Source organism: Rhineura floridana, chromosome 1 (genome assembly GCF_030035675.1).
Source record: "Rhineura floridana isolate rRhiFlo1 chromosome 1, rRhiFlo1.hap2, whole genome shotgun sequence".
Taxonomy (NCBI): domain Eukaryota; kingdom Metazoa; phylum Chordata; class Lepidosauria; order Squamata; family Rhineuridae; genus Rhineura; species Rhineura floridana.
Window position 1 is genome coordinate 68,001,667 of NC_084480.1, and position 72,089 is coordinate 68,073,755.

The window sequence follows — 72,089 nt, forward strand, 5'->3', positions numbered from 1 at the left end:
GACCTTTAAGTAAGTGATTTTAATAAGTCTACTCTGAATATGTTTAAAACCCAATGATGGCATGTCCACTGTTGTTACTCCTTTTCCCCTGCAGGAAATACAGAAAATGTGAATGATATACCCACATCTTTAAAGACTCATTGTGGTGGTATGGCATCAGTGTACCTGTAGGATTCTTGTCTCAAATTGTGGGCCTCTCTTAAAGGGTAACAGAAATTTCCAATATACCAACAGCACCTTCAGTTACAAATGTGTCTTTATGTAATTTAATTACTATTTGCAATTATTTTATATTTAAGCTTTCTTTATTTGCAAAGTTGAAGGTCACAGCATTTCTAAAACAGCATTTGTAAAAAATAAATAAATATTGAGTACTGGATCCAGTTCTGGACATCACACTTTAAGAAGGATGCAGACAACAGGTTTAGAGGAGGGCAACAAGGATGATCAGGGGATTGTAAACAAAGCCCTATGAGGAGAGGCTGAAAGAACTGAGCATGTTTAGCCTAGAGAAGAGAAGACAGGGGGGAGATACGATAGCACTCTTCAAATACTTGAGAGGTTGTCACACAGGGCCAGGATCTCTTCTTGATTGTCCCAAAGTGCAGGACACAGAATAACGGGCTCAAGCTGCAGGAAGCCAGATTTCGACTGAACATCAGAAAAAACTTCCTAACTGGTATATAATACCAGTTATATATGGTAGAGTGGTACAACAATGGAACCAATTCCCTTGGGATGTGGTGGGCTCTCCAAAAAGTAGCTGGACAGCTACCTCTAAGGTATGCTTTAAGCTGGATTCCTGCATTGAGCAGAGGGTTAGACTCAATGGCCTTATAGGCCCTTCCAAGTCTAATATTTTATTATTATGATTCTATATTAATATCAACATTTTTTTCAAGGGAAAAATGGATTGGTAAAAGCAGAAGCTAGCAGACAAAGAACTGGAATTGGTACCAGACTGTTAGGTCAATAGAATGCTTTCGTACCTGCCAAAGGATCCCATCCCTACTATAAGCACATCCATTGCTGATGATCCTGTGTTGAGTTGAGTTGGGAAAATACCGAGCATTTTCACTCAAATGTCTGTTTCACTACAAACAACATGGGTAACAATAACACAGTTATCAGTTTTGGACTGATAAAAAGGCAGTTCACAAGGCAGCTTCCATGCTGTATGTTTTCAACCCCTTTTTTTACAAATAGAAGACACTTTCAAAAGCTATTTGGAGTAGAAAGCTAAAATCACAAGGCAACATAAGATAAGCTGTTCTGATTGGGCCACCATTAAGGATGCTGGCAGGCTGGTTCAAATGGCTTGTAGAGCTTGATATGGCCCATGGGCTACTGGCTCCATGCTCTTGACTTAAAATATCTCTTAAGCATATAGTTTTGTTTCAAAGTCAGACTGATTTCATTGAGATCACTGAATAAACACCAAAGGATGAAGCTGAAAGGCATATCCCATCAATTTTATGTTAAGGCACATTCCATCAATTTTCTAAGGATCTCACCAAGAGGTCTTACATGAATTTTTAGGACAGACGAAGCAGCTGAATAGATAGATTATGCCATAAACAATGTTTGTTCCAGCATATCTCTTCCTAAACTACCATTGTGGAGTTAATTTTATCCATTGCTTGTCTATAACCAAAAACTGTCAACGTTTCTGTGTGCCCATTGTAAAACTCCATGTAAGTGATCCTATTAAAGCAGTGTTCCTCTTTATATATTTGGGAGTGAGTGCCAATCCTTATGTAGCTCAAATGGCACTACCCACCCATAAGTGGGAACCCCAACATTTGTCAAACCAAAAATTCCCTTGGGAAAAAACTCTAAGTGGGCAACACCCTACAAAACAGCTAATGGGGATTGAGCATTCTCAGGGAGTGTTGGAGGAATAGAAAACTGGGGGAGGAAAATGGAATGGAGTATCTTAGAAGAGGGCATGATTGTTTGGAACCCTGAACATTTTTTTATAAACAATGCACTCAATGCTGCAGGATAAAACTTTTGGTTAACTGGAACATTTTCATTGTCCCTAGCCTTTTGGGTGAGAGAGCCTCCACTGAGATCTCAATAGTCAGCTTTATTAGCAAGATCCCTTTCCACTATGCCATTAAACATTTACAGTGTGTTAGAGGAGAGGAGAAACAATGTTTATACATTCTATTTCCTTTTGGTTTTATCTACTGGACACAAACACAAGAAGGACACGGTTATGCTAAATCTTTTCATAATGAGTCAAGTGCAGGTCATCAAAGAGGTGCTGAAGCTGTTCTTGAAAGGGAAATCAGAAGGTAACGAAAGCACATTTTTACTATTAGATTTCTCCCACTGGAGAGCCATATTCATTTTTACTTCTTTCCCATTAAATGGTATGTGTGTGTGTGTGAGAGAGAGAGAGTTCCCAATCTAATAACAAGTGACTCAGAAATGTCATATAAAGCAGACTTCAGCAAGTGTCATATCACAAGATTCTAAACAGCTCCTAATCTTGTGTGGTTGCACTCTTAATATATGCACCTATCCCATTTCCTTCCTTGCTTACACACAGAAGACTGTTAGGCCAGACAGCATTTTTTGAGTCCTTAGGAATATGGTAGTTGTTACCTCTTTCCAGCCTCCTATCCAATTGGTAAATGAAAACCAATTTGGAATAGGGTAGAAATGGAAATGGACTGCCTTCAAGTCGATCCCGACTTATGGCTACCCTATGAATAGGGTTTTCATTGTAAGTGGTATTCAGAGGGGGTTTACCATTGCCTCCCTCTGAGGCTAGGCCTCCCCAGCTGGCTAGGGCCTGCTCAGCTTCCCACAGCTGCACAAGCTAGCCCCTTCCTTCTCCGCAACTGCCAGCTGGGGGGCAACTGGGCTCCTTGGGACTATGCAGCTTGCCCACGGCTGCACAGGTGGCAGGACACGTAACTCGTGAGCTACTCCCTGTGGGGGTGAGCTTTAGCTGGCCGTTTACACCCAGGAGACACGAGCGGGGATCTGAACTCATAGACTCTGGACTTCCAGCCAGGCTGTCCCTCCCACTGTGCTATACCAGCTGTTAGGGTAGAAACAGGCAGAAGAAAAACAAAAAAGAATCCTAGCAATAAGTCTTAGGAGGCACTGTGCTTGAATACAGGAAAGTGCAGAGTTCTGGAATTCTTTTGCAATGGAAATTATTTTGTTGTAGATCATGCTGCCTTCTTTACAGCTGTCTGGTAGCCATCTGTTTCAGAACAACCGAAGGCATAGGAAATAAATAGTTATTATATGGGTTTAGCTGTAACTGCTTTTTCAGTTGTACTAGGTTACAAATTCTACCAGCACTGAGTTAGTGGTCCATATTTCTCATTTTTTTTTCCACCTCTAAGATGGAAGTCCACTGAAGTTCAATTTTTCCCCCTTGCCATTTCAAACAGTATCATTTCATGCATTATGCATACAGTAAAATCAGGAGCTAACAATGGACAAGGAACAACCAGTATTGAATTGTTTTCAGTGCTATTGATGTATTGAAGAATTTGCAGTGACATAGCAACAGCATTCTGTAGCATGTATGTTAATGTAAAGTGTTTTTCTGGATAAGCCTTGCTTAGAATGGCTATGGGTTTTTCTTTCAGGGAGGCTGTGTACTTCAGAGACAGAGTGCATACTTTATATGTATGCAGTTCTATGTTTTAATCACTGTATTATCCAGTCAAAGGATCCAAGATAACAGGAAAAGAAGGACATCTGCCTAAAACTCAGAGAGCTACTGCCAGCTATTACAATAATGGTTAGATCAGCCTTCTCCAATCTGGTGTCCTCTAGGCTGGAGCTGGTACAAGTTGTAGTCCAAAACCGTTGGCCAGCACCAGGTTGGTGAAGGCTGCAATTGTATAGGTTGGGGAGCTATGATTAATTGTTATCTGTCAATAGCCTTTTTTGTTTTTAAAATGAATATTTTGTATTGCAGAAGTGAGAAATGACAATAGTCCATGTTTGTTTCTATCAATTAAAATTATGCAACAAGCTTTTCCTGCTTTGTAAACTGCATTTTTCAGATAACTTCAATGGAGAGTTCTGTGGTTGTGTTACCCTTCTGATTAGGGACAGATCTTCTGCACAAGGGCACACTGTTTGCTGCTTTTTAGACAAAGTTTCTATGGGCCAGTGTATGGAGCCAACATACCCCCCCTCCAACTTTATCCATAGTTATACAATTGCACTAGAGCAGTTGCTGATCCACTCAACTCAACTTCCTTATTTGTTGGCTCAGCAAGTCTAAATAAAATGATGTAAATATGTTGCTTCTAAGATGGCAACCAGCACATTAATGGGTTGTATTATCTAGACTCCAGAGCTTTGTTCCAACAACTTGAACAATTACAATTTGCTATTGGAACACAAGCTGCGACAGGCTCTAGCAGTGCGCATAATTAGTTATATATCAATGTAATGTATGCACACACCATAATAATAATATACTTTCTTCATAGATTGCAATATAATATCACAGTGGAAAACTAGAGTATTAAACTGCCCCTTAGTTTTCCTACCCAGTTGAGATTTTTCTATATATGCAAGAGAACAGGGCAGAATATAAATAGGTGTATTTGTATGCAACTCTTAGAAAATAAATTGTACAAATATGCAAAATCCTTGTGCCGAAGTCAGAACTCTTCGTTGTTCTTTTTGTTTTTTTACTTATACTTTCTTAAAGTTTTTTTTTGCTAACATTTTAATTTTACCTTGGTTTGTGGAAGAATTTTTTTTGGGAAAAGTATTCCAAACAGACAGTTGCATCTTGTTCTGTTTCCTGCTGAAGACAATTCTAACCTCCCTATTTACTTGAGTAAGGGAAGGAAACATATGTTGCTTGGTATTAACTCACGCTGTCACTTTTGCTGCCTTGAATGTCACAGACTGAAGGAATAATTAATTTGTGTGGAAGGGGCTGGTCAAAAAGACAGTTGTTTTATGTATATAGGCTTTATGCATAATGATAGTGGTAAGAAGTTGGACTGTACCTGCTCTCCCTATTGCTGCATCCAACCTCCACAGGTTCAAGCTTTTATTTGCAAAGGAGCCTGTGCATGCATGACCCAAAGTGCATAAGCTCTGAATATGTAATCCAGAAATGGCGCATATAGAACATGCAGCGTCGAAACATGTGAGGTAAGTATATGGGTATGCTCCTATACCAGAGATAGCTAAACTTTTTTGGCCCAGAGACCACATTTATTTAGCTATTATTTTATTGATTTATTAAATTTATATCCCACCCTTCCTCCCAGAACCATATTGAGGGTTGGCTAACTTCTGAGGATGCATGCAAGTAGTGGGCATAGCCAAAATGGGTGTGGCCAAAGTGCCCAATGCACACTCATTCAGAGAGAGAGAGAGAGAGAGAGAGAGACCCCCACACACTCATTCACACAGCTCACTGTTCTTATTCCAATCAGCAGAGGAACAGGGGGATATTTCCTTCCCATCACCATGCTGGGCAGGGAGGAAAAATCTCTGATTACTCTGATGAGGTAGAAAAACAGAATGTCTCTAGGCAGCAGGAAGAGTGGTTTTCCTCCCCATGTGTTGTTCACCACCAACGGAAGGTGATGGCCACAGCAAGGTGGAGATCAATAGGATCAGGATTCTGGAACAGATGGGAAGGCAAAACAAGGCAATGCCAGAACTTTGGATAAGGACCAAGGTGTTGATTCTGGACTGCTCCACAGTTAATGGTCCTGCAGCTGAGGCAGTAAAAACAAGGGGAGTTCACTAACCACAACATTCAGTTTGGACCCTGATTTAGTACTTTGGAAAACATCCTGCATCCTGAAGTGCATCAAAATGTGCCTAATTTGGCTTGGAGTTTAACTGCCTCTACTTATTTTCCCCGTCATTCACTACTGGGGAATTTTAAAAAATGGCTATAACTTATTTTGCCTTTTGGCACAAGTGGATGAAATTTGCAGGAATAATTGTCCCTTGAGAGTGAATAAACCCTGCCAAATGGGTCGAGGGGACTTTGTTCTTGACACCTTTAAATGTTTTTTTTTTCTGAAAAGGGAAACATAAAACTTTTTCCTAGGGAGGGGAATTGGATGAAATTTGTAGGCAGGCACCCCTTAGGACATGAATTCAGAAGGATAGTTTCAGTGGCTTTCCTGCAAGGGCAGCTATTACAGTTTTAGTGTGGGCAAAAATGTATTACTTAATCTCCCCTAGTGCTTTGTGGGTAATTGGTCTGTAAACTGCAGACATGAGAGAGTTGTCTCTGGGTAAGAAACCTGCCAAATTGCAGACAAATAGGTTAAGGCACTCTTCATGCTAGACATTTTTAAAGTTGATGTTGGGAGTGGGAAGAACTAAAATGGATTTTCTTTCCAGGTAAAATAACTAAACAGAGGGCTATGTGTTCAACATCTGACCTTTTGGGCCAACAGATGATTATGCTGAGCCTCATTTGGTGTATAAGATCTTTCTCCACGCTGAAGCTAACAGTTATCATCTCTGTTGCTTGAAACATGTCCTTCTCCAGAACTGAATGACTCTGTGGGAATCATTGTTCCTGCCTCCTTTAAATTAATATTACCATTAAGGTTTTATTATATATCATATCTATTAAATATTATCTTTCAAGCAGTATTATTGTTATTATCATTATGAGATTTACAATGCAGTCCTAAAATTAAAATGCAGTGGTTATGCAGAATTAAATTACACTGAACTCAGTGAAGGATATTCCCTAATAAGTGTGCTTAGAATTGCAACCTCCATTTTGTACTATTTGGAAGTTAAGCTATTTGAAATTACTTTGCTCTCTGTTTGATATTATTGCTATGCTGAGCTCTCACTTAAAGAGTGTGCTAATTTTGGTGTGAAATCCATTTGTCAACACCAGGAACAAGGTTTCACCAAGTCCTGATCCTGTAAGTGGCTTTGTAAAAAATGTAGTCAGGTAGTGTAACAGGCACAAATTGAAGCACTCAGCACATGTTGATTGTGGGAATTATATGCCTTCAATGAGCACACATATGTGTGTTCTATACTCATATATTTCTGGTTCTTTGTTTCAGTAACTGTTGAAAAAAATCTACCTATATACTGCATAACAATTTCATGATAAAATTATGCTACATATTTATTTATTATTTGATTTATATTCCGCCCTTCCTCCCAGCAAGAGCCCAGGGCGGCAAACAAAAACACTAAAAACACTTTAAAACATCATAAAAACAGACATTAAAATATATTAGAACAAAACAACTTTAAAAACTTTTTTAAAAGCTTTGAAGATATATATTTTTTAAAATAAAGGTTAAAACATTGTTTTTTTTAAAAAAAGGTTTATATATATATGCTATCTTCTCGGATACATAGTAAATTTCAGAGTCACTTGTGATACACTTGTGTTTATATCAGTGACATACCATGGAACTATGTTGACTAACATTTATGTATTCCATGGATTGCAACTTTTTCTCCACATTTTTAAAATTATATTGCTAGACTTCTCTTCCTCATGATGTAGCACAGGGTGGTGTACACCATAATCAAGTACACACAACCAAATCCAGACTATAATATAACAATATATCTACCCACCCACCCAGTAAACCATTTTCCATAGTACATCATACAAACCTATTAACTGCTGGACATCAAATCATCTTAATCTCTCAAAAGTTAGAGTGAACAAATGTGTTTTCTATTTATGACAACATTTTGACAATGAGACAACCAAGGGTAGCTCCACAATATTGTCCCTGCATTTCTAGCAGGACATATTTGCCCCACCCCTCTCTTCCTGAAAACGGACTTGGCAGGCTGTGTCCCAAAGTGAGAGGGTCAAGGGGAGGGCCACGTGCTGATCTGACTGGCCAATCAAAAGGCTTTAGGGGCCTGCCTTATAAGCCTGCTCCTCCTCCTAGCTCTTCCTTGCATTTTAGTCTCACCCTCCCTCCTTGCCTATAGGCAGTCTGGGTTCTGCTAGTTGCATGTTGAAGGTGCTTTTTCTTTTTGGAGGAATTCCTTGATTTGCCTTAAGGTGCTCCTGTTTTCTCCTACATCACACTGCTGGGATGAATTAGATTGGCTTTTGAGAGCGGTGCAGTTTGGTTGCTGTTTGGGGCTTAGTAGTCAGAGCAGGTGAGGAAATTGGAGACAAAAATAGTAGGTATTAGGGAGAATATCCGCTAAATCAGACTTAGTACCTGATTCTGACTGAATTTATTTATTACCTTTATACCCCACCTTTCTTTTTTCATGAAACCCAAGGTGGTTTTGTATATGGTTCCTAAGCAGTCTCCCATCCAGGCACTGACCAGACCTGACCAGGGAGCTGGCCTTATGTGCCTTCAGACCATAGCCTGGGACTTACTCATAGATAAATCTGTGAATGTGCAGACCTAAATATATTGAATATTTATATATGAAAATATTTTGAGGAGGGGGCTTCAACAAAAACAAGCTCCTTAAAAGAGTATGAACTGAAATTATTCTTCCAACATGGTACACCTGATTCTTTCTTGAGAACATTATGCATTTTAATTCACAGAACTACACTCAAAATATAAATGTGGGGAAAATATTTATCACTTGGGCTTTCCAGCCTGCTGCTCCCACTGTAACATAGTTTGTCCCCTGGAAAGCCTTTCCTGGTATTTGGGAAACAGGAAAGCTCTGGGCTGTGGTTCTTATGGCTTTTCAGTGGAAATGTTTGTAGCTCAGTATCAAAAAGTGATCATCAGAATCTCTTTTTATGATCTACTTTCATAATGTTTAGAGCTTGGAAAAGTTACTTTTTTGAACTACAACTCCCATCAGCTCAATCCAGTGCCCATGCTGGCTGGGGCTGATGGGAGTTGGAGTTTAAAAAAGTAACTTTTCCAAGCTCTGGCAGCTTTTGGATAGCATTTTAAATGCAGGGTGGGCAGAAAGTAGATCGAAATGTATTGATGTATCTCAGGATAACTCACAGATCAGTGAGGATTTCAGACTCCTGTTTCACAATGAAAACAAGAAAATGACCACCCCACCATTATACTGCTGAAAAGAAGAAGGGGGTAATCAGGAGTGGATTTTTGTGTGGAAATACTGAGCTCAGTTCAGTCTGGAACTCAGAACAAATCTCTGGGCTAAGAATTATTTAACTCTAAGGGTATATATTTTGTGGCTTGCTCTGGTTGGTGGATCTTGGGTTTTTGTAATAATGATAACAAAATCAATACCAAAAACCTGAAGTCTAGTCATCTTGATCTAGCGTATTACAACCCTACAAGGTAGGTTTGTGTTACTGTACAACCATGTGATGCAGCTACTTCTGACAGCAGTTTCTAATGGAGGCAGCCATTATCATGCATTTTACCATTAGGTGTGTCTAATTTTGATACTTAACACAGAAGGTAGGAGCTGCACAGAGATGAGCAAATCCACAATTTTTTCTTCTCCATTTCTAGGTACACAGTAGAAAGGTGACATTGCTTTTTTGAGAATATCTTCTTTAGCAATGTTTTGAAGATGCTTACCTCTATCGTAGTTTCATTCTTGTGAGAACTCCTTTGAACCATGCTACAACAACCCTGCAAGATAGGCCTGTGCCCATACAAATGATTTAGTGCAGGGATGGCCAGAAGGTAAACTGTAATATATTGGTAGATCCCTGGGAGATTTGTAGTCAATTGGCAAATGCTTCTGGCTTCCAGTTGTTTAACAATAGCAACAAAAGGACACACACCCGTTTGGAAATTTGACAACCGAAATTAAGAACACTTGTGGAAAGTAGGAATAGATCTATGTGTGGAAAGACTGTGAGCTCATCTCAGTTCTGATAGCCCTGTGCTCAGCAACTTCTCAGAGACGCCGCTTTCTTTCACACTAGATGTCTTTTTCAACTGGCTGTAGTTGGTGGCTCTTGGGGTTCTAGTAAAACACAGGGTAGATCCCAGACTCTGCAACAGCAGTGCTCTCTCTGTAATGGCAGCATTGCCACTCACTGAATGGGGATGGGTCAAGGTACCTACCAGTTCAGGGCTGGTGGCACCATCATCCTGCAGCAGGTAAGCACATACCTGCAGGCTTGTGATGCATTCCACCAAAGTACCCCCAACCTTGCCATCTCTGTGCCACTGCCATTTTGCTCCCCCCCCCATGTGGTGTCACTGTTGACCTATGTCATCAAATTATTGGAAGAGTCCTGGCTATATTTCTCTGTCTTGACCTTTGGGAGGAAATATAAAGCACACAACAGAATTTACATTACCATTCATTTCAATAGGTTTTAAAAGACCAAGGAAGAAAAGTATAGTGGGTAATTTATATTGTGATTTATAGACATACTGTAGTGTACAGGTTCTGCAAAAGCCAGTGTGGTGTAGTGATAACATTCCTGGGCTAGGGCCTGGGAGACCTGGGTTCAAATCCTCATTCAGCTATGAAACTCACTGGGTGACTTTTGGGCTAGTCACCTTCTCAGTCTAAACTACATCATAGGGCTATTCTGAGGATATGTATATTGGGGAGGTGCAGGACTACGTATGCCACATAGAGCTCTTTGCAGGAAAGTTGAGACATAAAGGAAATAAGACATTAAATAAAATTAAGGCTACAATTCTATGCACATTTACTTGAAAGTAAGCTCCATTGAACAGTGAAAGTTCCTTCTGAGTAAATCTCCTTGGGATTATGTTGTTAAAACACAAGGGATAACTATTACCCAAAGTTTCTATTGTTTATTGATAACTATCATTTCTGAGCAATGTGTTACCTAACCATTATTGCAGTTGTGACTGCAGCTATTATTCATTACATGCTATGGGGGGGTGGAGCAAGTTTAAAGGAAACTTTTTGGAATCTGTTTGTGGCATAATCCTGTACAGTAGCTGTACTACTCCGTAACAAGCAATAAGAAGAGTCACATGATGACACATTGAACATTTGTCTTATAATTTTTATAGTATTTATTGATAAATCACCTAGTATTTAAAGGAAAGAATTGAATTTAGAAGTTAAAGGCTGTAATTCTATGTTCACTTTCACTTCAGGAGTAAACCCCATTAAACTCAGTGGAACTTGGAAAATGGAAATGGACTACCTTCAAATCAATTCCGACTTATGGCGACCCTATGAATAGGGTTTTCATAGTTACTTCTGAATAAACATGGTTAGGACTGCACTGTAACTTCAGATTCCTAAGTCTTTCTTCCCATCCCCTTTACTAGATTACTGGTACATCCTCCCACGGTCTCTCCAGATAGCAATTTTCACTTGTCTGAGCCTACAGGGGACACACAAATTCTGCTTCAGAGTCTTAGGGTCCCCCCCAGCTTTTCTCTCTTCATTACCTGTTGTTCTTTCACCTCTTTCTACATTCCCTTCAAAGTGATACTGCAATCCTATCCCAACCCCATTTACCTGGGAGCAAGTTCCATTGAGCTCAGTGGGACTCACTTATGAGTAAACATGACTAGGACTGTACTGTGAGCAGACACACAGATAAACTCTTTCCCCTGCCTTTCTCTGCCCCCCCCAACTGTTTCTTCTAAGGGGCTAGAATCCTAATCCTTACCTGAGCGTAAGTCCCACTGAACTGAATGGGATTTACTTCAGAGTAGACTGGGGGTTAGGATTGTACTACGAATGTGATCATGTAAACAGTCCTCGCCTAGCTTAGAGCTCTTGCTTCTTTTGGCAATCCTAACTCCACTTACCTGTGAGCAAGCCCCACTGAACTGAGACTTACTTCTGAGTAGACATTTTTAGAATTATAGTGCGAGCCCTCAGGATCTCTCCCCCTTCTCTCTCTTCATTCACTTTCTGATTACTGCTTCCTCCTGCCTTCTCTCAAGATAGCAATTTTCACTTGTCTGAGCCCACAAGAGGCTTGAACTCCATTTAACATTGTAAAATAAACTTATTTTTTAAAATCAACAATTTAAACAGTCCATTCCTAGCTCTAGTTTCCTGACAAGTCTGTCTCACATTTTTAGGTACACCATTTACCTGAGAGTAAGCCCCACTGAACTCAGTGAGATTGACTTCTGAGTAGGCATTTTTAAAATTCAAATGTGAATCCCCCAAAACTCTCTCCATTCCCCCATTTTTTCTCCTTCCTTTCCTCAAACTCACTCACTGCCAGCACACAGAAGCACTGAACTCAATGGGACTTACTTCTCGGTAGACTTTTAAAAAATTGCAGTGTGAGTCCTTCAAAGATCCCCCCCCCTGTTTTTTGCCTCTTTCCTTCCCTCAAGTTCACTCATTGTCAGCCACAGAAGCTCTGCTTCAGGCTGGTTTTCTTTCCCTCTTTCTTTCCTTTGCCTCCATTTTAGCCTTATTCCTCTTTCCCTCTCTGCTCCGTGGCTCCAGCAATTGATGTTTACTTGAACTCTCACTGGGGAGGAAAACCAATTGCTCATGATCAGCTTCAACTCCATGTGGACAGCATGCAGGGAGAATCAACAAGTGAACAAAGACCTCCTTTTTTAGGGTGTTACAAACAAAACGCCCCAGTCCCTTTGAGGGGTCCTGGTGGCTTGAGTTCGCTCCCAATACTCACCCCAATAGAGTTCAGAAACGACAAAAGATGAAGAGTATATTTATTACTAACACGTGCACGTGGAGAAACAGCCAGAGCTAGTTCTGACTAAGCTGAACACAGCCAGCCTTCTTATTAACTTTGATATGTTAATTATGCACACATCATTATCATCATGACTACATCACTTTCATTTTCCTTATATCACTTTAATCCATGCCCATTTTCCTCTGGTAACTTCCCTTCTCTTCCTAGCTCCATATTTGGAAGTTGTTATTCACACTTGTTTTTCTCATTTCAACCTTGGATGTTTCACCCAAGTCTGATACCTTTGTCTACAAACACAGCTGCATATTGCAACAAAATCTAATATCTCATTCTGCAAGCACAGCTTTAAACAAACAAGGGCAGTCAGCATATTAGCATGTCTTTTAACACACACACAAGTAAATTAACTGTGTTCAATTCCCAAAATGAGCAATTTTTTTATGTTTAACTTAAATAAACAAAATTCAGTGTCACAAGGGTACCGGTACACCTGGTGATTTTTCAAATCACCACATGTAGACTCTTTCTCAAGAGCAACTGTACCTAGGTACAGGGGGTTTCTACCTGGGTACATTGTAACAAGATCTCTTTTTAACAAGTACATAAGACACCAGAATTGTTCTGGCAATTTGTGAACAAAGGGCAAGCTTGTACATTGTATTTATCATATGGTAAATGCAGATACTACTAGATCTTTCTAATGGGAGACAAATTGCCATTATGGCTCATTTATGAGTCTCCTATTATTTTTACAAGCAAGCAAGGGAGGTTCTGTCTTCTCATCTGTTTGTTGTGACTTAAATAGAATATGTGAACACACCCAAAAATGATCCTATGAATGCCAGATAAAATTCCCAAATGTGAGTGTAATAATCACAAACTCATGGGTATGAGTGAGTGGAAGGTAGCATGTGTAATTGATCTGTCTCTTATCCTTCTCTCACTGCAGCTGGCTATGATCGACCCCCAACCCTGCAAGAAACCTACATCCAATTCTGAGTGATTTCTCCCTCCCACTGCAGCCCTCAATCTTTGAAGTGGGTCATACATATGGTCCAAAGGCACATGAGACCATCACTTTACTGAAGCTAACTAGGTCTGGATCTGATTGGTGTCTGGATGGGTGTTCTCTTTGGAACATCATGTATGTCACCACAGGAATTGAAGAAAGGTTGATATAAATGTAAGAAAACAATTAACCAACTTTGTGACAATTATAATTTTTAACCTAGACTGATTCTATATCACAACATACTGTTTATATTTTGTAGTTCTGTAGGCTTCTTAACTTTCCCCCTTCATACAAATCCCTAATATGAAAAGTAAACATGAATGTAATAATGTGACATATACATTTCTCAACATATTGGTGCTACTGAATACATGACCGAAAGACAAACTAGAAATGAAAACAGGTGAATTGTTGAACAGCCTGTCTGAACAAAAGAAAACTATTTTTGTTATTTAGTTTCTCATTTTGGTTCTGTGTTATTTGTCTTGATATAGAATACTTCTCTTAGTTTTATGAATACTTAACCATGTGAAATGTTTGTTCTTTTCAAGGGTAATTCCATTTGGCTTCATTGAATTTCAGAAAGAATGAAGGAACTATTCCAGAGCTTAATTGGTGAAACTTGGTAACTCTTTACTTGGTCTATCAATTTTATCACAGCAAAAAAGCACTTTAATGATTTCTTTGTCTACAGAATCATTTGCAACCTGGCATTAAAAAAAATTCCATTCCTAGTAAAGCAAAGCCTAACAGAGCAAGACAATCAATCTGAATGAGATCACACAAAAATATTTTAAAAATAGGCTTTTAAAAATTTAATGCTTTTAAAAATGTAAATTAAGCTTTAATCATCATAGCAATGAAGTTGAATATTCCCAATGGAAAATGAATTTCAAGAGTTAAACATTAAATGTTGATCTAAATTCTCAAAGCCCTATTCTGCAAGGATCCCCCTGAGTTTTAATATATGGTGTGGAACCCATTACTTTTAATGAAGTACTCTTAGCAACTGAATGTACAACTTAGGTGTCCATGGATATGCCTATATACAAAAGGCATCAGAACTATGTGAACCTATATTATTAACTTGTATGCACAATCAGCATGCCCAACATTGGTATGAAGGTAACATAAATGTCAGCACTCTACACAGCATGAAAATCTGATAGTTAGAAGGTGTCTGCAAAGTGAAAACTGCAGAGGTATTATGCAATAATCTATACGTACATTAGGGAATATGCCAATACTCTTGATGTTTATGGGATGTTTGCTGTTGATTTTAGGGAGAAAGCAAGAAACGTTCCACTATTTGGAGCATTACCTCTAATGTTCCAATGTATGAACATAAAACTAAGAGCAGTTCAAATCAAAGGAGGTTTCTAGGTGACCAGTGTCTCAGTAATAAGTAAAAACAAGATGTTTGGCAATCAAAGAGGTTTGAAATGGAATAGTTTAGAAATAACACAAGGACTAGAAAATAGTGTAAAAGGAAGTGAAATCTAGTATTCAGAGACAGATTAAACATTGATAGTACAGGATGAGAAAAGCAAGTGGAATTATTCAAAAGCAGTTGTAACTTGAATGTAAATACATAAATATGCATTCAGAGTCCTGTAGCTCCAAGTCACCATAAAACAGAGATGGGATCCCTAGGCTGGTACCAGTTCACAAGCATTCTGTCAACCTAACAGGTGGCATAGATTTGAGTTCGTTCTGTATCCATTAGCCACTGCTTTTACTCATCAGTGTTTTTCTTGCTCGGAATAAATATTGATATTAATATCAGTATTTAAAAGGAAATTATCATTCTTGCAGTCAGTATTTCAGAGGTGGATTTTTTTTAACAAAGTCCATTTTCCTAAATAGCCACGGAAATTCACTGTATTAAAATCTGATCTTCAGTGACTGAGAATTAGCAAATTAATGGAAAATTCAGTACCAAATCTGAACGGGGCAGAATTCTAGCACATCCTATCATAAAGTTGGATCTACTTTAGGTTAAGTGCAAACCAAACATGGTTGTGGTCCCTACATTTGAAGTAGTATGAAATCCTGGAACATAGGTTGTACCTCTTTGCTAGGAGAACTTTGCCAGTAAGGTGGCCATGGGCTTTTAAACTGTGCTTGGACTTGGGCCAGATGAAGGCCTCCTTCTTTGTCCTTTTAAAACTGCCAAGTTCAGAGTGAGACCAGTCATTGCACATTGTTTCCATCACTGGACTCTTGCATCTGAACCACTACTTAAATTATGGGGGGAGGGGGGGTCTGTCCCTTACCTTTTGTGACATCCTCTTAACTACACTTCTTAGAAGATTATTGGGATATGATTTGTTTAAAATGGAGGGGGGGTCAGAGTTAAGAACATGGGGCTTGTGGATGCTATGAGGGGATACCTATCTTCCCCCATAATTAAAGTCCTTGCCCAAACTCAAGGGCTGCTGTAACTGTGCAATGGCTTTAGGTGTAAGAAACAAATGTGTGTAAAATAAGCATTCATGGGGTCAAATCTGGGAAATAATTAAACCTTTTTTTGCTTTAATGTGACTACATACTATATGCTTTAAAGTGACTCATGATTAATATTAGAACTAAAAAAATGGTTCTTAATAGTGTAATATTTCCTGGTGATGTGTAAAAGTTGATCGTTTCCTCTTTCCTGGGTTTCTAGCATTAAATAACACTTAACATGACATGTATTTTAAATGTAGTCATTATGTCAATGTGTGTCTGTGATGTGTGTGTTTTAATAGGGTAGTAACAAGTAATATTGACAATGGATACTATAGCCAAGCATATACAATGCATGTATAATGCAGCTTGTCCATTGTTTCAAACATATACAATAGAAGTGGCTCATTTTTCTTTTTAGCATTTGACTGACTATTTGGTCTGTTTGGAATTGTATATTGTATATATAAGAAAAGTCAATATGGACCTTAATCACAAGAGAAATACAGCTGGAGGGATTTTTTCTTTCTTTTAAAACATATAGAAAGAAAAGGGACTATTTAACTTTTTCAATATGTTGTTGTGTTTCTTTCAAGAAATAGTAAGTTGTCATGAATATTTGTAAATTGCCCCTTTGCAGGTAACTCTAGAATTAGCAGATCCAACCATGCCCATTCAAATATTCAAAGGAGATTTGCAACTAAATGTTGCAGTCAATTCTCTTTGCCTCCTAACAGAAGTGTTCTTGCTTGGGATTCCTGGCCATCAGCTATGCTTTCCTTCAGGATATTGTAAGATGTGAGAGGCACACATAGAATATTCCACACACAGTTTTCTTTCCCAGCTAACACTTTTACTACTGAGCATGCTTAGTCTGCATTGGGGTCTTTTGTGGGGCTGTTCCCTTAAATTTGCAAACCTCAGATTTCCCCCAAGCTGATATCTCTCTCTTATTTCTCAGTGCCCTTTTTTGCTCAGTTTCTCTTAGCATTGACCATTCTGAGTTCATTATTAGAGGGGAATAATAATATGTACATTTTCACACAGATACTATTTTTTTAGAAATGGCAGAAATCATTATAATTGAAAAATTGGGTTGTAATCTTTTGTTGTTGGTTTTATTTGCAGCCACAGTCAGGAAATGGAAGAGGCGAGACAAGATGAAGTGTGCTAAAACAAGAGCCACATTTATTTAGACAAATTGATTATGCAAAATGAACTGCAGAGTTAAAGTGTGGGACAGAATTCTTAACCAATCGGGTGAGGACACCCTGCCATGGAAAAGGGGGTGGTCCAAGCCCAGTCCCCTTCCCCCAGACCCAACTCCACAGGGTGGTTAGGGAGGCCTTCCTGTTTTTAGATTTTTAAGTGCCTTTTATGGTTTTAAGGTTGTGCACAGTTTAATTGTATTTTAATTGTATGTTTTTCTATGTTTTTAATTACATGTACTTTTATTTGTAAGCTGCCCTGCGTTCCAGTTTGGAAAAAGGGTGGGGTAAAAATAAAGTTTCATTCATGCATTCATTCCTGCTCCACCCCCTCCCAGGGCATCACAACTCTGAGCTGGTGTTACAAGTTAGCCCTAAAGGTGAACTTTATCTGCGAACAGGCCTCACCAACCTGGAAGTCAAGCCTCAGATCCTACCTTTTACCTTGAAGGATATGTAAGGGTGCTCACCAAGCCCTACCCCTTGTGAAAATCCCACACATATCCGCCACAAAAGAGGACAAGCCTCAACTTAGTCCCTCTTTCCCCACCTGCAGCCAATGATTTCATGAAGGGCACTCTGCAGATCAGTTAGAAATAGATCATTGCCATTACATATGAACACCGGCCCTGCCACACTTCATCACCAGATGATGTATTACCTCACCCTGTGAATTAGCAAGGGTGAGCTGGACCTCCCTATTTACTTTTTTCCAAAACTTGTTCAGGCTCCTTGGTCACTTTCCACCCCAACTCCTCCTAGGGGGGATGTTGAACCAAACAATCAAGGTCACAGGCCACCAGCTACAGATAACCCCCAAATCCAGGCGAGCCTGAATAAGGGCTTTCCCCTTCAACATTTCAAAGTTATTGCCTCCCAGATACACAACCTGTGCTGCACCAACAAAGGATCAAAAAGTGTTGGTAGGAGGCAGTCCCACAGCATGCCTCACCTGCCCAGCCACTGGACCGAAGCTCAATGGCTGAGCCCCAACTGGGTTCCATGCCTGGTCTGCAACACCCTCCTCTTGGCCCAGAACACCATGTGAGTTGGATGTGCTTTAAATGTGTTGTGTGGATTTTGCCTGCATGTTAATTGTTTTAATTAATTTTTCAAAATGGAAATGAGCTATAAAGTGTAGCAGGTGACCATGGGCTACTCACCATCTCTCAGCCTATCTGCCCCTCAGGATGAAAACAATGGAGAACCATGACCACCCCAAGGAAGAAGGGCATACTTAAAATGTAGAGGAAGTATTGTACAATCATAGGGTGAAATCGGATACTTATTGGGACACAATATGGAGAAATATTTATGTAAGCATGTCTATCAAATATGTTTATTATTTACACAACCTGTAAAGATATTTATAGTGCAATCCTATGTTTGTTTACTCAGAGGCAAGTCCCAATGTATTCAATGGGGCTTACTCAACCAGGGAAAACTGCAGCCTCAAGTGATAAGAAACATGTTCTTTTAACAAGCCTTTTAAATTGAGACCTTATCCCAGTCTGTGTCTGGGTTGGAATTGCTTTTTAATATGTTTTTAAACATTTTCTTTTTTTAAAAAAAATGTTTTTAAAGATGTTTTGTTTTAATATATTTTAAAGTCTGTTTTTATTATTTTTAAAGTGTTTTAGTGTTTTTGTTTGCTGCCCTGGGCTCCTACTGGGAGGAAGGGTGGGATATAAATCAAATAATAAATAAAAATAAATAAATAAATAAACTTCATTCAACCAACCCAAAATTCAGAATCATGCCACTTTAAGCTGTTTTGTAACTGTTTATACTTGTTTTTATGCTTATTGGTTTTTAAAGGGATTTATTTCTTATTGTGAGCTGCCTTGGTTTCCAATTACCAACCCTACCTCACTGGGTTCTTGGAAAGACTCCATACACACAGAGAGAGAGACTTGCAGGTGTACAAATACACCCCATGTAATAGTTTATTGTCAAACCAGTTGGTCATTGCAGAACATTTTTTTAAAAAAAATCAGTATTAGTTTCCTACATAATAAAATATGTGATACCTAGGTAAACCCTGCCTAACTGCTTTATAAATAGGATTGGAGGGGGAGAGAAATATTTACAACATAAAACACAATTCTTTGCTATGTCTACTCAAATGTAAGTCCAAATGAATTCAATGGGGTTTACTCCAGGTACATGGGATTAGCATTGCTTTACTCCCAGAAAAGCAAGTATTGGATTAAATACTTTCATATTGTGAAGGTTTTCAAAGCACTGCACTCTTCAACAGTCCAGGGTCTGACTCTTGCACACAAGAGGAAAAAAACTTTAAGCCATATTCTTACTTACTCAAAAAAACCTGAAAATCTGAAAACCACCATTTTCTGACATTGCAATTAAGTCTAGGCACTGCCTGGGTCAACAAATCACAACCCTGGCTTCACTCTTGGCTACAATCTTGAAAGGGCGGGGTTAGAGCTAGAAGCTGCTATAACAGATCTGTTACAGAGATTTAACAGTCAGGGTGGCTGACATTTTGGTGTATATCTCGGGAACCAGACCACCTAGAAACTTAATCTTTTTTTTAAATTGAAGTTGAGAGTCCGGAGGTTAAGGTAAATTACCCAGAGACCTGGAGGAGACTCCCAAAAACTGGAGAATCTGCCCAAAAATTGGACACCTGGTAACCCTAGTGGCCAGGTACAGCAGCTTTCCTATAGCTGTCCTGTACTCTTCATTCTGTGGAAGGGGTTCACTTTCTCCTTTCCTTTTCAGGTAGTCTGTCCATGGGCATTGCTGTTGTATAAGCTTCTGTAAGCCCTAGGCACTCAATAGTTCCTTGAATCTTTTGTTTTTGGCTGAGGAGATAGCTCCCATCTTCCTCTCTTTCTATTTGGATCCCAAGATAGTGGGCGGCTTCTCCCAGTTGTTTTATCTCTGTCCCTTGGCTTAAGTGATGTACAATGTCCTCACAGTCAGTTCTGCTCTCAAAATCCAAGAGTAGATCATCAACATAAATAGATAAGTCCAATTTCCATTTCTGTATCGTGTGTAGAGACAGGGATCAAGCTTCCTCTGCCTGAAATATTCTCTAATAAGTATCTGGTTCAATCTTTCATTCCATGCTCTGGTAGCTTGCTTCAGACCAGACAAGCTTTTCTGAAGTTTACAGACAAGTTCCTCATTTCCTGTTGCTCTAAATCCAGGAGGCTATTCCATGTAGATCTCCTCCTCAATTTCTCCATGTAAGAATGCAGTCTTTACATCAAGATGTTCAACATGCATTTTGTGTGATGCTGCAATACTTAAGAATATCCTTATTGTGGTGTATTTCACTACTGGATTGAATGTCTCATCGTAATCCTCTCCATGTCTTTGTGAAAAGCCTTTAGCTATTAGCAATACTTTGGATTTTTGTATCTCCCCTTCTGAATCCAGCTTGGCTTTGAACACCCATTTGAAGCTTATGCCTTCTTGCCGGCAGCAGTTCTGTGAGAGTCCAGGTTTGGTTCTGGTGTAGTGCATCTATTTCCTCTTCTGCAGCCATCTTCCACCCACGTGCTTCAGCTGCGGGCATTCTCTCAATTTCTTCCCAAGTTGAGGGCTCAAGCACTATTGCTGCTGTTGCAAGGTAGGACAGTTGTATAGGTGGGATTCCTCTGTTTAGAAGAGATGAGCATCTGGGTTCCTATACAGTAGGTCTCAGTTCTTATTCAGTGGCCCTGTCTGCTGGTGTAACAACCTCCGGCTCTGGACTTCCCTCTGCTTGCTGTACACCCCCTTCTGCCTGTGTATAGCATTCCACCTCACCTTCTCTGACAACTCTGTCTGCTGGTAGGTAGGTGAGTTCTACCTCTTGTATTGAGCATTCTGCAGCACCTTGGTTTGAGCTGATTCTCTCATTCTCATCAAAATAAACAACACTACTCACTGTTATTTTTCCTGTAGTTGTGTTCCATATCCTGTAGCCTTTGCCTCCTGGTCCATACAACAGCAAAAGGTGGCAAGCATCCAAAACCAAAAAGAAAGAAAAAAAAGGGGGGGAACCCAAAATGCTTGAAAAAATATATTTATTATGACAAACGCCCAATGTGTTTTGGCCACTCTGTGGTTTGGCCTTCGTCAGGGAATAAATGGGTCTAAAATATTCTACTCCAGCAAAACTACTCACACTGATAATGACCACCACCAAACCACAGAGTGGCCAAAACGCGTTAGGCGTTTGTCATAATAAATATATTTTTTCAAGCATTTTGGGTTTTCCCCCTTTCTTTTTTCTTTCTCCTGGTTCATAGCCAACCATTATGCCTTCTTTAGCTCTGTCATCTAGTTTGGATCTCTTTTCTTTTGGTACATAACTGTAAGCTTTGGCTCCAAACACTCTGATGTGTCCCATATTTGGCAGCCTGTTTTGCAGGTAAGTTGCTGTCAACACAGCTTCTCTCCAATATTTGTTAGGAAGATTAAAGTCCAGTTACAAACAATGACCCATCCCCATCAAGCTCCTGTCTCACCTGTCAGATTCTATTCTGCTCTGAGGTATATGGGTTTGTGTGTCTATGTGTCATGCTCTGCTCTCTCAGGTATGTCTGTGTTTGGTGTGAGAGGTACTCACCCCCATTGTAGAGCCTCAGGTTTCCTGTTAAATTAGTTTGGACACCTGTCTGTACTGCTGTTGAACACTTTTATTGCTATGTTTCTGGCTAGGTCCTTCCTCTTCAGATCCAGTATGGCATTTGTATCCCGATGACCACAGCAACGATGCCATAAAGAAAAACAAGATTTGTTTGCACAACATCTCACCATGTTCACTTGCTCTTGTATACAGTCTAGTTCATACACTCCATGTTTCTCAAAGCTTTGGCATGGACTTATCCATAAGCAGTTATAGTACACAGTCCATTACTGAAATGGACATCAAAGCCTTTCTTGTTTAGTGTTGAGACATTAAGTACATTTGCACCCAGATGTGGAAGGTACATCACATTTGTTACACCAACTGAGTACTCTTTAAAATTCAGTCTACCTGTGCCACATCCAACTATCCTAATGGATTCTCCATTGGCTATAAAAAAATAGACCCACTTTTCATTTCTGTCAATTTCATTGAAAAATGTTTCATTACACCTCATATGCATGCATGCGCCAGAGTCAACTAGCCATGTGGCTTTTGCATGATTATTTTTGTTATTGTAAAGTCTCCAGCTTTCTGAAGCTTCTCTGGGTTTGTTGTTCTTAAAATCTCTCTTTGTCTGTGTCTCTCATTTGTGAGACTGCTTGTTCAAAGGGGTGCGGCTTCTACACTCCCCTTGAAAATGACATCTTCCCCTACACCAAAAACACAAAGCTTGGGCTTTCTTCTGTGATCGGCTGCATGCAGATTTCTGGGTTCTGCTTCCCAGCTGGGTGCATGCAAAGCTCCTGTTCCCTTTGTTCTCCTGAGCAGTGTGATTTGACCCACTAGCTTGTTTGATTCTACAAAGACACTGTTCCGATCCTTTTGTAAATCAGAGACTACTTTGGTAAATTCTGGACTTCTCCGAGTGTTAATTCCAGATATAAAAGCAGAACATTCATCTGGCAAAGACCCCAGCAAGATAGAGATTTTATGCTGGTCATTTTAAACACCTCTAATTTCAGAAACGTTTTGCATTAGATCCACCAACTTAGTTGAGTGAGACAGTCGCGGTCTCCTTGTCTCAGCGGGGCAGTAAACAGCTGCTTATACACTTGAATTTGATCTTGTTTTCTTCTCTTTCCATACAAATTCTTTTAAACTTCTAGCATCCTTTTTGCTGTCTTTTCACTTCTTACATGCACTATTTCAGCATCAGATAAACATTGAATTATAATACTCTTAGCTCATTTATTCCATGTCTGCCATCCAACTTTAGTTTTGCTCAATCCGCTTGTGATTCTTTTATTGTCTCCAGGAGCCCTTCTTGGTCCAGAATGACTTCAAACCTATACAGCCATGTATGAAACTTATCTGGCTGCAGTTTCGATAGCAGGCTGTGCACGTTAGTTCCCCCAGTTTGTGAAGCCATTGTAGATTCACACACAAACACACAAATCTTTTCTACACCTTTTGAAGTTGCTTTTTGCTGTCTGGGCCCATCACTTGTTGGAAGGTCAGCAAAGTTAACACAGCAGTTGCAACAAACCAGTCTGTTAAGACCACTGGTAAAGGTGAAAAAGAAAAGTTAGGGTTTATTCACTGAGAACATACTGTACATGGCCATCTCTCTGAGGAAGAGCATGGAGAGACACATCCTCACAACATGGAGGGAGAACGAAGGGAGAAAGTGGGATCTGAGAAGAAGCAGGAAGAAAGTGCTCAAACAAGCAAACAAGTTACAAGATGGTCAGTGAGAGGAAGACAAAATGTTACTATTTCTGTCTAGCACCTCCCACCAGTTCAGGTAACTAACTACAAGAGTTGTTGCTTCATTCCAATAGACTTGATGGCACACTTACCCATGAAAGTGCCCTGGCCAAAATGCTGAACCATAACAAATGCACTATCAAAGGAAGCATAAAGTACTGAACACAAATGATCAGGGATAGCATCATTCACTGATTGCTCCCTAGGGTAAGACAGGTGATGAATGAAGTGATACTGCCCAGGATCTTTCTTAAGAATGATACCCAAAGGCGATTCCCCCAAAGTGGACATAGGAGGGTAGTCAAAAGGACCTTCAGCTACTTCCTTATCTATTTTTCTCCTGTACCAATTCCATTCCAACCACAGACTTCAAATTCCCAGACATGTAAGGTTTATGCTCCCCAACAACTGGAATCCTCAAACCATAACTAAAACCTCCTCTCAGATAAACTACAACAGCATGGTTGTGGTACTGACAAAGCAAAACCAAGAGTCGCTGGATATTAATTGGGGTGGGACCCCTTACCTGAAGGCTGCCCTCCAGATCCAGGCTTCTTCCCACTCTGGGACCCCTAAAACCCCATGCTCTAGAGCAACAGGTAAAGGAATGGGAGCCAGCACAGATGGAACACTCATGCCTGAATTTACAAGGGTCCTGTTGTAGAAGACCTTAGGACTAAACTCACAATAGAGCAGGCAGGGTTGAACCCCCTGCCCCGTGGACCCACAGGAAGGCTCCAAAGTGGGAGACTTACTCAACAATTGCCCACAGTCAGCTCTATCACCCTGAACAGCATGGGCCGCAGTCATGAATTTCAGCCACAATTCTGGGTCCTTCCTGTCCCATGTCAAATCCACATCAACTGCCGCCCTCATCCTAAAGAATTCATCATAGGCCAACAATGTCTTTTCTTAAAAAAAAAGATTAAAAACATATTGTTTTAAAAAAAGGTTTAAAAACATATTAAAAAGCAATTCCATCAAAGACGTAGACTGAGATAAGGTCTCAACTTAAAAGGCTTGTTGAAAGAGGAAGGTCTTCAACAGGCACTGAAAAGATAACACAGATGGTGCCTGTCTCGTATTTATGGGTAGGGAATTCAACAGGGCAGGTGCCGCCACACTAAAGGTCCATTTCCAATGCTGTACAGAATGGACCTCCTGATAAGATGGTATCTGCAGGAGGCCCTCACCTGCAGAGCGCAGTGATCAACTGGGTATATAAAGGATAAGACAGTCTTTCAGGTATCCTGGTCCTGAGCTGTATAGGGCTTTGTACACCAAAACTAGAACCTTGAACTTGACGCAGTAGCAAATGGGCAGCCAGTGCAATTCTTTCAGCGGTGGGGTAACATGTTGGTGATACCCTGCCCAAGTGAGCAGTCTTGCCACTGCATTTTGCAACAGATGCAAATTCCTGCATTTTCTGGAGCTGAAGTTGTTGGAGGATTTCTTTTGTACCCTTACCAATCCTCAAAGTAAAGCGTCGTTGATCACAAGCTGAATATGAGCCAACAGTGCGATATGGGTGCAAAAAAGGCAAATGCTCTATTAGGCTGCATTTTTCTGGGAAGGGAGATTGAGAGGATTGAAAATGGTGTTAGTGAATGAACCCTTATGTGAATTGAATTAATGAACTCTGTGCTCTTGAGTGAATTGAGTAATCTTCTGGGGAAACTCTAATCCAAGTGCAGCCACACCAATCTCTTTGCAAGTTCCACTGGACTGTGACCAGAGCCAGCTGAATGCTAGGGTGCTTGGTAGGACCAAACCTAAGGAGATTTTTTCCCTTCTCTGTTTCCCCAGTGACTCACCGATCCATGAGCCAGATCTAACTGGGGCATTTTGTGCCATTGTCACACAGTCTTGTCTTAGGTCATTAGGTGTTGTTGTGCCTTGAGCAGATCCCAGGTCAGACTGGACTTCCAAAATAAGCCTTTCCTTGTGTGGAAGACCCGTGTGAATTAAGACAGGTGTGAATGAGTTTTTCTCTCTATATATGAGCTGCTGACCAGGTCTGGGACTAAGCGTGACATCTGAACCTTGTGATCCAGAGGACCTTTTCCCTGTGTGAATTGAGAGAAGGGGGGTGGAAGATCCAAAGGCGATGCTCCAAAAGGAACACCTGCCTTCTGAATGTATAATAACTATAGACATGGAAGCTGTAGATTTTTTGGGACAATGGAATTTTTACGCTAGAGACAGTCCAGACTTATAGTTTCCCCTGGTGGGAACTTTTGATTTAGATAAAATTGTTCACCTTTGCAGAGCCCTTGAGTCTAGAGGCAGCAAAATTCCTCAGACTCAATGGAATGCCTATTTTTGATTGGTATGAGGAAACTAGTAAGAAATTACATGAATCCCTGGTAAAGAGTCTAAAGAGAGAGCTTCGGCTATGGGGCGGTATATAAGTTTAATAATAAATAATAAATAAAGGACTCCCAGGAAAGCTAAAGAAGAAGGTGTTATAGATTCTTTCATTGAAATTGAAATGAAGTATCATCTAAATAATGCTATGAGAAAGTTTTTTTTTCCTGCTGTCTGATTCAGGAATAAAACATAGGTTTACCTAGATCAGTGGTTCTTAACCTTTTCCACTGCCAGCACCCCTTGGATTTCCAAAATATGCTCTCATAACCCCTGAAAATAGACTGTACATTTTTAATTTAATTTAATTTAATTTCGCACACAGCCATGAAGTGCACTGGGTGACCTTGGGTCAGGCACTGCCTCAGAGGAAGGCAATGGTAAACTACCTCTGAATACCACTTACCATGAAAACCCTATTCATAGGGTTGCCATAATTTGGGATCGACTTGAAGGCAGTTCATTCATTCATTCAAGGAACCATATAAATGTATGATGTAAAAATGAAGAAGCAGAGAACTTTGGGCATTCTCAGTGTTTCCGTGTCAGTCTGACACTCTTTCCAAACAGCTTTTTGAACTTTGCTCCCAATATAGAGGTGCTTCTAACAGGTCTGATCTAAAAACAATGTGAAGCTTTGTTTTCTTCCACAAGACTAAACACCATCACATATCAGGAATGGGGGACCCTGTGGCCCTCCAAATGATGTTGTACTCCAGCTCCAATTAGCTCAAACTAGCATTGCAAGTAGGTTGAGGGGAGTTTCCAGCAACATCTGGAGGGTACCATCTGGCTATCCCAGGTATATGGGCTCTATGCAGAAGAGACAATGAACACATAGAAACTGGGGATGAGTCCAGTAAATGCTATACCAACCCACAATTCTTGTGCTAATTCTGTATGACAGAGAGGGGAATCTGTGGCCCTCTAAATGTTTTTAGATTCCAGTTTCCATAATCCCTGACCACTGGCCATGCTGACTGGAGATGATGGTACTTAAAAATCCAACAACATCTGATAGGCCACAAATTTGCCGTCCCTCCTATACAAGGAAGGCTGTTGGTGAATTAATGATAAATCAGTCATATCACTAGTTCACTCGGTGTCACTTTTTCCATGAATTCACTGAAGCCATAATCTCAAAATGCTCTTCTGTAATGGGACTTGGCCAGAAAACAATGGTCTTTTCCTCAGGATTCAGAAATTTCATATCATTCCTCACTGTAGCAACTTCTTGGGGGGGAGGGACGACACATTACCAAGGCTTATCATGAACTGCCTTTTTAACCTTCTTTCAGCTCAAGATGGACCATGATAAAGTGCTAGAAAGTACTGCAAAATGGATTATTACAGTCTAGATTTAAAAACAAACTGGTAAGGGCAAGTGATTTCTTGTTACTGTCCATGATATCATATCCTACTTATTTTATTGGCCTACATATAATCAATTCTCTACCATGACCATTGACTCCTAAGCCCCTGACTCAATGTACCTAAAACCAGATGATGTAATAGCTTAATGTCAAAGTAAGTGAGAATTTATTGAATGCTTCTTTTTTACTTCTTTAGTCCCAGGGCATGTAATCCATTCCTTTTAGAGTGCCAAATTAATACAAAATGCTGTGTTGTGTTGCAGTCCTCTCTATCTTTCAAACAGGGTAGATTTGATTTAAAATCTTAGGAAACTTAGCCAATATTGTATTTGCCTGCATTAGTAGAAATGATACAAAAATATTTATTATATTTTTGTACCCTTAAAAAAGAGAGAGCTGATAGCAGGGACTAGCTTGAAGTAGACAGAGGATGTACCAGAGGCTATGCTGACAGTGGACTGAAAAATTGATTAGGGGTCAATGGAGAGGGAGAATTTATCTAGGATTCTGGGATACAGGAGATGGATTGAGGCAAAGAATAGTTCAGGGACTAGAAAACTGATTGGCAAGCCAGTGAGAAAAATATAGGATGGATTGCTGGCAGAGATTTGATTGAAAGAGTGTTTATGGGATAAATGGATCAACGACAGAGGATTGATGCACTATTGAGTTTACAAGTTGCTGCAGTTGCTCTGTGGCACAGAACAGACAAATGGGGAAGAAATGGAGGGACAGGGCAAAATAAATGTCATGCCCACAAGGTATAAGAGAGCAGAATAAAACCATTAGGCAACCTTTGGCACTGGCATAGCAATTATGAATAGCTAAAAAAGTACTTACTTTCTGTGTGCCCCACATGACAGCATATTATTAATAAAGAAGAGCATGATAAATGGAGGTTAGGGAAGCCAAATTAGAAGACTAATGTGGACATGGATAGGGAGTGAAGGCAATGAAGGGAAATATTATCCATTCACCAAGAAAATGGTTCGGTCATCCATATACAAAGAGTAGAACATCACTTTTTCATGAAAAGTAAAACATTGTGTAAAGGTTTTGTTTTGTGTTTGCAGGAGTTTGAGTTTTCCTTTTCCTTTAGGCAGATAGTTATGTCATCTTTATTCAAAAGGATGTACAACAACACAACAATTAAAGAATGTGGGAAGTACCACAGAGGAACATGCAAATGTGCTTACAACATAGAATTCAGCACTGCTTGTTCTTTATCACATTGTGAGACTCATGCCCCCCCAACTGTCAGGAGGGAGCACGTTTGTCCTCCCTTTGGGAGGATGAAGGAACATATGGTATGTACCCATATCACTGACGTGCAGCATGTAGCTGTAAAAGGGGATATCCTAAGCACACCGTTATGACATAGCACCTCCTCCATCTAACCTTGTTAGCAGTATGGAATTAGTCAGTCTCCCTTGAGGGTTGAGTGTGATTTTTTGGTGTGTGGCTTTAACTGGCCATAAGGGTTTGTTTTTTCCAGTTCCATACTGTTTGGAGGGTGGGAATAACATCAACTCAGCTAACTTGTTGTTGCTCTCCCTTCATCACAACTAGCAGGTGATGCAAGCAAGAAGGCTGGTGAGGCTACTCTGGTAGTAACCTGAGGCACCTGTTAAATGAAGGGGCATCATCTTAACTTACTTTGTATTGCAGCCTGGCTTGAGGGGCTGTGGGAATGGAGGCTTCTTGGGCCCTCAAGCGCTTTAGTGCATCCAACACCAGTTGGGGAGGGATGGAGCACACAGGGTCCCTGTGTTCATGTTGTCTTTATGATGAGTGGGCATTGGAAGCCTCAGACCAGCGAGCTAGTTGACCCTTCCCTTGAGAAAGTGTGGAGACAGTCGAGAAAACTTTAGCCATGGTCCTCTCAAGTTATAGGATGCCTGCACCAGCGTGAGGCAAGTTAATTTGAATTATTGCTCATTGCAGATCCTGTTAAGTAATAGAGACCCAGGATGTGCTCCAGCTCTGTGTGTACACCAAACTACAGGGCAAATGGGGGTGATTCAGGGAACGTTATTACATTTCTGCGTTGGATTGCACTATTAACAAAACATCTCTAAGTGACCAGGAATACCCTTAGCTTTCAAATGTCTCTCTGGCCTCAGCTGTCCAAAACATGCATGGCTGTTCCCCCCACTCTGAGAAGCAACATCAGGTTGATTGGGGGAACACTAAGGATTCAGGTGAAATAATTATCACCTGTTGAATAAAAAAACAAACAAATTATCCACCTCTTGTGCTGCTCTAATAAATGATGGCTGTAAGTATCAGAGATGACATAGGAGAGCATTTCTGCCCAAAATATTGTCTAATCTACATCTTAATACTATTGATCATGTCACAAATTACATTCACATTTATCTAATACATTCTTTCTCAAGGAAACATAAAAATCTATTATTTCATTTCCTTGAGAAAGAATGTATTAAATAAATGAAGTCCAGATATTTACAGCATATAATGTCAACAGGTCATAAACCATTACTAGCAAGTTATAAAAAAGAGCAATGTAAAATACAATAATGTAATAGTTTTCAGAAGATGAGGTTGCACAAAAGCCAGGTTAAATCTTGTAAGGTGGCTGATACTTGCTGCTCAACAAGAGTACATGCAATTGGATAATTTTGTTTTTAGAATCATTATGATACCTACTTCACAACAGTATAAATATTGCTGTTCATAAACAGAACAACAAGGTAAATTCAATTGTGTTTCTATTATCTCAGACTCTGTTACATTTTCCACTTCTGTCTGCCTAAGGTACATGCATTTCTGGGAACACAAAATCTGTCTTGTGTTCATTTTTTTAAAAGAATAACCCAAAGAGAAAAAGAAAAATTATTACCCTTAAAGAGGTCTAGATTTTCTCACTTGACATGGATTAGTGAATACAAAACAAAAATGATATAATCTTATATGAAAGCTAGCAAACAAGCAGAATAAAATAAAAATGCATGTGAGACACTCCAATGAATATTATCTTGGAAGTGATACTAATTTCAAAGGAACTTACAATGGCACGTGGTTTTAGGATAACAACTTTATGGAGTTGCCTTTTATTGCTGAAAATATAACATTACAAAAAGCAGTATTTATTTAGAACTAAGTAATAACTGAGAATAAAAATAGCTCATCAGAATATGATAATGAAGATGATTCTTTTTGGTGAAAGCTTGAAAATATCATCATGAACCACAGCCAAGACTTTATAGATTTCATGGTCAGTAATTCCAGATGGTGAAGTTGTGCACCAGCAGTGTTACAATTTGTATATCATTTCAATCAGCATCAACCAGTATCTAAGAGGATTCATTCTCAAAAACATTCTGCCCTACGATTTATAGGATCCTCATTCACAAAACAAGAATTTGTTTTTGTGTTCTTTTGTTTAAGTGATTTCTCCCCCTTTTAGAAAAGAATAAGATTTCAGCATACAATTTTATCATACAATCATAGAATAGTAGAATTGGAAGGTGCCTATAAGGCCATCAAGTCCAACCCCCTGCTCAGTGCAGGAATCCAAATCAAAGCATTCCCGACAGATGGCTGTCCAGCTGCCGCTTGAATGCCTCCAGTGTCGGAGAGCCCACTACCTTTCTAGGTAATTGATTCCATTGTCATATGGCTCTAACAGTTAGGAAGTTTTTCCAGATGTCCAGTCAAAATCTGGCTTCCTGCAATTTGAGCCCATTATTCTGTGTCCTGCACTCTGGGACGATCGAGAAGAGATCCCGGCCCTCTATGAGACAACCTTTCATGTACTTGAAGAGTGCTATCATATCTCCCCTCAGTCTTCTCTTCTCCAGGCTAAACATGCCCAGTTCTTTCAGTCTCTCCTCATAGGGCTTGGTTTCCAGTCCCCTGATCGTTCTTGTTGCCCTCCTCTGAACCTGCTCCAGTTTGTCTGCATCCTTCTTGAAGTGCAGAGACCAGAACTGGATACAGTATTCAAGATGAGGCTTAACCAGTGCTGAATAGAGGGGAACTAATACTTCATGCAATTTGGAAACTATACTTCTGTTCATGCAGCCTAATATAGCATTTGCCTTTTTTGCAGCCATATCACACTGTTGACTCATATTCAGCTTGTGATCAATGACAATTCCAAGGTCCTTCTCACATGTCATATTGGTGAGCCAATTATCCCCCATCTTATAACTGTGCATTTGGTTTCTTTTTCCTAAGTGTAGAACTTTGCATTTATCCCTGTTGAATTGCATTCTGTTGTTTTCAGCCCAATCCTCCAGCCTATCAAGGTCCCTTTGAATTTTCTTTCTGTCTTCCACGGTATTAGCTATGCCCCCCAATTTTGTATCATCTGCAAATTTGATAAGCATGCTCTGTACCTCCTCATCCAAGTAGTTAATAAAAATGTTGAAGAGCACTGGGCCCAGGACCGAGCCCTGTGGTACCCCACTCATTACTTCTGCCCAGTTTGAGAAGGAACCATTTATAAGCACTCTTTGAGTATGATTCTGGAGACAGACAATGTTCCCATTCAAATTGTGATACCTCTTGATAGCCCAAAATTGGCATTTAAAGGGCACGGCTAACACAATCTGCCCTCCCACCACTACATGTGCATGCATACCACCATTGAAAAATGCTGTTGTTAATGGTATGCAAATATAAGTTTTACAATGCAAATGCTATTGTCCTGCTATCAACTCTGGGAGCCAATATCATTAATCTTAATCAGAGAAAACATTTACTACTTGTAATTAATGCAGGCTATAATTTGAATTCAGATTTCAGCTAGAACTCCCTGACTCCATACATTTCAAAGTGTGTTTGTACACTTGCCAGGACCAATATTGTTTCTTCTACATGGGAATGAGCAGGCCCATGACTGACATAGGAATAATTTGTGTAGACCATGTGCATTAATCTTATTTAGAGAGTCCAGCTTAACTTTTCAAAGCAGAGAGCCTTTTTTGCGGCTTACCTTGAAACTGTGCTTAACACAGACACTGCTACACCTAATTTATTACATAGTTTAGCACAGGAGAAAAATAGCTGAATTCAGTGAACCCTGAATATTGTATATTTTAAGCAGGGCTAGCCAAACCATAGCAGGGGCTCTCATATGTGTAAGTATACATCAAAAGCATCATGCAATGGGTGGCTATGCATGTGCAAAAAAGAGAAATCACCCTCCCAAAAAAAGAACAAAAAGAATACATGAATATGCATCTTTAGATATGCTAATTTACATGTACAGATTTAGAAATAATTATTATGATTCCAACAGAAATCCATCTAACCCAGAACTTGGTAATAAGTCGCTACAAGCAACGAATTACTTGTAATTAATTACTTTTTTGAGGAACGAGTGGGTAATTCCTTTACATTTTGATTGTAATAGAACTAGGAGTAATTTTATTACTTTTGTGGAGTATCTGTAATGTTTCCATCATTACTTTTGGGCACTACTTTTTTGCGGGGGAAGCAGGGGAAGTCTTCTGCTCCTCTGCTTTGTGAATGAAAATCATGTGCCTCAAACTGGGCTTCTGTGCAGCGTTGCTCTTCCCTCATGCTCTGTGGGGAAAAGGAGCCGGAGGGCAAGAACATGGATAAAGGAGGAGAAGGAGGCAGCAGCAGAATGGAGATAAAGAACTGTGGAGATGACAGTGTGTGTGTATGTGAATACTGTGTTTGCACTTGGCACACAAAGTGGCCTCCACCACCCTCTCTGGCTACTTTGCTGCATTTGCAGTATTTTAACTTTTTTACATCTCAGGGGAAAATGTTTGCTTGGGTGAGTGTCCCTTAGTTGGTGGCAGGGCAGGGTCCGGGAGGTGGTTAAGTGAGAGAGATTATGTTTGCTGGCTGAGGGGGGGGTTGCACTTGGTTTGATGTGCAAAGATCTGAGTAGTAGCCTCTGCCTCCCTCCCCACCTTTCCAGCGGAGAGACCACCATTGCTATTTTATGGATAAAAAGAATATTCTACTACCTCTGTATGTGTGTTTTTATTTTTAATGTTGTTTTAGGCTACTTAGATGTGCAGCAGCCAAGGCCAGCACCTTGTAGGCATTTTTTTAAAGAAAGTAACTGAAATGTAATCGTAGTGATTACATTTGAAAAAAAGTAAAGCAATCAGTTACTTTCAGAGCAATTGTAATTGTAACAGTAATTACTACTTTTTGGGCCATGTAATTGTAACTGTAATTTATTACTTTTTAAAAGTCATCTTCCAAGCTCTGATCTATCCATAGCGGTGAAGTTGACTATATGACCTGTGGGCCTGCTCAGTTCATAGTCCATGTGATAACTGTTGAGAAGAAACTTTATGACTCCTGATTTCTGTTTAAATAAGACTTGGACTGAACAGTCCTTCAAATAGAGGCCTCTTTTAAACTGAGAGCTGTCATCTGGCAGCCCTTCAATTAGAAGAGAGTCCTCTGTAAAGTAAGACACATATCCACCCTATCATGTGATTCATGAGGCTCGCCAAGGTCAGAGGTAGTGCTGGGTACACACCTTAGTGTGTACAATGCAGTCACTTTTGGGAAAGCAAAGTATTTTAGTCTACTTCAAATCTGATTCTGGAAGCTTTCTTTTAGGTGGAGGGTACAGCTGATTATTATGTTCCTGATATAAGAGAAAAAGGGAAGAAACTATGGCAGGAGTGGGAAACCTGCAGGCCAAGGGCCACATGTAGCTGCCCAGTCAATTTCATATGGTCCTTGACTTAATTTCATGTGGGTGGGTGGAACCTGGAGGGAAGGATAGTGGGAGGGAAGAAATGAGGGCAGGGAGCTGAAACAGATGGGGCAATGCAAGGAAGATGGGGGGAAAGCTCTCTGCAAATGATCAGAGGGTGAGGGGAGACAGTGAGTCAGTAAAAGGGGGACATTGAAGAGATAAAAGGAGGTACCCCCCACTTTTGGCTCTGGACCTGTCCAATGCCAGCTTGCATCACTTGACAGGTTATCTCCAAAGGAATGTTGCCTTCAACAGAAAATTGTTCCCTGCTCCTGCTCCATAAGAAACTAGATTTGGATATACATTTAGAATTACTTCTGATGAACCCGTTTGTTTAAAACAGTACTGGGGGACCTTTTTTGGACCTAGGGCTACATTCCTTTTTGGGCAACCTTCTTACCTCAAGCTCATGAAGTCCAGTGCCAGGTGAGTATCAAAGTCAGAAGTGCTTATTTTCTAAAATGTACCCAGAGAAGGATTTCTGACAACAATCTAAATAACTGGATAGGTTCATATGGAAGCAGATGGCCCTTTAGATACCTTAATTCCAAACCATATAGACATTTAAAAGTTAAAACCAACACTTTGGCTTGGTGGAATTCATGTAGGATCCTGCATACAAGATTGTTATTTCCTATGGGTGTGCACTGGCCCCATGTGTATCCCAAACAGCAAGGCAAATTGGGGTGATGTGGGGTAGCTTTTCACATTTGTGAGTTAGGTTGCACTGTTAACAAGTCACACAGAAGTGCCTAACCTTTCAAATTGCTGAGGTTTTTCCATACAGTTAAACGCACCACAATTCCCTCTCCTCCTTTTCTTTTCTGAAAAATGAAACCAAGCTTACTGGGAAATGGCCGGAGCTCGAGAGTAGAGAGGGTATAAGGGGAGAGGATGGAGAGAGCTTTTATTTTGATAGACAGGTCTAGTGAGTTATTTTCCCAGTGCACTCCAATCATAATGATTTGGGGGAGTACTGTTGAAGTAAACATATGGGTCATCCTTCGCCAAGTTTTGCTGTGATAGTAGGACATAAATTTAATCAGCTGAGTGATACTATTGTCATGTTATGTATAGTTTATTTCTATGCCAAAAGGGCCCCCAAGGCAGCTCACAAAGAATATGCACAAATACAAAATACAAGTAAGAAAAAAAACAAAAAAAATACAAATTACAAAAAGTTAAGACGATAAAAACGGAACTTTTCAAACAAACACCTAAAAGCGAAATACATTCATCTTCCTGGCAAAGGGGAGTCCCTAGAAAGATGTCAGAAACAGCAGGGATGAGGGTGCAAGGCAGGTGGAAAGGTTGGCCCCTTCCTGGTCCCAGCAGTCTCATCCCTGCACCAATACCTCTCAAACAGCAGCTCTTCTTTATGAGGGTCCGGGCAAGAGGGGTGGGGCAAGGAAGATGGAAAACGCTTGCCTCTTGATGGTTCCAGCCTAGTCTCACCCCTGCAGCATTTGGGGTGGCCTGTTTCTTTCTCAATTCTTCTTTCCTCCAGCACATAATTTTTTAAAAGCATAGTTCTCTCCCTCTTTTGGTTCACAGAAGGTACTTCCAAGAAGAGGGGGAGGGTTAAGAAAAAAAATAGTTGACTTTTCCAGGTTTTAAAAAATATATATAATGAAGGTGAAATCACCTAACACAATAACTCCTGGACTTATTTGTCTGAACTTCTGCAGGTTTCTTAGCAAGGGACACCTCCCTTGTATCCCCAATTTCCAAATGGATCCCCCCCATTAGAGTATTAGTAAACACCAGGAGGTACAAAACACCATCATTTTATGTTGCTAAATGCATCCCGGAAAAGACCTGCAGGTTATCTTCAGTATTATGTTCATAGATACACACATTTTTATTGTACAATTTCAAAAGTACATTCTGCATGTGAATAAGATTGCCAGCTCATGACCCAAAGGACTCTTTGATAGCTAGAAGGCAGGAAGAAGTTCAGCAGATGTGTCTTTTCCTGTCGTACAGATTCCCCCAAATCTAGCTCACCCTGCGGTGATACATCGAAGCAAGCCGTTGAGAATCCTAGATGTGAAACTTCCTCAGCATAAAACCTATCTTGATGTTGCAGCCATAAAGAAAAAATGAACTACTTCAGATAAATAAATGACACCATTAGAATGCCACAAGATGAATACAATATACAAGTGGGCAGAGCTTGGAAAAGTTACTTTTTTAAACTACAAGTCCCATCAGCCCCAGTCAGCATGGCCACTGGATTGGGCTGATGGGAGTTGTAGGTCAAAAAAGTAACTTTTCCAAGCTCTGCAAGTGGGACGTTCAACAAAATGTTGCAGTGTAGAGTGCTGTCATTCACAATTCAAAGCATACTATTCCATCCCCCCCTTCCACCCCAGTTTTCCATTTTTTCCCAACAGTCAGTCAGCATTTCACGTTCACTGAGCATACTCAGACCCAGGGAAGGAGGAGACATTTGATTCAGTTCATGTTTACTAGTAAACCTGTCTAATCCATGCTTTCTGAAACAATACATGAACTGAAACAGAGTCATCCTTTGAAATTTGCACTTCTCTCAATTTTGAAATGTGGTTCTCTGGGATAGTAATGTGTAGGGAAAATGCATACATTAGGGTAAAGTGTGTATAAAAATGTTAGGGGGGCTGGGGGCACTGTGTTTCAGTGGTTCTGCTCATACCTCCAGAGCTGCTTCCAAAAAGTAGTTATGGGAGGCTACTGTTCAGTACCATGGGAATTATCCTGTGACATTCTGCAGGATTCCATCTTGTCTCTCATGCTATTTAACATTGATATGAAGCCACTGGGAGCTGTCATCAGGAGATTTGGAGTGAGGTGCCATAAATATGCAGATGACACCCAGTTCTATCTCTCAATTCCATCTGAATCGGGAGAGGCAGCTGAGGTGTTAAACCAGTGCTTGGAGGAAGTAATGGACTGGATGTGGGCCAATAAATTGAGGCTGAATCCTGAAAAGACAGAGGTGTTATGTGTCCAGACTTCTCACGTCCAAGAGATGTGAAGATGGCCTGTTCTGAATGTGGTTGCTCTTTCCTTGAAGGATGAGGTCTGCAGCCTGGGCGTACTCCTTGATACAACACTGTCACTGGAGGTTCAAGTGGCTTCAGTGGTTAGAAGTGTCTTCTTTCAGCTCCAGCTGGTTTGGACAGAAAAGAGTTGGCCATAGTGCTCCATGGTCTGGTAACTTCCAGATTAGATTATGGCAACGTGCTCTTCAGTACGTGGGGCTGCCCTTGGAGATGACTTGGAAACTTCAACTGGTCCAAAATGCAGCAGCCAGATTACTGGCTGGGATTCCTTTTAGAACTCATAACCGTTATTTTAAAACAGCTGCATTGGTTGCCAGTTTGTTTCTGGGCCCAGTTCAAGGTGCTCAGGTGAGCATTTAAAGCCCTAAACGACTTAGGTTCCAAATGTTGGAAAGACTGCCTCCTTCCTACAGACCCTCTTGGGTGATGAGATCAGCATAGAGGGCCCTTTTGGTAGTTCACCCACCTTTGGAGGCTCAGGGGGCTTGGCCCAGGACAGGGCATTCTCTGTGGCAGCCCCTAAGCTGTGGAACTTCCTCCCCACCAAGGTGCATCTGGCAACGTCATTGTACAACTTTCAGTGAATGGCCTTTGACACCTGAGATGAATATTTTTAGGATCCACCCTATTTTCTGTGATGTTGTTTAGATTGTTTTTATCTATTTTAATTATGTGTTTTTAAATCTCTGGGTGAAGGGTGGGTGGTAATAATAATAAAAATATATCAGGGGAAATTGCTTTGCAAAAATGTGTATATTAGGAAAAATTTGCTCTAAGATGCTGATGAAATTTCAAGATTACTTTTAAAAAAACAAGCATGCAGAATTGTGGAGAACTGAATTTAACATTGGAAAAATGAGAAACTGAGAAAACAAATGGACAGATTCACCCATTCTTACTAAGTCCTCACTGGGTGTTTTTGGAGACCCCTCCCTTTGGCATTTCCCCCCTTTTTTGTTAAATCTCTAAAGTGTGCTGATATACACCCCTGCTGTGCAAAGGTGTGGCTGTTCAGGCAACATAAGCAAATGATCTCAGAATGAACATTGGGAATAGAAGGAATGGTTACATCAATTCCTTCACATAACTTTTTGGAATGTCTTTGGAGGAAAATTAAATATGGACACATTAATATCTTTCTTATGGTTTTCACATTGTCCTTCGCTCAAATCTCAGTGTTACATTAATAACAGTTTGACAGGAATATTGATTTAAATAGATGGGAAACAACAGTGATTGGCGACTAGTAGCATTTGAGTAATCATTTTGCTTGGGGGAAAGTTATGGATAAAGTTTTGAAAAATGAATTTGAGATTATAAAGTTGGTTTACCATTCATCTATAATCAATGCAATTTTGATTTTCCATTAGCAGAAAACTAATCCTTTGCAATGTTATCTATTTTTATTTATCAAGTAGTGTTAATAGATTTATTTTAAAGAATTGTAAATGCAAATCTCAGTACTGCTAAGAAAACAGAGGAAGATATTTTTTTAAAAATAATCCAATGGATATATTCTAGTGCTTGTTTTGTGACCAGCCAATGAACACCTGAGATACTAAGAAATGGGATAGCAAGCTTATTCATGTCTATTGAAACACAGTCCCCATTGAGTTCAGTGGACTTCCAGGTAAGAGTGTATAGGATTGCAACCTAAAAGAAGATGGAATTCATAAACAGATGACTCCCACCCTTTGATTATCTGAGACTACATTTGTTTCAACTCTTTGGCTTGCAATTTATTCTTCTCTACAGCTAATAATGCAATGCTGTTTTCATTTACGCTTTGCTTGTGACAAGGTGGCCTTTCTCCCCTCACTTCCATTCAGATTTCTTTCACTTTGCAAGTTTTGCAGATGTCCTGTTTGAAGAAAAAAAAGCATTACAGTTATGGTAGAATCCAGAATGGTGGCTTAGGAATTAAAGGAACTGTTGTTATTATTGTTATTATTATTATTATTATTATTTATTAAATTTCTATACCGCCGCATAGCCGAAGCTCTCTGGGTGGTTTATAACATAAAAATCAATATACAATATAAGTATACAATACATATTTGGTACAATTAAAAGGAAAAACAATACATCACATTTTAAATAAACATAAGTAAACAATAAATCTCAACAATATGCATAACATAATAACAGAATAAATAAAACAAACCAAACATAGCAATTATAACAATATCTACAACATGTTCTCCAATGTCCCATTGTGCTTCTCCCCCCAACCCCATCTCCCATAACCAATAGCACTATAAACATTTCTTCCATTGTTTTCTTTCTCCAAAACAACCCCAAGACGACGCCAAGTGTGACTCTAAAGCATTGCACTTGGCACAACACTGAGGTGTTGCCTCAGGCAGCTCTTCCCCTTCATATACCTGGAGCAGAAGACACAAAATGAAGGCAGGGTAGGTAAGTGGCAACAGCTGCAACAGCACCCAGAGTCCTTCCAAACACAGACACACACACAGACACACAGACACACACACACAACTTCAGGCAGCTCTTCCCCTTCATATACCTGGAGCAGAAGATAGACTTAGCACTGCAGCAACCGCCAATCGACACAGCTCAGAGGGAGGATTCACACAGTTCCTCTGACTTTCAGCACACTTTTTCCGTTCTCCTGACAGAAAAAGAGGCTATGTGAATTTTACTTTAAACTGGCAATTAAACTCCAGTCCCAATATACAGAAACACTGTGTAGTTTTATTTCCCCCCTATTGTGCTATGGTAAATATAATTTTTTTAAAAACTCCACACAAATGGCAAGGAGTAGTTCCATATAATTTCCTGCCTATATGTCTCCAGTCTGTCCCTCGGTTTTATTAACGACTTGGATGAGGAGGTACAGAGCATGCTTATCAAATTTGCAGATGATGGGAGATAGAAACAAAATTCAAAGGGACCTTGATAGGCTAGAGCACTGGGCTGAAAACAACAGAATGAAATTCAACAGGGATAAATGCAAAGTTCTACACTTAGGAAAAAGAAACCAAATGCACAGTTATAAGATGAGGGATACTTGGCTCAGCAATACGACATGTGAGAAGGATCTTGGAATTGTCGTTGATCACAAGCTGAATATGAGCCAACAGTGTGATGTGGCTGCAAAAAAAGGCAAATGCTATATTAGGCTGCATGAACAGAAGTATAGTTTCTAAATCGTGTGAAGTATTAATTCCCCTCTATTCAGCACTGGTTAGGCCTCATCTTGAATACTGTGTCCAATTCCGGTCTCCGCACTTCAAGAAGGATGCAGACAAACTGGAGCAGGTTCAGAGGAGGGTAACAAGGATGATCAGGGGACTGGAAACAAAGCCCTATGAGGAGAGACTGAAAGAACTGGGCATGTTTAGCCTGGAGAAGAGAAGACTGAGGGGAGATATGATAGCACTCTTCAAGTATATGAAAGGTTGTCACATAGAGGAGGGTCAGGATCTCTTCTTGATTGTCCCAGAGTGCAGGACACAGAATAATGGGCTCAAGTTGCAGGAAGCCAGATTTCAACTGGACATCAGGTAAAACTTCCTAACTGTTAGAGCCATACGGCAATGGAATCAATTACCTAGAGAGGTAGTGGGCTCTCTGACACTGGAGGCATTCAAGCAGCAACTGGACAGCCATCTGTCGGGAATGCTTTGGATTCCTGCATTGTGCAGGGGGTTGGACTTGATGGCCTTATAGGCCCCTTCCAACTCTACTATTCTATGATTCTATGTTTTTCTGATATATGAATATGAATAGAATTCACACACACACCAAAATCCTTATTTCCTCCAGGTCTTTTTGGCCTCCCTCAGATCAGCAGATATGGGCGACATTCTTTGACCCAGCACTAATTCCAGTCTCAGGGTCTGATGTTGCCAACTCCCATTGGCCCCACGGAGCATGGCCAATAGTCAGAGATGGGAGCTGTATTCCAAAATATCCAGAGGATACTAGGTTGGGTAAGCTTGCTTTAGTGCAGCAAGCACCTCTATCTGTTGTTTGGCACATTAGCCAACTGCAGGACTAACACCAGAACAGAGACAGACAAAAGAAAGATTGCTGGTGGCTGGTTCTCTTTGTGAACCAAATGTAGATGAAATCTTTTAGTTAGTTTTTGTTTTTGTTTTTTTAAAAAGCCATTCAAGTCATAATTCAGGGAACCAAAAACTACCTATGCACACGGAGCAGGATTTAGGATTTGTGTTTCTGAAAGTGCAGCCACACTGCAGATCACTTTTGAAATGCAGGTGTTTTCTTTGTGATATGAAGTACTTCTCTGCTGTTTAATTAAACACACACACACACACACACACACTTTGGGCAGGTACAATCCTTAGATTGTGCCTAGAATACATCTGTGTAACATTGTCTCAGTAAGAACATATGAGTCTTGCTGGAGCAGACCAAAGGCCTATCTAGTTCAGCCTTCTGTTCCCACAGTGGAGACCTGGAGACCTATGGAAAGCCCATTAGCAGGACATGGGAGCATAATAACAGTCTCCCACTCTTGACCCTCAGCAATTGGTATTCATTAACTCAATGACTTAATGGCTTCAAGTATGGAAAAAGTTGCAGAGGACCCTTTTCAACATTTTCAAATGGATAATCATTCGAGCTTAAAGTTTGCACCTTGTTTTCCATTAGTGGTGTTCTATTTTCAGATGATGTATAGGTGTCCTTGATCTGCTAAATGAAAGAGGCCCCTGACATTCAGAAATCTTATCTCACTTATCTATTTCCCTGGAGCTAATTCTTAAAAGCTTGCCTTGACCTCCCAAAGTACCCTTGAAGGCAGAAGCTAAAATTCCTATTCTGTTCTGCTACCTTGTGACCACATACACTTAATAGTTGAATGTTCTGCCCAGGGACAAACATAATGTCTGCCTCTGATTCTTTGGATTTTGACTTCCTAATAACCTAATCATCTAATAGTGAATCTTTCCCTTTCAATAACTAGATTAGCACCTTGGTCCCCTTGGTTAATTCTTAGGGATATTTTCTTTTCTCATGGGGAATTATTTGTTTTCTATACTTAAAGCAGGAGTTGTAATTTGACTGAACTGTAATTTCTTCAACCCATTGGGTGTTTTATTTATTGATTTGTTTATACAGATATTTGGGCTCCACTCTTCAGCTCAGAAGGGTTCTAAGAGTGTGAACAATCACCATAATTAAAAACAGCCAAATAAAACAAATCACATTAAAACAGCAGAAACACAAAAAGGGTGTTAAAAACAAGATAAAAACAGAGCCAAGCAAGTTTTTTTTTTTTAAAAAAAACCCTACATATTAGATATGCTTGAGGAATTAAATCTTGGTAAATTACAAGATGGTGGCAGAGCATCTGTTTTGCATTAAGAAGATCCCAGGTTCAATCCCTGACATCTCCAAGTAGAGTTAGGTATGCTCCCTGTCTGAAACACTGGGTAGCATCTGTCAATTAGTGTTGACAATACTGAGCTACATGGACTGACTTAGTATTAGGTACTTTCTCTGCTCCTATGAACTGACCTGATCCACAGCGTCTTGAGTAACATGTGGATTGCTACTTAGTTTTTCACTAGCTTTTGCACTTCCAAAATATTCTAATGTAGTTCTTGGCTCAAAGAAATCAATAAAAATATTATTTAAACTTTGTGCAATTCTGGCCAAATTCTGCACAGAATTACAGTGCAATTCTGTTAATATCTGTTCAGAAGTAAGTCACATTGAGTTCAATGGGACTTACTCCATGTAAGTACATACAGGATTTTTGAGGGAGGCTACAATCCTACCTAAATATACTTAGGGGTGGAAAGATCTGTCAATTTTGGTTCTCTCAGTTTCTCTTTTTTTCCCCAATCTGAAATTCAGTTCTTCACATTTCTGCAGCAGTTGGTGACTTTTTTTAAAAAAAAAATAGTCATGAAAAGTCTTCAGCATTTCAGTGCAAATTTCTCCTAATAAACACAATGTTGTATGTAGTTTTAACTAATGTACACATTTTTGCAAGCAATTTCTGTTAATATAATGTATTTTATGTTATTTTCACTAGCGTATTCATTTTTATGCACACTTTCCACTAATATATGCATTTTGTAAACAGTAGCTGACAATTGTAGAATGGGTGAACACATCTGAAAGAGGCATTGGCAAGAAACAGATTTATTCACTCATCCCTGCAGCATATAAAACATCTGATCAAACAAATAATTGCCTGGCACTGAAAAGACATCATAGTTTTTTCATTCATTATAAACATTTATATACTACTTTTCATTTATAGTAAAATACCAAACCAACATATTAAAACAATTCAAATCCATTACAGTCAATGAATAAAATAAAAATGTATGGGTTTCTGTGTGTCTTCATAAACCCACAAGTGCTGCCAGTGTATAGAGATGATGGTGAAAATGATGATAGTTATAAACACATTTCTATGTAAACCCAGAGGTCGTGCCCCTGACCAGAGGCCTGCCTTGCAGGGACATCGCTGAGGTGCCCATTGATCAGCCATGAAGAGACGTAATCCCATCTTACCTTGGACCTTCCAAAATCAGGATTGGCACTAAGTGAGCCTCCTCCTTGAGGAGAGCTTTCTGAAGATAGGGCAGCACCCCTGCAAAGGCCCTCTCCTAGATCACCATCTCCAAAGAGGGGCCTCAAAAGAAGATTTCAGCTTTAAGGCAGCTGATGCGGACAGTCAATTCCATCCGCAGGAGAAAAAAAGACTCATCAGCACCAGTGACTGTAGTTGAACCAGCTATTTACCCTCTGCATAGTTAAGTCCCTATGCATCATTTCTGCAATATAGGATAACATTCAGCTACATATTTGTGTTTATGACAAGTAGAAATGGGGAAGTATGGATTGGTTGAGGATTTTTCTGAGGTGTTCTGAGGGGCAAAATGAGAAACCTCTGAAAAAAATTCTGAGCCAATCTGAAAGATTTGTTGACTCCACCAAAGCCACCGGCAGCTTAAAAACTTTAAAAAAAACAAAGGTGGGTGAACCATTATAGGATGCCACTGTTGCTTCCATGGTTAAGCTTCCATCCCATAAAACAGGTGTAGGGAAACGTGGTCCTCCAAAGGTTGCTGAATTACTACTCCCACCTACCCCAGCAAGTATGGCCAATGGTCAGGGATGATGGGAGTTATAGTTAAGGTTAAACCAAAGGTTCCCCACACCTGCCGTAGCCATCATGCTACTAAAGTAAGGCCCAAACAGTCACTGAACTGGAGTGGTGAATACAATTTCTCTTCAGCCCTATTATGGATTTTCTTTGTCCTTAATAGCAAAAACACATTAGTCCTTTTTAAATGGAAGTTGCTTAGGCAACTCTCATGTATAGAAGGCAGAGTGGAGTCACTCTGTTGGCTCACCCCTTGATTAACCTTGTCCCCTTAGTTGCATGGCTGAGTTATCTTTCCTCCCAATAACAGCTACTCAGGCAGAGGAGCTTCACATGATCAGGATCCCTGATCACTTGGAGTACCTATGCATGAGCAGCTGCTCACATGTAGGGTTTCTGTTTCAAACACCCATGCTCAGTGTGTGGGTGCATGTTGGGTGGTAGAGTTGGCTAGACGCTGCATCATGTCACAGGGAGGGGGGCGGGCAGTGATGTGGTCTCACTTCTCTACCTACAGATGAGAACCATCTATGTGAGTGACACTTGAAATGAGCAATTGTCAAGTGTGATTGGATAATCTTGAGTTGTTGCGTATTTACTGAGTGATCCCTAATTGGCTGGGATTTCTATAGGGAAATGGGGGCCTAACCATGAAGAAGGGGAAACAAATGGCACTTGGTTGAAAAATGTGAACATTTTCTAAATTAAGCATTGTTTTTTTAAGTAATCCCCTTTCTACAAAGCAATACTTCTGACCCAAATATTGAAAAAAGAGAACATTCAGTGCAGCTTTAATTATAATAGCTTCTTTTAATTTTTGTTCTGCTAATATATGTTATTACTTTATATATTGCATTGTAGCAATTTATTACAAATGAAAATTCATTAAAATATAATGATATACAAATTCTGGTTCAACCAGAACACATACACAAGAATTTTGAGTGGGGATGAATTCATCAGCATCCTTGCTATCTTTTAACTCCCACTGAAATCAGGGGTGAAATCATGTGACTGGGTTTAGCTTTCAACCTTAATTAGAAAAAAATGCAACCCTACTAACAATATTATTTATTTTTAGACTTGTGATAACTTTGTTTTAAATTAAGCACATTATTCTCGCTCATCTCAGTCGAACAGAGTGCATGCTGTGCACAAAATTAGCTTATGACTCATACCTATATTTGTAACTAAAACAAACAGTTTCTCAAACTTATCATGTAAGGCTTAGAAATCAGCAAAGCCAGATGTCATGTTGCTTCTCAACCATTCTCATAGCAGGGGCAAAAATACAAATTAGAATGAGACAAACTGTTCTCTTATCTGCTTTATATGTGATTTAAATACCCTACGATAAAAAGTGCCCTGGACAAGGATTGCTTTTGGTGTTCACCCGGTCAGTTTTGCAGTGTTGCAAAGTTGTATGGCTTCTGCACAACTGCAAAACATAGCAGTGTAATGAGGGATGTGGGGAGGGTTTTGATTTACTCTACAGTTTGGAGCACCCCTCCCCCATGGTCTGTATTGGATGAATCATCAGAATGTAGCATCCAGGGACATTGTATGGGGAAAAGATGGCTGCCCTGGCCACATAGGTACAAGGGGACAATCACCTTTTTCTCCATACAATTGCATAATAAAATATGGCCACTTCCTAGGGATTTTTACTCAACTGTTTCCAACAATCTTAGCAAACACCGTGCCTTCCAGCTGCTCCAAGCTGCAAGCAGCTAGAAATGGTTTTTAAAAAGGAAAAGAAAAAAGACCCAGAAACACCTCAGACCACCTCTTAGTCATAAGTACTTTTAACATTGCTTTTAAATGTGTGTTTCCATGCAGATTTTCAAACATTTCCCCTTACAAATCCACAAGGAAATGAGATGGGACAGAGTTAGTCCTGTTCAGTCGTGTAGTGGCAAATTTAGAACTGCAGGGTCCTTTCATAATATTCACAGCAAGCCCCCTTCTAAGTTTATACAACCTTCTAAGATTATAGAGTAATCTGACCAGGTTTGAATACTGCTTTCTGCTTCTCTTGTTAATGCCTTCTCCCACAACAACAGACATCCCTAGGAGCTAATCAGCATGAAAGAGGAGTATGTTAGCTACTGGGAAGAGTCTTCTCAATGGCTGACTCACCTCCTTTTGCTCTAATTGGCACCAATCAGCAGGCAAGGAGGAGGAAGCATGTCAGAAGATTCTTTTCAGTGGCCCAAACACTCCCCCTTTCATGCAGCTTAACTCCTAGAATGCTGGAAACATAGGGACACTGTTGGGACCTGGCACCCTAGAAAGTTTGAGACCCCTTGTGACCCTGGATGACTACACCCCTGGTCCCAAGGCCTCTGAGAACTAGGATGATTGGGCTTAAATGGGTCTGTCCATCTATCCCTGAGTGTAACAGGCCTTACTGCTACCAAGCTTTTCCACCAATGGAAAGGGCCCAAAATCACCTCTCAATTCGTTGCTGCTTTCCTCTCAGTGCTCTCCTGCTCCAGTTCTGCCACCTCAGTGAAGTCTAATATACCCTCTGCAAAAAAAGTAACAGGACTGCATCCCGGAGCATCCTCCAAGGAGAACACGCCTGATGAAATGACATAGAGAAATATCAGGTTTGGGGTTAAACTAAAAAAAGTAAGATATTTTGCTTAGTTACATGCCTGATCACACTAAACCCAAGCTCACTTTCAGTAGGAATGAGTTACTAACCCCTGAAAATATCTAGAGATTTTTATATTAACATCTAATCTTAATGACCTTATCAAAAATAAGTATGATAATCTCTTTAATTAAAAAGATCCTAAAGATTGGATCAAGCAAATTTATTTGGGCTTCCTAAACTACTAGGAGCAAATGTCTGAGTCAAGGATACAGCTCATGTTAAAAAAAGGGGGGGGGGGAAGCCGTGATGTGGGTATAGTCCTCATTCTTGATCATCATGCCCTTTAAGTCATTGCCTATAAACATAAAAGAATCGTCTTTTAAAATATTTGGCCATTGATCTTTATTAATGGATACACTATGTTTGCAAGTCACAATCAAAACTGGAGAAAAAGTGGTAAAATTACCTCATATTTCTGCCTATGGTGAACCTGTACAAAAATTCAAAGATCATAAACCACTGTACTGTTTGTTTACTTGAGCTTCAATACAACCTCCACAATTAGAATGGAATGCTTTTGTTAGCAGTTGCCAAATTCAAGGCAGCAAAAGACATGACCCCTCCAAAAAATTCCAGACTTGTGGTGCTGATAACTTTCTCCTACAGAAAACAGAGGAAGAAACTAGAGGATAAGCTATCCTTGACTTGGTTCTGACCAACAGAGATGACTCAGTGGATGAAGTAGCAGTTACAGGAACTCTGGGGGAAAGTGTCCATGTTATACCTGAGTACTTGATCTTATAGCCCACAGATATTTCTTTCAAACTTTCAAAAGCAGGGAAATTGTGTAGCTATAGTGAATGCACCAGGGGAGCAGGAGACTTCACCTATTGGTCTGCCCTATAAATTTGTCAAAATGCAAACACAATTTGGGTTGGTCTTTCACAGTCCAATCCACTTCCTGTGTAACTTGGAAGAATTTGGTAATGTGTCCCTGTGAGAATATGGTGAGTGGTGGCAACATCTGCCATCTCAGAGATGGAGGATTACATTTTTGTATGTTTGTTGGTGTTTTTACTTTGCTTCTTTCCTATGTTACTACTGTTTCTACAGAGAATCAAACCTAGAAAATTATATTTCTCTCACTGTTTATCCTAGAAATCTGTGTCAAATTTATTTTTATTAATTCCAAAGCCTTTTTATTAGTCGATGTCATATGATGGTGAAGACAGCCTTTTGTGTTGCAAACTGGAGGTTATGCTCTATTTCTATTTTGGGCGCATTAACTGCAGTTTGATGTAAAATCAGATGGATTACAATATGTTGCTACTTAAACAATGGATCCAGCTGTTGGAAAAACAAACTCGGCCTGCCCAAGATGCATGTTTTCAGCCTACTATGCTTAAACTACTTCACTTAAGGAAAGGTGGACATGGTCAATTAAAAACATAGAGCACACCTAGAATCTGGCTAGAGTATGTTTCACCTCCCACTGTTTTATCTTGTGCAAACTGAGACACTCCTCATGTCCATTGGAAACTATTCTGCAGAATAGTCAGTGCCATTATTCCACAATTATTCTTGAGCTTTTTTTTTTTAGTGTTGCAAAGTGTTGCTGTAGTTCACATACTCATAGAAACAGAAGCAAAAGAGAATTATTTATTATAGGAAACCACTAAAATTGCAAAGTAAATCAAACATATTTAAAGCCCCCGCTCTGCTCTCGGTACTTACCGGGTTGCGGGGTGAGATTTGAGGCCTGGGGTGAATCCCGGGCTGCCATTGAAGAAGAGGGCAGGCGTGCTTGGACTGGCGTGATGCCATCAGGGCACACCATGGGGGAGGAGCGGCCAAGCCTATTTAAGCTCGCGCTGGCTCCTTGAGCCCCCTCTTCTGTTCTTCAGCAGCGACAAAGAGGAGTCTGTGCGTTTACAAAGAGCGTCAGGCCGTGGCATAGCGGGTGCCATTTTAGGAGAGCACGAGTGCACTGTGACAGGCGCCATTTTTGGGCAGCCTTTCCCCTTGTGGCGGGGGGTGCTTATGGCCTACTTCAGGGCTGGGGGATACCCGGGCCTTTCTCGGGCGGGAGCGGTACTTCCTTCCCCCCCGCAGGGATCAATACCCAGGCCACTCGGCCAGGCAATATCTTCCCCCTCCTGATGAACGATTGCTGGGTCGTTTGGCCTTTGCTGAGGCCTGTTCCTTGGCCTGATTCAGGGCCTAGCGGCCTAGTTGGGCCAGGTCAGGGACTCCCTTTCTCCCAGGACAGCCAGCAGGCTTGCGGGGCCATTGGGCCTTACTGAGGGTGGGACATTTACTCTTCCCCAGGGAGGTTCTGGACGACCCACAGGCTTTTAAGGGCTGATCACGGGGCCTGATTTCAGGCCTGATGAGCCTTGGCCGAGTCTGTTTCCCCTTGGAGCTGGCTGGTCCTCTGGCCTAATCTGTGAAGGCAGCAAGTAGGCTTGCAGGGCCATTAGGCCTTGCTTATTTAGGGGATGTAACAGCTGGCTAGTACAGCTTTAGGAGGTGGATTTTAGGCCTGGCGAGCATTGGCTGGGCCTTATAGGCTAGCAGGGATTGTCGACCCCCCCAACAGGGGTTTAGTTTAGCCTGTAAGGGGCTGTGTTTTTGGCCTTCAAGGCCTCATATAACTGGAAGCCAAGGGTGATATTGTTGGGCCAGTGGCTTCAGGTCATTGTGCTTGTTCTATTACTACGTTTAGTAGGTTGGGCCATTTAGCAGCCTACTTTGAGAGCTAATAATGCCACCCAAGAAGGGGCAAGGGGGGCCTAAGGGGAAGGGAAGGGCCCCCAGATTAGTTTTGGAGATGCCTCCTCCTAGTGTTTCCAAGGCAAGGGATGATGAACCACCTTGGGTGGCTATCCTGGCTTGCCTGGAGTCCTTGGAGGGGGCTTCCTCATGGCAACCCACCACCACTCAGTTAGTTGCTACTACAGTCAACAATCCCCCTGCAAAGCGGGCCAGGGGGAGGGGTCAGCAGGTATCTGGCATAGGAATTTATGACCGTACAGCTTTGGCCTCTTCCTCTCAGCAATACACTCCCGTTCGAGAGGTTGCTGCCACAGCTAGCAATCCCTCTGCTAAAAGGGTTAGGGGGAGGAGCCAGCAAAATGCGAGCTTAGGAATCAATGGCCAACCAGTTCCTGCTTGTGATAATACTAACCAAGTTACTTGGGATTTGATGGCCAAACAGCTGTTACTGTCCATACAGCTATTGCCTCTTCCTCTCAGCAATCCACCCCTGTTCAGGTGGTTGCTGTTACAGCTAACAATCCCCCTGCTAAATGGGTTAGGGGGAGGAGTCAGCAAAATGCGAGCTTAGGAATCAATGGCCAACCAGTTCCTGCTTTTGATAATACTAACCAAGTTACTTGGGATTTGATTCTAGCTTGACTGGATGCCCTGGAGGCAGTGCCCAGCAGGTTGGCTGGAGCAACATCTGCTTCTCAACAGGGAGTGACTTCGACTCAGCAGTCATCGCAGGATGCTGGATCTGGGGGTAGCTCGGGTGAGTGTGCCAAGGCCAGCTCACAAGGACCAGGTCCTGGGTGGGTCTGGCCTCCATGAGGTTATCCGTATTGGGGGCCAGGGCAGGCTTGGCCCTTCTCAGCACCGGTTGGGGCTGAGGAAGAGAGCCACGCTATATCTGAGCCTGCGGGGCTTGGCTCGAAGGGCCAGCAACCCACAGTGCTCGAGGCCTGTGACCAAGTGTGGGGATCTTCACAGACAGAAACCGCGACTGGTGAATCAGTTTCCCCACGTCCCACTATGTCATCAGGGGTTATTCCGATGATGGCTGCCGCTGACTCCATAGGGCATATCAGCGAAGGAGCCATTCCTTTCGGAGAGACTTCTGTCCCTTTAGGATTTCACTTGTTGCCTGCAACTAGGGAAAATATATGGAAAGGGGAATACATTGTTTTATTTTCCCTCTTATACAGGGAGCCAGTGAGGAAGGAAAAAGACAAAGGGGATGATAAAGAGGGCGAGAAGCCCAAGAGACGCAAGATAGAGCGTACTTGGGCCAACTGGCTCCGCACCTTTCTGACTTATACTGGGGTGCTCATGCAAAAGCAGCCACAGTGGGGTTCTGTCCTGATCAAATATCTGGACATTATTTACCGTGCATACACAGAATTTCAGGGAATGGCTTGGCTTTCGTATGACGAGGCATTTTGTATGAGGGCTGCGTATGACACTTCTCTCCCATGGACAAGAAGGAAGTGGACCTGTGCTTGCAGTTCATGTCCCACTTGCTGCCAGTGCCCGGTGACAGAACTGATAGTGGACACCTCCTGACTAGGCAGTTAATGTCAACCCCCTCCCGTGGGCCAGCGGGGCAGGGGGTTCAATCCCGCCTGCTCTGCTGGGAGTTCAGCTCCCGTGGTTCCTGCGGCTGCAGCTCATGCCAGTTTAGGCATGAGTGTTCACTATGTGGAGGCTAGCATGCCTGTACTGCCTGCCCCAGGAGACATTTCTTTAAAGGAGGGAATAGGGACCCCCCCAGCCCCAGGAGGCAAGGGCCTCCTGGGGCAACTCAAGGAAAAGGGCTCCACTCCGGTTAAGTTGCCGGAGTTACGATGTTTATTGGATTTTTACCCCTCAGTTCACGACACTCAGTTTCTTTTGGAAGGTTTTACAATAGGTTTTTGGATCCCCTACACAGGACCTAGGTGCGACTTCTGGTCCAAGAACCTTAAGTTGGTCTTGCGCATGGAACAGGTAGTTCAGGAGAAGATTGACAAAGAAAGGAAGGCAGGTAGGGTTTTAGGCCCATTTTCCTCACTACCCGCTGCTTCCCTTCATGTTTCTCCACTACACCTGGCGAGTTCCGCCTGATCCATCACCTCTCCTATCCCCACTGCCAGTCAGTGAATGATTTTATCCCACAACATCTATGTTCAGTGCGCTACACCCCCTTTGACTGTGCAGTTAATATGGTTAAGTGTTGTGGGATTGGTGCCCTAATGGGAAAGTGTGATATAAAATCAGTATTCCACCTCCTCCCTGTCCATCCCAGGGATTTCAAATTGTTAGGGTTTGCTTTTGTGGACAAATTTTATGTGGACCGAGCATTGCCCATGGACTGTTCAATCTCCTGCTCGGTGTTTGAGTGTTTCAGCTCTTTCCTGGAGTTGGCGGTCAGGAGGCGGTCTGGATCACAATCAGTGGTCCATTATTTAGACGATTTTTTGTTTGCTGGCCATGCACACACTGGCGATTGTAGGGATCTTATGGATCACTTTGTGGGTTTGTCAGTGGACCTTGGGGTTCCACTGGCAGAGGAGAAAACTGAGGGCCTGTCCCCTATTATTACATTTCTGGGAATTGAAATAGATACTTTGGCCCAGTGCTGTAGGCTCCCGATAATAAAGTTAGGGTTATTAAGAGAAAAGGTGGCACACGTTCTGGCCTCCAGGAAGGCGACCCTGCTTTCTCTTCAGGAGCTGGCAGGTTCATTGAACTTTGCATGCAGGGTAGTAGCACCTGGACGTGCCTTCCTTAGGAGGGTGTATGATGCAATGTCAGGACTGTCACATCCCCAGCACCGTATTAGAGTTTCAGCGGCCCTCAAGGTGGACCTGTCAGTTTGGTCTACATTTCTGCAAGAGTTTAATGGGGTCACTTTTTGGAGGTGGGATCACCTTCTGGAGGCCGAACTCCAAGTGCACTCTGATGCTTCAGGGTCTTTTGGTTTCAGAGTTATTTTTAATGATTCATAGTGCCATGGTACTGGCCACGGATCTGGGTGCAAGAGGGTTTGGTTAGAGATTTGACCCTCTTGGAATTCTTTCCAATAGTAGCGGCAGTACATCTTTGGCCGGACAGGTTACGGGATACCACAGTCCATTTCTGGTGTGATAACATGTCCATGGTGCATGTTATTAATTCATTGTCATCAAAAAATCCTAGGGTCATGCACCTAGTCTGCACCTTTGTTTTGCATTGTCTCCAATTTAATATCCTGTTCCTGGCACACCACGTCCCAGGTATTGATAATAGTATTGCTGATGCTCTGTCGCGGAACCAGATGGAGAGATTTTGCCAGCTGGCGCCGTGGGCCAGGGCTCAGCCGGACGTGGTACCACCAGAACTATGGGAGATTGGCGGCTTGAGTCAGAGAAGGCAATAAGCCTATCTATTGTGCCCAGCACTATGGCCACCTACCAAAGAACAGGTAGTGAGTTATTGGCTTTCAGGGCTTTAAGGGGATATGTGCAACTATGGCCTGTCCCAGTGGAACAACTCATTGAGTTCTGTGTGGAAAGTAGAAGGAGGGGCCTTGCTACCAAGACTATTAGAGGTAAACTTTCTGGCCTTTCCTTTTTAGCTAAGTCTTGGGGCTTTCCTGATTTCTCGGATGACTTCCGCATCCATAAGATGTTTGGGCATGGAAACACCCTGTAGCACAGGATGCCTGCTTTCCCATACACCCGGAGATGCTGCAAGGACTCCAGAGGCAGTGGGAAGTTTTATGCTCTTCCACTTTCAAGGTGTGTGTCAGCTCTTCACTGAGACAGCAGTGTCGGTGGGGGTGCAGGCAGGGCTGGAGATTCCTTGGTAATTGCCAGGCCATAAGTCCTCAGCTGGCAGCTTGGCTATAAATCTGCCAGGCTAGCAAGGAGGAAGCAAGATAAGGGCAGAGGCCGTTCAAAGCTTACGTGCCAAGCCAGAAATCCAGAAGAGACATCAGTGAAGGTCCGGGTCTAGTTTGCCGAGAGATCAGTCCAAGTCAAGGTTCAGGGGATAGGAAGACACACAGTGGTCACGCCTGACGTTGTAGTCAGCAACCTGAAGCCAAGGTTTGACTTTTTTTTTTAAATAATTTTTATTCAAATTTTCATAAAACATAGAAAACAAAATCATAAAACATTCAAAGACAAAAAACAAAACAAAACAAAAATGATTAAACAATAAAATAAAATAAAATAAAATGTTGACTTCCCATTTGTCACATATCAAATCAGTTATAGGTCTACAATATATAACAATCCTGTCTCTTAAATCATATTATAAAATCACTTTCCTCCAGTAGTTATCTTAATTAATCATCAAATCTCATAAACATTACTTTATTCTTTCCACAAAAAGTCAAAGAGAGGTTTCAATTCTTTAAGAAATATATCTATCAATTTTTCTCCAAATAAACATGTCAATTAATCCATCTCGTTAATAATTATAATAATCTTATTGTCATAACCATAGTCCAAATAAACATTTCGATTAATCCATCTCATCAGAATCTGTTAGGTCCAATAATTTCAATAGCCATTATTCCATTATCCCTATTAGTTCCATCTTCCATCTTCAATAGTCCTGTTAAGTCCAGTAATTTCAGTGTCCAATCTTCCATTATCAGTATTCCATAATAATCTTGCTGTCATTGCCATAGTCATATAATAAGAGTCTGATGGGAATTTCCTCTATCCCAAATATTTTCTTGCCATCGATTCTGAATAAGTTGCTGAAATATTGTTGTAAAGTCATATCTCTGTTCTTTTTTACAAAATGCACTGGCTCATCTCTTGAGAGTTTTTCCATTGTCACATGGCTGCAGTTAATTCCATAGATTTTCTCTATATCAAGCTCCATCACATCATTCCAGTCCAGAAGATTATCCAAGCCATTGATAACTTTATCTCTAATATCTTCATTAATTTCTTCAGAGATAACGTTAAATTCCAAACAGTAGATTTTATTTCTAAAATCCATAAACTCCAGATCTTTTTCCAATTCCACATTTGTTCCAATCTCCAGGGCTTGTATCTTCCCTTTATTTTTTCTTTTCTCATCTCTGATCTCATTCTCCTCTCTCACAGGATCCCCTATTTCTTTAAGCTCCTGCGTCATTTTGCTCAGTTCAATTTTCAGCTCCTTACTACCCTGTCGCAGGGTTTGTTTCGTTATCTCAATCTCATCCATTATTTTCTGAAACATAATTACTTCCAGATTCTCAGCCACTTTCTTGATTGCCATTTTTAAAACCACGAAAACAAAGCAAAACAAAAATAAAGAAGAACCACTTCTTATTTCAGCAACAATTGGGTTAATATTCCAGGCTTGATGACATCACAGTATAAACAGAGCAACCTGCCTTATCTCTCTTGTGCAAGAATGCAAAACAAATTTAGTTCCCAGCATCAAAACAGTTAGTGGCGTCGTGAAGAAGCAGATTCGTCAAAATAAAATAGACCAAAAAAAGAATAGTCCCAGACAATATAATATTCCTCGGAATAGAAATCAGGAATAGAAATCCCTCTTCTGTTTATTATCTTTAGAATGCACTTCCAGGACAGCTTTTTGCGACAGAAACAGAGATAAGCTGTTAATTTCGTGAATAACAGAGAAGAGCTATATCTCACCCAGAAGTTGTCCAAAGTCGATCAATCTGACAAATCTCCTTTTGCTGCAACAATTTAAACCAAGTAAAAAAATTAATAGAAAGAAGGGTGCTTGCCTGTTAGTCCGTTCTCTCTTTGAAGAAAAGATAAACGTATCGCTTAAGCAGATAGAGCTTGTTAGAAAGTCCGTCCGGCATTGTTGGCTGGACCTTATCTCATAAATTAATGAAATCCAGTCCTCCCAACAAAAACAGGCTTTGAGGTTGATCTCTACGTTTCTCCCTGCCCGGGAGAAATTTCATCAGTCAAAAAAAAAATGTTCTGACTGATTTATATCTGAATAAGCTTCTTTTGAGGCGGGAGCCCGTCCCAAAAGCAGGCACAAGCGAAGTCACCCTTCCCAGAAGTCCAAGCCAAGGTTTGACTTTTAAGGAGCAGGTTTGTCAGCAGGTGTGAGCCATCAGCATTTTGGCCTTAAGTGGACAGGCCTGCCCCTCTTCTGCCTGACCTTCTGTTGTCTATGTTCTGCAGGTGAGGGGGGAGTATCCTGTTCACTGGCTGCGTCTGGCTGAAGGGCTTCAGCTGTGTCTGGGGTGCTCTGCAGCTGAGGGGGAGAAGGAGCTGGGTTCTCAGGAGTTTCCTCCATTTCTCCTTCTGGGTCTGCTGCTTCTGGGTCTGCTGCTGTTACTCCCGAGTCATCCTCGTCTGATGAGTCCTCTGACGGGGCCATGACAGTGTGGCTCTTCCATGCTGCTGCGCTTACTCTTTTCTTTGGAGCATTCCGGAACAGTGAGGTGGTGGCCAAGTCCAAAGCCAATGTATCCTCACAGGCCTTTTTAATTTCTGACCTTAGTTGGCAGAAGGAACAGGCCCTCTTCCGGCTGTGATGGTCGAAAACCGACCAGCACAGGAAGGGATGACTGATGTTGCTCTCCCCCTCACTGCACGGCGACCGGTGGCAGCATTGCAGAGTTATTGGCCCTTAGGGGCCAACAACCAGGATATCTTTTTGTTCACGAGGATGGCCAACCCCTTTCTAAATTTTAATTTTGGGCCATGACCAGGACGGCCCTTGCTAATTTGGGTTTGGACCCTCAGTTGTTTGGCACTCACTCCTTCTGTATCGGGGCGGCCTCTATAGCTGCATGCCTGGGCTTTTCACAAGAGCGGTTACAGGCACTGGGGAGGTGGCGTTCTACTGCCTATAGGTCATATGTGAGATCATTCCCAGGGATTCAGAAAACTCAGCGTTGAAGTTTTGTTATTACCTTTATGAGTTCTATTGTTTGTTTTTTGGCAGACCACTGGAGGGGAGACAGAAGAGCACAGATCCTTCTCCACAGTAGTATGATGTTTTGGGCAGGCTGCAGGGTGGCGAAGTCATGCATTGGCACACAGCTGGGGCTTAGCCAGTGGGCCACCATGCAGTGGCTCGGTCGCCAAGGGATGCAATGAGATGGGCTCCTTCCTACTCTTTTCCAGTCAGCTGTGGTTTGTGCTGTGCCACAATTTTTGGTCATTCACCTGGGTGGTAATGACCTTGGTATGTTGAAAGGCAGGGCACTTATTGACCAGCCATGTGTGGACTTCCGGGCCATTGAAAGGCGCTGGCCCGGAGTGCACTTGATATGGTCAGATATTTTACCCCGTTCGCATTCAAATTGCATGGGTGATCCTAGGGGCATAAATAGGACCCGTCAGAAAGTCAATAGGCAACTCAGGCTGGCTCTTTTGGGCTCTGGTGGTTCTGTCATTCACCATCCAGAGATAAGATGCAGTAGGATAGAACTATACAGGTCAGATGGAGTCCACATGACAGATATGGGTAATGACATCCTTTTAGGGGACCTGCAGAGGGGCCTGCATGAGTTGTTGATAGGATGTGGGTAAGTGGGGACTAAACAGAGGTTTGTCCCCTCTTTGGTGGCAAGGAAGTGCGGGAAAAGTTAAAGGTGAAGGGCAGCTAGGTGACACCTTTAGTTACCTTTGGAGGTGATAGGCGGTTCCAGAGGCCTGCAGCTCAGGGTTATACGGCCCAAGGGCAGGATACGGGTCGCCTTTGGGGCCAACAGGTCTCATCCACTCAGAGTTTCAGGGCACCGGGGGGAGGCGGTGACACAGGTTGGCCTCCCTACACACCGTATGGGTGTGGTCAGGGCAAGGGGTTGGCAGATTGGCAGCCCCTTGCCTGACAAAGGTTGAATCGCCCCAATAGCTGCAAGCAGGCTTTGCCTGACTCATCAGGAGAAACCCGCACTTATGTCCCCCTCTGCAGGTTCATTATTCCGATATGGATTTGGTTAATAAAGTGGCCCATTATTTAACCCAATGTATATCGTGTCTGTGTCTTATTTCACCCCTGGGCCGCAATGACTATCTGAACTATATCAACTGTTTTAATATGTAACTTTATAATGTATATTTTTAGCTAAATGTCTGCTATGTGCTTGCCTCCAGTATGCTTTGCTTGTTTATCTGTACATAAATCAAATTTGTACATAAATAAAATATTACAAAAACCTTAAGTCTCTAGTGTGCTATCACTGAAATAAATCGAGTCCTTCATCATGGGTGGGCATCCTTATCAGGATTGGCCTTGTGGGCCAAATTTGACAGGTGGGTGAGGGTTTACAGCTCTCCCCATACTCCCCCTTTAAACCTTGGATGTCAGAAGTTTAAAAGGGGCATGCAGAGAGACTCGCAAAGGCTTTAAGTTAGCCCCCACATTTCTGTTTGAGCTCCTGGAGGCTCAAAATATGAGCATGGGGGCTGTCTTAAAGCTCTTTGCAAAAGCACTCTTAGAAGCAGCCACCCCCTCCTTTAAAAATCAGAATGAGTGGGTGAGCAGCAGGGAAATGAAATGAAAGTTCTTCAGCATGTTAGTGCAAATTTCTCCTAGTAAACACATTTTTGCAAGCAATTTCTCTTAACATAATGCATTTTTGTATGTTATTTTTACATAGATATTCACTTTTGTGCACACTTTCCCCTAATATATGCAATTTTTGTAAACATTGGTTGGAGTACTGCATTACAAAATTCAGATAAGTGTGAATTTCATGATAGTGTTTTGGTTCTCGTATTGTTTCAAAAGTGCTAATTTGATAGATTTGGCTTTAAATGTGAACTGAATAGAATTTCTCCCTCATCCCTACTTGCTCACATTGCCATGACAGAACACAGGATACAATATAATCCAGCTCCCAGTCATAGCACACCACCATCTGTATATTAATCTGCCCCAGGGAAACCACAAGTCAGGTGATCGGTGAATTCTGGTGGTAGGACACCAGATGTTGGGGAACATGCTGGACATCATTGCAGCATTTTTCTTCTCTCCATGTTTCCTTCTCTCATTCTGTGTTGAGCATGCCATGGCTATTGCAACTGTTCTGCTGATTAAGCAGCCATGTATCTCTGGTCCCCACGTAATTGCAGTATAGGCTTGCTCTGCTCATATAGTAAATAAATAAACCAAGAAGGTGAGCTGAAATTCTACTACAAAGCACTCTCCAATTTGGAACCAGCATTGTCATCACCCTAACTCATCCTATGTGTTTACAGAGCAAGGTATCAAATATGCCATTTTTATATTAGTAGGATAAAATACCCGCAAGAAAACTGCAGGAATCACTAGATACACTGTCTCACTCTGCGGGCATTATTGCTCACAGGAGGTCACTTTTTCAACTCTGGAAGTGATATTTCCCCCCATAAACCCAGGATTTCAAGCTGTATAAATATTATTATATCCTATAAATATGTCTTACTTTGATTCAAGAGTCTTTTAGCATCAATCTCTTTTTGGTCAGGTTACAGTATTAGCAGCCAGATTGGTGCACATCTAAGCCTCAAACCTATTCTGTGTGGTATCAAGATGAATGCGGGAGAAAATGTCATTCATGGATGCATGGAAAATATGTTTATATGACCATCTAGAGGGAAAAAAACAACTTAGGAGTTGTGTCACAGAAATATTGTGTACATACTATAGTATATCATCATAGTAATAATATTATATTGGGGTAATAGACAGATATATGAAAGTGGCTAGGACTGCCTTTTAAAGCAAATCATTCAAATTCTCTTTTTCCCTTTGTTCCCCTCTTTTTTCCTCCTAGATTTTGCTTATGTGAGCCCTTTGGGACAGAGATTTACCTGTGGCAAGTAAAACTGCATTCAGCTACCCTGGAATTTTAGGATAGGGTGTTCTATAAATCTAAAATCAACAAATGAATTTGATATATATTCTGACAAAGATGTCTGCATAGCCTAAAAGCTTCCATATTTCAATCCATAGGTAGATCAACATTATTTTGACTCTTCTGAATTATGAGACAAAATCCTTTTTAATAGCATATGCAATTGGTCAGCCACACACTGAATGAAAGCAAAATATCAAGTCCTTATGACCCAGATCTTAATTGTTATCATTAATTGTTAACGTTAACCATAGCTTGAAATGAAAAACAGACTCTCACACAAATGCAGACCTTTCTTGACATCTGACTGATTGATGCAATCCTGTTATTCAGACTGCTCAATACAATCTTGCAGGTTTCTTACAGTCAGAGTGCTAAATTAATGCCAAAGGCTTCCTTCAGCCTGCCTTTTTAAATGACACTAACCTAAAGAACAACTTTGGACAGCTAACCTCTCACATTGCTGATGGAGAAGGTTGCCCCCCCCCCCACACACACTTTACCCTGCCTCACAGTAAAAATGCTGACCTTTTCTTAGTGCCCCAAAAAAGCATTTCTGAGAATAAAGAAACACCCTGGAAATTTTAAGTCTTCTGGGGTCCATTACTATAGATGTCAGTAGGAGGGAGAGAGAGAGAGAGAGAGTTGGAAGCAGTGTCTCTGACTTTGAACTCATTCTAAGACTGCTGGATGAGGCTCACTTTGGAAGCTAGTAATCTCAAAGCAGTTATTCTCAAGTCTGTCTGCTGAAACAAATTCACCTACTCTGTGGGATGAGCACTACATTTGCTCCCCTGAATTGCAAATATTCTTTCACCACTTAAAAGATTGCCTTATGCTTCACTAGCAATTGAGAAAAAATAAGAGCCATTGTGGAGTTGTGGTTAAATCAGAGGTCCCCAACCTTTTAGGGCCTTGGGACACATTTGGAAATCTATGACACTGTAGCAGGACCACAAAATACCCATTTCACAGAAGAAAAACTGGTAATGCTCAGAATGCCCCCTTCAAAACAAATCAAACAAAGACAAAAATAGCAGGTAGCCCGGACTTCCGGGAAGGGTGACTTCGCTTGTGCCTGCTTTTGAGACGGGCTCCCGCCTCAAAAGAAGCTTATTCAGATATAAATCAGTCAGAACATTTTTTTTTTTTTGACTGATGAAATTTCTCCCGGGCAGGGAGAAACGTAGAGATCAACCTCAAAAGCCTGTTTTTGTTGGGAGGACTGGATTTCATTAATTTATGAGAAAAGGTCCAGCCAGCAATGCCGGACGGACTTCCGAACAAGCTCTATCTGATTAATGCGATACGTTTATCTTTTCTTCAAAGAGAAAACGGACTAACAGGCAAGCACCCTTCTTTCTATTATTTTTTTTACTTGGTTTAAATTGTTGCAGCAAAAAGAGATTTGTCAAATGAATCAGCTTTAAAGAACTTCTGGGTGAGCTATAACTCTTCTCTGTTATTCACGAAATTAACAGCTTATCTCTGTTTCTATTGCAAAAAGCTGTCCTGGAAGTGCATTCTAAAGATATAAACAGAAGAGGGATTTCTATTCCGAGGAACATTATATTGTCTGGGACTATTCTCTTTTTGGTCTATTTTATTTTGACGAATCTGCTTCTTCACGACGCCACTAACTGTTTTGATGCTGGGAACTAAATTTGTTTTGTATTCTTGAACATAGAGAGATAAGGCAGGTTGCTCTGTTTATACTGTGATGTCATCAAGCCTGGAATATTAACCCAATTGTTGCTGAAATAAGAAGTGGTTCTTCTTTATTTTTGTTTTGTTTTGTTTTCGTGGTTTTAAAAATGGCAATCAAGAAAGTGGCTGAGAATCTGGAAGTAATTATGTTTCAGAAAATAATGGATGAGATTGAGATAACGAAACAAACCCTGCGACAGGGCAGTAAGGAGCTGAAAATTGAACTGAGCAAAATGACGCAGGAGCTTAAAGAAATAGGGGATCCTGTGAGAGAGGAGAATGAGATCAGAGATGAGAAAAGAAAAAATAAAGGGAAGATACAAGCCCTGGAGATTGGAACAAATGTGGAATTGGAAAAAGATCTGGAGTTTATGGATATTAGAAATAAAATCTACTGTTTGGAATTTAACGTTATCTCTGAAGAAATTAATGAAGATATTAGAGATAAAGTTATCAATGGCTTAGATAATCTTCTGGACTGGAATGACGTGATGGAGCTTGATATAGAGAAAATCTATGGAATTAACTGCAGCCATGTGATAATGGAAAAACTCTCAAGAGATGAGCCAGTGCATTTTGTAAAAAAGAAGAACAGAGATATGACTTTACAACAATATTTCAGTAACTTATTCAGAATCGATGGCAAGAAAATATTTGGGATAGAGGAAATTCCCATCAGACTCTTATTATATGACTATGGCTATGACAGCAAGATTATTATGGAATACTGTTAAAGGAAGATTGGACACTGAAATTACTGGACTTAACAGGACTATTGAAGATGGAAGATGGAATTAATATGGATAATGGAATAATGGCTATTGAAATTATTGGACCTAACAGATTTTGATGAGATGGATTAATCGATATGTTTATTTGGACTATGGTTATGACAATAAGATTACTATTATTATTATTAACGAGATGGATTAATCGATATGTTTATTTGGAGAAAAATTGATAGATATATTTCTTAAAGAATTGAAACCTCTCTTTGACTTTTTGTGGAAAGAATAAAGTAATGTTTATGAGATTTGATGATTAATTAAGATAACTACTGGAGGAAAGTGATTTTATAATATAATTTAAGAGACAGGATTGTTATATATTGTAGACCTATAACTGATTTGATCTGTGACAAATGGGAAGTCAACATTTTATTTTTTTGTTTAATCATTTTTGTTTTGTTTTGTTTTTTGTCTTTGAATGTTTTATGATTTTGTTTTGTATGTTTTATGAAAATTTGAATAAAAATTATTGTAAAAAAAAAAATAGCAGGTAGCCCCATACAAATAGGCAACCACTTCCCATTCCAACCCCCAACCCTTCTTTTTTAAATGGAGGTCAGGGGGCCTTGGGGGACACCAAGGTGGTTGTCTGAAGGTGCTCTGGTGCCTACAGGGTACAACTATCATGCTAGGACTAGGGAGACCAATTTTACACACATGTATAATACGCTCACCAAGTCTTTAATGGTTATTTTTTAAACAGCAAATTATTGCAGAAAATGGGAAACACATTAGTATGGTTGAGTGAAAGGCACAATATCATGCCAAGAATAGGTGTTAATGCTGAATTTTACATTAAATGTTTAAAGGCAGCTGTTCCATGATATAGTCTTCTAGTGATTTCAGGAAGCACTTTTAAGTTACTCTTTTAAGGTCTGTGCAAGGGATTCTTGAGGAATTCGGTTTTGTGAATCCTGGTTCAAACTGACCTAATCAGCACCTCCCAGACCAATATGCATGTCAGAAGGTAGGTATAACAGATTTTGTACTGCCCTAAGCTTCTTCAGAAAAGTATCAAAATGCATTTTAAACTATGTGCTTTAAGAGAATACACATTTAGAAATGCAATTTTAAAGAGAAAATATATCCCCAAACACATGTTCAAATATATATGTTTAAATGAAAATATCCATATTGTTTTTTTTTAAAAAAATCACATATTAAAGCAAAAATGAGACAGAACATATTTAACAAAGCTACAATTCCCAGAGTGGTTTAACGATCAATCCCTCTTCCAAGCACCCTTAACAAACTACAGTTCCCAGGGTTCTTTGGGGGAAAACTAAGACTGTTTAAAGTGGTATGAACCACTTTAAATGTAGAGTGCAGATGAGGCCTCAGAATGTGTGTTCCTATATAGAGAGTCAGTTGATGTTGATTCTAGGAGAAAGCATCAGAAGCAGAAACTAAAGTGTTACTCTTTTCAGGGATGTAAATTCAAGTTCATAATGCATTTTTACTGTGTACTTAACAAAAGCCATTATCTAAAAAACAGAGGCCAGTAGAGGGAGAAAATATACTTAAAACAGAGAGCTTCCTCTCTCATGTAGCATCTAGAGAAAGAAAAGAAATGGTAAGGTAGATTGATTTAAAACCCCAAAGAGCTTCAGAAGCAAAGGTATTTAGATGCTGCCTGTCTGATTGAGAGGAAAGGGTGCTGTCTAAGTGGTACTTGAAGTCCTTTCTCTTTCATATTATGGTTACACAAGACATTCATTAACTGGATCTGCTTCATTTCCTTCAAAATTAGTATGCTTACTCATGCCTCTAACATTTCCCATGCTGTCCTTATGGGTAAAAGAGACAGAATTATGTGAGATGTGTAAACAAGGATGAATTTAATCTTAAACAAATCCACACACTGCAGTGCAAGTGAAGCTTAATTAGGATTATGAATCCAATGTTACAAGATACGGTTTGACATCTTTTTTAAATAAGGTTACACATGCTTCCCTGATTTCAGGAAAATGTATTTCAATATTTTCTTCAGATTAAGAATGATAAAACAAATCCACTAAGTGTTCAAGTAAGAATTTTCCTGATGTGGTCTACAAAAGAGAAAGGTCTTGAGAACTGGTTTGATAAGATTCTAGAAGGCACATCAGTCCTCTCTTCTAAATGGCAATTGTCTTCTCTAGAGATGTATACTGAAGCAGTGCTCATTTTGATTCCTTGCACTCTTCAACACTTGACTGAATGACATTTATTCAATGGCAGTCTATGAACTTCAGAATGGATCTGACTGAAGAGAAGGAGAAGAAAAAGGGAGGAGGGATTCCCACCTTGCATCATGAAGCTGGGAATGATAAAATAGGAAATCACAGGCCATCAACCTCATCTGAGGTTTAAGCTTTTGCTATTTCTGTGCTAAAGAAAAAAAAATACTACGTGGAGATTGGACCTTATCCAAAATCAATTCACAACTATCACTATTAAAAAAAAAGTTCAGAAGTAGACATGCATTTGACAGGACTATTAGAGTGGAAGTTATGAAAAGATCAGAGACTGACACATCGTTGAGGGAAAAGGTATTTTAAAAAAACTCTGAAGATAAAAAAAGAGAGAGACTCTTGCTATCTAGAAAATGTAAGTCATTCATTAATCAAATGTTTAATTCTTTGACAATGTATCTTGTACTCATATGGCTTTAACACATACAGTAGGTAAACATATTGAGTCATTTTTACCCTGATGAAATGCATTCCAAAGGCAGGGTTTGTATGTTGGTGTGCGGGATGTACTGTCGCTGAGATCACCATGTTGCTTCACTGTGCACACGGTTCACAATTCAACATGTAATGAGATAATGGCTACATCCACCCCATACATTTAAACGCATTTATACCACTTTAACAGTCATAGTTTCCCTCACAGTATCCTGGGGACAGTATTTTACTCCTCAAAGAACTATAATTCCCAGCACCCTAAACAAATGACATTTCCCGGGATTCTTTGGGGGAAGCCACTGATACTTAAATGCATATGAGAAAGATCATCCAGGGATTTCGAGTGAAGTTTCAATAGTATGCTAATAACACAAGCCTTACTTCTTCTTCTCATCTGAATAAGGTGAAGTAACAGAAGTGGCAGACTGGTGCTTGAATTCAGTAGGCTGGGTGAGGACCAATAAATAGAAACTTAATCGTAATAATCCTAATAAAAGGAAGTTTGTGGGTGGAGGGTTCTCAAGTTCAGTGGGAGATTCAAGAACTTCTCAGTGGAGTTGCACTTCTCTTGAAGGAATAGCCTGGCAGCTTGGGGATGCTCCTCAGTTCAGCCTAGAGGCTCTGGTGACGTCTGTAGCGTGGAGTGCCTTTCACCAGCTGTGCCTGGTGCACCAGCTGTGAGCTCCTCTAGACAGAAATAGTCTGGCTGTGGGTTATCCATTCTCTGGGAACATCCCATCTTGATTATCTTGATCTTATGTAGGGTTTCAGGTAGTGAAGAATGTAGTCACCAGGGTTGGACTGGCACAGCTCACTTGGAACATATCTTGTCAAACTTGAAAGGACTCCATTGTTTGCCTATTCACTTCTGTGCCCAATTCAAAGTACTGCTGTTTACATCTAAAGCCCTGAATGGCTAAGGACCAGACAGTCTCAGTACACCTCCCTCTCAGCTGCAGTAGTGCTGCCACTTGCCAGGATAGGATGGGGCAGGGAGGTGGTGAGAGTGGGGGCACATCAGGTTGGTAGCAGCAGGCAAAGATGAACACACATCTGCACCTGCTACAGTCTCCAACCCAGTGCTCTCTCGCCTTTACCACCAGTCTGCAACATCCTGGTCCTGGAAAATGGCAGCACTGCTGCAGCCAGGAGAGCAGCACAGTGATGGTGGCTCACTTCAGTTGCTGCAACTGGACCCAGATATTTAGGTCTTTCATACTAACCTGCCCAAATGGTAAGATCCAGTGGCAAGGCAATAGACTTCTCCAAATAACATCTCCAACCAAAGTGAGGCTTACATCTAAGAAGAAGTGCACTTTTTTTGTAATGTGATCCCAGCTATGGAATGCCCTTCCCAATAAAGAGATATTCCTGGCCACAACATCACTGTCTTTTAGGTGTCAGGAGGAGAAACAACCATCCCTTTAAAAAAATTTATCCAGGCATTTAAAAATATTTTTTACTATCCTAAACATTTTAAGCTCTCTGCCTGATGATGATGAAGATGCCCTTCCTCGTGAGGTGCATCTGTCTCAATCATTATTGACTTTTAGGAGGAATGTGAAAACATTCCTGTTAACACAGGCATTTGATGGCTAAAGAAGACTGTTACTGGCAACCTGGAGATAGGTGATGAAAGGATGTTTTTAACTGTAACTGTTTTTAGAATTTTTAAACTGTAATTGGTTTTAGAATGCTTTCTTTAAAAAATGATTTGTTGATGTGTTTGCTGCCCTGGGCTCCCACAGAAGGAAGGGTGGGCTGATGATGATGAAGACGATGAAGGTGATGGTGATGATGATAACTTGTATTGTTATTGTTATTGTTGTCATTGTTGTTATTGTTGTTATTGTTGTTGTTATTATTATTATTATTATTATATCCTGCCCTTCCTTCAAAAGGAGCCCAAGTAGCTTAACAATGATCAAACAAATAAAACCAACATACAATAATACTGTTACAGCTATAAAATGCAATACAGCAGGCAGCCAATGGTAGGACTATAAAACTACACACACACACACCCCTAGCCACATACCAAAAAGCCTGAATAAAAATATAGTTTGTAAGCACCTGAATGAAAACAATAATTGTGATTTTTTTCTACTGGTTGTTTATTGTTTGACTTGTTTTAATTTTTGCAAATTGCCTTGAAATCTCTGATAAAAGGTGGTATAGAACTTTTTATACATAAGTATAAATATTTAAAATTCTATTAATTGTTCACCTCATGTTACATCATGAATGAGATTTTGTTTCAATCAGTCATACAGGGTAATATAATAAATACAATACAAGCTAACAGCACTTAAACATTTTTTAATATGAATGCAACAAAGCTACTGAAAGCATTTAGAAAAAATAGATTGAGCCTCTGTTTTAGATTGGCTTCCCAATTTGTCAAGATATGAGTTACAATGAAATATTATGTTTACTTTTCCATGATTTCTTTGCCCAAAGGGACTGATTGACATACCTGAAAATGAAGACAGTTATGGTAGGAAATATCCTTCAGAGCTGAAACATGTATTACTCTTTCTCTACAGACTTGACAGCTATGAATATTTCTTTGCCATGGAGGGCAAAAAAATCAGAGTGGATGGAATCCCTTCACCTTACCTTGATGGCATTTTCTATAGGTGGAACAATTTTTTATATACGTTTGAAATTTGGTAATATTTTTGAATTTTGATTTTGCTTTTCTTGAGTGATGTGTGAAAATTTAACTCCTGTTGATGAATGTTTGGACAATAGTATTAAGTAGGGATAGGCCAATCTGTCAGTTTCAGCTTCTCATTTTTCCAATCTTCAGCTATCCACATTTCCACACTAGTTTGAGATTTTTTTAAACAAGATTCCTCATGAAAATCCATTAGCATTTGAGTGTGAATTTCTTCTAATATACACATATTTGTATGCAATTTTGCCAAGCAATTTTCTTAGTATGATGCATTTTCTATATTATTTTCATGAATATAAGCATGTATATGAAGGCTTTAGCCTAATATATGCATTTTTGTACACATTTGTTTGCAGCTGGAGAACTGTATTGCAAAATTTGTGTGCAAATGTCAAAGGTTGGCTGTGTTTTGGTTCACATTTTGTTTTGGAAAGTGCAAATTAGGTAAATTTGCCTTTAAATGCAGACTGAATTGAATTTCTCCCCTGTCCCTAGTGTTAAGTATCAGCTTGCTAAATTGTATCTGTTCCTCTGCAAAATACTAACACTTAAAATTCAACAAAAACCGTTTTGGAGGGTTGTGGTGGAAGCAACAAGTTAGCAGAATTTTAACTTTTATAAGCAAATTTATGCCAAATTTTGCTGGAGGCTTCCCTCCAGGTTCATTTCCACATGAACATTTGACAGAGAATTTTTTTTTAACATTGAACTCTTCCTCTAGCTGATGTGTTCTTTTCTCTCTGCTCATGCATATTACCTCATGTTACTTCATTACAATACCCACAGAATCTCCTAAGGCCATAGCATATCTTATCCCTTGTACTAATAAGAATTGGCACATCTCCTGCCAGGTTTCCTTTGATCTCTCCCCCTCCCCCTCCCCCGGGGGATCTAGTGATAGATGTTTACTGCTGTGTCCAAAATTTTGACTTGACAAATCCGGATAATTATTTTATATTTATGCCATTTCTTTAGCAGGTGCCATACTTTTTCTTTTACCTTCTAGTGACCCTCAGGGCAAATATTTCAGACTTTTTTCTTCTTTTTTTAGAGAAGCAAGATCAAATGGATAAAATGCAGACAGGAGCAGCTGTTTAAGGAAATCAATGAGTATGCATTTGCCAACTATTGCAATCAGACTTTCCCTCTCTTTCTTGCATAGCCACATTTTGCAGTTTATATTTGTGTGATGAGTCAAATATATATATTATTTATTACAGAGCTTGGAAAAGTTACTTTTTTGAACTACAACTCCCATCAGCCCCAGCCAGCATGGCCACTGGATTGGGCTGATGGGAACTGTAGTTCAAAAAAGTAACTTTTCCAAGCTCTGCTCTTCTACAGGTATATTCAGTCTTTGGTGACATTCACACTATACATATATTCCACTATTATTCCACTTTAAACAGCCATGCCTTCCCCCAAATAATCATGGGAACTGTAGTTTGTGAAGGGTGCTGACACCTGTTAGGAGACTCCTTTTCTTCTCACAGAGCTACAAATGTCAGAGTGGTTTAACAGTCAACCCCTCTACGCAGAGAACTCTGGCCACTGGAGCTCTGTCAGGGGAACAGGAGTCTGCTAACAACTCTCAGCACCCTTCACAAACTATACTTCCCACGATCCTTTGTGGGAAGCCATGACTGTTTAAAGTGGAATAAAAATGGAATAAATGTATAGTATGAATGTGGCTTCTCTTAGAAAGAATTCAACGGCTCCTCCACTTCCATTTTACCCTCACAATAACCCTGGGAGGTAGGTAAGAGTGTGACTGGTCCATGGTTATCCAGGAGGATTTATGGCTAAATGAATACTGGTTGGGAGCTTCAGGCCTGGGGAGATTAAATGTGGCCCCCCAGGACTCTCTATCTGGCCCTCGGGTCTCTCCCCAGGCCACATACCCCTCCTAAGACATCTTCTAATCTAAGCCCTCACCAGTCTGCTCCATGCCTTTCTCAAGTATTTTTGCCTGGATGGAATGTATCCTTAAACTATGATCATGCTTGCCTGAAGGGAGGCATGGAGAGATGTGTTTGAGTGTAATGGAGAGATGTGTTTGAGTTTGCATGGCTGGAATGTAGCCTACTCCATAGGGATAAGAGTGGCATCCTTTGCTCCACCCACTTTTCCCTCTAGCCCCACCCACCACTGGCATGTGGCCCCAATACTGGCGTGAGGGAATGTGTCTCTCAAGCTGAGAAAGTTTTCCTACCCTGGCTCTAATGATGACGCAATACACAAAGGTGGACAGGTTCATCATCCTTGCTTTAAGGGGTGGCTACCTTGTGGCCCTCCAGGTGTTGTTGAGCAACAACTCCCATCAGCCCCAGCCAGCATGCCAAATGATCATGGATGACTGGAGCAAAGCCAAGACTCCCTTTTTGCAACAAATCATTTAAAGGAACATTACTACATGGCTATATTTAGTTCTAACCATACTAAGGATGTGCTTGAATTTAGCAAAATTCGAATTTGACACCAGATTTATTCACTCTTTTTTTGTCCTCACTGATTGGGTTTTTTTCTAGAGGTTTTCCATGGTGGAATAAGTTTTTTTTTTTAAAAAAGCAACAACTCAAAATATCTGTATTAATATTGATATTTCCCTCAAAATGTCCATAGTAATATTCATATTTCCCTCAAAATATTAATATTGATATTTTGAGGAAAATATTGATATTTTTTAAAACTATGAAAAGCGATATTTTAAAAATATTGATGTTAATATCCATATTTTTGGAGGGAAAAAATGGCATTTATCGCAAATAGTGAACATCGATACCTTACAAAGCAGTATCAGAAGGAAGTTTGACGGAATGAAAATTGAGCCAGCACCGAAATGTGAATCCCATTGCTAAACCATAATTTAGGTGAAAAACCATGTACTGTACTGAAAACCTACCTACAAAATTAGATGATTTCAAGACATTACACCTTGGGATTGAGCTGACAGTCACTCATAGTAAAATAAACACGTCTCCTCCAACCAACATTTTGGAATTTAATTGATCTCAACCTTATAAAGCCTGCTCTTTGTGCAAACTCTGACAAGTTTATCCTATTTATCTGTCTTCAATGTTGTCTGTTTTATAGGCTCAAATGTCAACAGACCTCCTGGAGGCATGAAGTGCAATTCATTTCAATTTCAAACTACATTGCTTCTGAATGAAATCAAACCTATTCTCACATTTATTAAACTAGCAAGCCCTTGTGAAAAATTGCAGATTTTTAATAAGGTCATTTTCCATTTCATCCTCAAACTTGTAAATCAGTTTCAGTCCGCCCACTATTGCAGGTTTATTAGACTGTTGGAGTGATTGTGACAAGCTACTACTTCACAACCCACAGAGCATTATGTTTTGCTGCCTGAGGTGGACAAGATGATGCCTTTCCCCATTCCACATATAGAAACTGGCTAGACTGAGAGTTGACTCTTAATTCAGCACTGAACATGGGAGGCAGTGTCTTCTACCACATGTGAGGCAGAAAGCTCACAATTGACCTTTGAGGAAATATTACAATATTTGGGCTTTTTAGTCTAGAGAAAGGTTGAGTAAGAGGCATCATGATAGAAGTGAATAAAATTATGCCTGGTATGGGGAAAGTAGATACAGAAAAGTTTTTCTCTCTCTCATAACACTTGAACTTGTGGACATCCAATGAAGCTGAATGTTGGAAGATTCAGATCAAAGGAAATTCCTTTTTTACACAGCACATAGTTAAACTATAGAATTAGCTTCTGCAATAGGCAGTGATGTCCACTAACGTGGATGGCTTTGAAAGAGGATTAGAAAAATTCATGAGGGATAAAGGTATGCATGGCTACTAAACTTGATAGATATGTTCTTCCACTATTAGAGGCAGAATGCGTCTGAATTCCAGTTGCTGGCAACTGCAGGAGGGGAGAGTAGTATTGTTCTCAGGTCCTGCTTGCAGAATTTCCCAAGCATTTGCTTGGCCACTGTGAGAACAGGATACTGGACTAGATGGACTACAGGCCTGATCCATCAGTCTCTCCTTATGTTATGCTGTCATGAAGCTATGGGTTTTAGGAGGCACATCAAAGGAACTGCTGCTACTGTCCTCCAAGCTAGCATCTCTCACATGAGGCAGTCACCTCACTTTGCCTTATGGTAGGTCTGGCCTGGTTGGAGATCTGAACCATGCCAATTAAAGCAGAAATAATTGCAGATTAAAACATAGCATCCTACATAGACTTAAGCTATCACAAAGATTTTACACAGGGAATATATGGCCTCTCTTCCCTTCTCCTTTCACTTACTTTTTGTCTTGGAACCCTGATGCAGCATATGAGGAAAAACTAATACTGCAAAAGGCAAAAAAAGACCTGTGTCACCACTTTGTTATTAGTGTAACACAGCAGAACTCAGACTTCTAAACATACTGTACTCTTTATCCACTTTCTCTCCTTTCCATGATGCCATTAGGGTACATAAATGAACATCCCACATCCACCCTGAGAGGGGGAATGGGGATATTTCCATCAATGTTGACACCATCTCTGGAGTCGCAGCTGGATATGTCTGTCACCAACAAGTGTTCAACACCTGTGGCAACAGACCCATCATCATTATTACTGTAATAATCATTGTTTGTTTGTTTATCTATTTTGTTTATAAATCACTTCCCATGAGACATCCCAAAGTGATTTACAATACAATAACACATATAAAACAGTGACATATCTTAAAACACTTACAATGATTGCATATATAAAACATTTTTTAAAAAAATGTAAATGTAAAAAAATGTTAGAACAACAAAACATACATAAAACCAATTCAAATCCAAGACACATACCAATTGGGATAAAAAGCAGGGAAATTGGACAGCTATAATATCTCAGA